This window comes from Etheostoma spectabile, unplaced genomic scaffold (assembly GCF_008692095.1).
Source record: "Etheostoma spectabile isolate EspeVRDwgs_2016 unplaced genomic scaffold, UIUC_Espe_1.0 scaffold00007521, whole genome shotgun sequence".
NCBI lineage: Eukaryota > Metazoa > Chordata > Actinopteri > Perciformes > Percidae > Etheostoma > Etheostoma spectabile.
Window position 1 is genome coordinate 1 of NW_022603498.1, and position 68,010 is coordinate 68,010.

The following is a 68,010-nucleotide window of genomic DNA, read 5'->3' on the forward strand; positions in this document are numbered from 1 at the left end:
ATCATTTAGAAAGAAAACTATTTACATATTATAGTCGGGGTTAGAGCGCCGACAAAGAGACGAGGACAGGGACGGAGGTTAGAGCGCCGACACAGAGACAGAGGACGGGGACGGAGGTTAGAGCGCCGACACAGAGACAGAGACAGGGCGGAGGTTAGCGCCGACACAGAGGACGGGGACGGAGGTTAGAGCGCCGACACAGAGACAGAGGACGGAGGTTAGAGCGCCGACACAGAGACAGAGGACGGGGACGGAGGTTAGAGCGCCAATACAGAGGAAGAGGACGGAGGTTAGAGCACCAACACAGAGACAGAGGACGGGGACGGAGGTTAGAGCGCCAATACAGAGGACGAGGACGGAGGTTAGAACGCCGACACAGAGACAGATGACAGTCAAGTCATTGCGATGTTGGGACGACCCTCTCGACTGGGAGTGGTGGGGGCTGGGTGGTGAGTTCAGGGGTCTACGTGGGTTCCTGGAAGGCGAGTCCCTCTATGACGTGAACAAGAAGCAGGGGGGGTCGGAGGAGAAGATGGAGACTACGGGTGACACCAATCACCCGAAAATCATGTTTAAATGCACTTCTCTCACACACACACACACACAGTTTTTATGGGAAGTGTTGCTCCTTAAAGGAGAATAAAAGGTCAATTTCAACACGTAGCTGTGTTTTATTTTTATCTTTAAAGGTGTATTCTGTCGGTAGTTTTATTTTTAAAGGTGTAGTTCTGTCGGTAGTTTTATTTTTAAAGGTGTAGTTCTGTAGGTAGTTTTATTTTTAAAGGTGTAGTTCTGTCAGTTTTATTTTTAAAGTTGCAGTTCTGTCGGTAGTTTTATTTTTAAAGGTGTAGTTCTGTCAGTAGTTTTATTTTTAAAGGTGTAGTTCTGTCGGTAGTTTTATTTTTAAAGGTGTAGTTCTGTCAGTAGTTTTATTTTAAAAGTGTAGTTGGTCAGTAACTTTATTTATTTTTAAAGGTGTAGTTCTGTCAGTAGTTTATTTTAAAGTGTGTCTGTTCTGCCGGTAGTTTTATTTTTAAAGGTGTAGTTCTGTCAGTAGTTTTATTTTTAAAGGTGTAGTTCTGTCAGTAGTTTTATTTTTAAAGGTGTAGTTCTGTCAGTTGTTTTATTTTTAAAGGTGTAGTTCTGTCAGTAGTTTTATTTTTAAAGGTGTAGTTCTGTCAGTAGTTTTATTTTTAAAGGTGTAGTTCTGTCAGTAGTTTTATTTTTAAAGGTGTAGTTCTGTCAGTAGTTTTATTTTTAAAGGTGTAGTTCTGTTGGTAGTTTTATTTTTAAAGGTGTAGTTCTGTCAGTAGCGAGCCAGATGAAACCACCCGGTGCTGCTCCACCCACTTCTCCTCCTGCTAGCGTTAGCACCAACAGGCTTCAACAGGCCGAGTTCTTAACGGGTTTTTAGCCTTCTCTTTTGAGCTCAAAGAAACCAGACTATGGAGACCTTTAAAAAATGACTCAAACATCTATTTATAGAAGAACTTATGACTTATGTTTTAACCATTCATAATAATATTGTTGCACTATCCACATATATTTAACAATAATCTCTCTCTCTGTGTGTGTGTGTCTCTCTCTCTGTGTGTGTGTGTGTGTGTGTGTGTGTGTGTGCGTGCGTGTCTCTCTATGTGTGTGTGTGTGTCTCTCTCTGTCTCTCTCTGTGTGTTTGTGTGTGTCTCTGTGTGTCTGTGTGTGTGTGTGTCTCTCTTTGTGAAAACGTCTGTGAGCATTCATTAATATTGAGATTAGATTCCTGGTCTCTTCAGTCTGGAGTAACCTCTTTCCTTCACTCACCTCCTCCTTCTTCCTCTTGCTCCCTCGCTCCTCTGAGTCTCCCGAGGCCTCCCTGACACCTTTCCTCTTGCCGCCCTCCTCCTCCTCCTCCTCCTCCTCCTCCTCCTCCTCCTGGTGTCTCTGCAGGTACTCGGTGATCAGGTCCAGGTCCAGGTGGTCTTGCGGCTCCCATGTGTTCTCCTCACTGGAAAGGTGAGTGCAGACAGAAGAACATCTCCTCACACTTTGTTTTTTAGGAAATACATTCTCACTCTAGCTGCTAGTTTGGATTATTCCTTTTATCTTGTTGCCATGGTGATAGGTTATTTGCGGGTCTGTGAGTGTGTGTGTGTGTGTGTGTGTGTGTGTTTGGACCAAAATCAGCAATTATTAATATTCTAGACTCCTCCTTACTCTGAGAACCCCTTCCATTTCAGCAGAAACTCTACTCTTCCCTTCACCACTCTGCGGTCCAAAACCTTCTCCACCACATACTCCTCCTCTTCCTCCTTCACTGCTGCAGGCTCCTCCTCCTCTTCCTCCTTCACTGCTACAGCTCTCCTCCTCCTCTTCCTCCTTCACTGCTACAGGCTCCTCCTCTCTTCCTCCTTCACTGCTGCATGCTGCTCCTCCTCCTCCTCCTTCACTGCTGCAGGCTCCTCCTCCTCTTCCCCTTCACTGCTGCAAGCTGCTCTCCTCCTCTTCCTCCTTCACTGCTGCAGCTCTCCTCCTCCTCTTTTCACCTTTACTGCTACAGGCTCCTCCTCCTCTTCCTCCTTCACTGCTGCAGGCTCCTCCTCCTCCTCTTCCTCCTTCACTGCTGCAGGCTGCTCCTCCTCTTCCTCCTTCACTGCTGCAAGCTCCTCCTCTCCTCCTCCTTCTTTCCTGCTCGGTCGCCAGCTGACGTCTGCCCCAAGGGGGATGGGGGTTTTCCAAATAGAGTACCCGTGGTAACCAATGATTGTTCTTGATTGGTTCACTACTTAACTCTCAGAGGAGAAACCCTGGAAAGCAGAATCACGGAGTCAGTGAGTGAGAGAACGAACCGCCGTCCTCGTCTCCAAATCTCTGTTTATTACAAATTCTCCCAAACACAAAAAGCAGAAAACAGTCGTCAACAACAACGTTCCCCTCGTGGAAACATGTCTCACTTCAATTTAACAACCCCAACATAATTTTCTTTACTCCCCATTTTTCAGTGGGCAAAATCTTCCACACTCAAATTCCCAGAATAGTCTCGTCCTTCCCAAAATAAATATCACCCTTACTGCACCGTTTCAATAATAATATCTATCTCTTCTTTCTACCTCCAAACTCCTCCGTTACACTAATGTCATCATGGAAATCATAAACCCTCTTTGGCTGGAAATAAATATTCAAACAACTTCAGAGTCAAAACATGAGCCATCATACACCTGGGACAATAGTTCAACTTATAATACATTCCTTTACTAATACTCTGGACAACTTTTAGGAGGAACTCCCCTTTAAGAGTTAAACAACATTTTAACATTAACAATCCTGTCAGGATACGTTAAAAACCACAAAATAACTCATTACCAGGGAATGGAAGCACCAGCACCCAGAACCACACACACAACCCTATGCTAACTAGCATGTTAGTTAGCAGTAATTAGCCTGTGCCTGTGTTAATGTTAACTAGCATGTTAGTTAGCAGTAATTAGACTGTGTTTATGTTAATGTTAACTAGCATGTTAATTAGCGGTAATTAGCCTGTGTACATGTTAACGTTAACTAGCATGTTAGTTAGCAGTAATTAGCCTGTGTCTATGTTAATGTTAAATAGCATGTTAGTTAGCAGTAATTAGCCTGTGCCTGTGTTAATGTTAACTAGCATGTTAGTTAGCAGTAATTAGCCTGTGTCTATGTTAATGTTAACTAGCATGTTAGTTAGCAGTAATTAGCCTGTGTCTATGTTAATGTTAACTAGCATGTTAGTTAGCAGTAATAACGGTTCACATCTACGTCATCGAGCTCAGTTGGAGTCTGCGCAGTAACGCTCAGCATCACCGGGAAAGAGCTTCTAACAGACTCCACTGGTCTCCATGGAAACAACGGGACCTGTTGGTCCATGTCTTTACCTGTCTATGGTACCACCCCGATACACACCTGTTAGCTAGTTTTTCCACTGCTGGTAACAGCTCGACTTGTCTCAACTCTACGCATTTCGCGTCCTTTTTCCATTGCAGATTGAGCAACGCTTCAGCGTGGGCTGGTCACCATAGCTACGCGTGATTACGTAATCTTTCAACGTGAATCACAACAACACGTCGGCTAATTTGCCACAGCCAGAACATTTTTTTTGTTTCTAAAGAAGCTGAAGGAAGCAACAAAAATCTGAAAAAGAATTCCGACGGAGTTGACGTTTGTTCGCCGACACAAAAGAGTAAAGTTAAGTTTCCGGTAACGTTAGCTAACATCTGCATGTGTTCAGGTCCCAGTCAGTATTTACTATACGCTAAATAAAGCACAGGAACTTTAGTAACCATGGTTACACACCAAAACATGTCTGCTGTTTGTGTTTCAGATCATTCACGCTTTGTGAAATCGCCGCCGCAGACCGTCTGGTGGGCGATCGATGCACGATCTCTGGTTCTGGTTCTGATCTCTGGTTCTGATCTCTGGTTCTGATCTGCGGTGCTTCGTATAATTTTTATGAGAGTCTGGTTTATGACAACGACTGGGATGCATCTGGGACAGCAGAGCGGGGGGGGGGGGGGGGGGAGACGCCGTTACTGGTGCAGAGGAAGAAGACCGGGATGTACAGGAGGGTTTGATGCGCTACTTGAAAAGCTAAATAAAAACTTTTCTTTGATATGTTGTCTTGTTTTTTTAAAGGAACAGTGTGCAACATTGTAGACAACATGCAAAAGCCCCTAACAGCCCCTAAAAGCCCCTAACAGCCCCTAGTAGCCCCTAACAGCCCCTAGTAGCCCCTAACAGCCCCTAACAGCCCTTAATACTGAACAGTTGAACAGTGAGAATAGTGCAGAGAGGAGATAATCTCTCGGTGTCGGGCTAGATTTTTTTTTTTTTTTTTTAAAGGTTCTTGTTGCTAACAACGCGGTGATCCGACCAATCAGCGGTCTGCAGGTTCCTACGTCACCTTCTGGTGTCGCCTCAGCTCGCTGGGAACCTCGACTGAGGTAGTACTACATAAAGTACCTGGTAGCAGGTCCTTTATCTAGTACTACATAAAGTACCTGGTAGCAGGTCCTTTATCTAGTACTACATAAAGTACCTGGTAGCAGGTCCTTTATCTAGTACTACATAAAGTACCTGGTAGCAGGTCCCGGGGACTTCTTCTCTTAATGGAAAACCAAAAAAGGCGAGTAGAGTAGATACCACGCAGTGGAAAACCGCCATTAGCTAGCCGCGAGCTCTATTGTTTACCAAGCCCGTTTCCCGCGGTTCCAAACGCGGCTCTTTAGCTCGCCTTTCCCCATCATAACCTCCATAACTACCCCCCCACAGCTTCAGTCCCCCACACACACGGCAGAAGGAAACCGGCTGTTGTCATAGTTACCGAGTACCGACCTGGAAAGCAGAATTACGGCATCAGGGAGAGAGGAAACAAACCGCCATCCTCGTCTCCAAAGAGGAGGAAAGTGTCCGTCACCTGGGCCCCGGGGTGTACCGATACCCGCACATTGGTTCCGCTTTCTTTGTTCCCCCGCTACGTTAATATTGCTTACCAATAAAATATGAAATTCGTACTAAACGCTACGCTGGTTATTATGTTATCCCTTAAGGGTGTATCACACATTCAAGCTGAAATAAATGTGGAGATATGCTGCTCTATACACGCTAAAAGTAGTGATTATTTACATGCAGTCTGGTGGAGATATGCTGCTCTATACACACTAAAAGTAGTGATTATTTACATGGAGTCTGGTGGAGATATGCTGCTCTATACACACTAAAAGTAGTGATTATTTACATGGAGTCTGGTGGAGATATGCTGCTCTATACACACTAAAGTAGTGATTAATTACATGGAGTCGGTGGAGATATGCTGCTCTATACACGCTAAAAGTAGTGATTATTTACATGGAGTCTGGTGGAGATATGCTGCTCTATACACGCTAAAACTAGTGATTATTTACATGGAGTCTGGTGGAGATATGCTGCTCTAAACACGCTAAAAGTAGTGATTATTTACATGGAGTCTGGTGGAGATATGCTGCTCTATACATGCTAAAAGTAGTGATTATTTACATGGAGTCTGGTGGAGATATGCTGCTCTATACACGCTGAAAGTAGTGATTATTTACATGGAGTCTGGTGGAGATATGCTGTTCTATACACACTAAAAGTAGTGATTATTTACATGGAGTCTGGTGGGTTTGGTGATGGTGATTTCTGTTTCATGTTAAACTAAAAGGATCTTACTCTTTAACTAAAGGTCTATCTCTGTAGGGATCCATCCCATAATGTTGTCAGACTCTTAGAATAATAATCTGAGTCTGTCAGAGACAACAACAGAACCTTTAGTGGACGGAAACTTTACTTTTTAATTAGGAGTTGAAACACAGACACAACAGGAAGAATACATCATCAAATAATCAGCATGTGGCCTTGTTTTATTGAACTCATTTTGCATTAAGTTGTTCCACATTCCCCGACATTTAAAACAAGTCGATCATTGACGTTATTCTACAAGTCAGATGAATAAATCAGCCGACCCAACTCCCTACGGACTGAGCTACTGCCCCCCCCCACCCAAATGAACAAATGATGAAATGTATAGATTTTATTAAAAGCATTTAGAAACATTAGACTATATGTTGATTGTTTATAGAAACAATTGTTTTCCACATTTTAAATATATTACAATATGATTTAAAATATAAAGGACATAATAGTGACCAATAACAGTTGATTATTTTTGAGATGTGACATATCATGAAGTGTTTCAGTCAAACAGTTCAAATGTTGATAACCAGAGATGAAATCAGATGAATGTTGTTGTGTTTGAGTCTCAGATCTGCTTCACAGTGCAGAGTGTGTGTGATGGTGAACAGACTGAACTTTGATTTCAGCAGCTGGTCTTCAGTCAGTGTTTCTGTCCACAGGAGAGACTCTCAGTCCTGCAGAGGACACAGAGACACCGAGGAACCAGAGCAGACCGTAAACCCAGGATAGAGAGGCTGAGTGAATGTGGTGTTGAAGGTGTGGAGGTGGATCAGTGAGTCAGAGGAGACTGTGTAGAAGGACAGAGAGCCAGCAGGAACGTCCACATACACTGCTACTCTGTTAGAGACAGAGCAGGAAGTGAGGAATGTTTCTCTGTTATTGTGCCAGACAGAGAAACCACGATCATCAGAGCAGACCAGACTCCAGGAATGATCATTACATCCAAACCCACAATCTCTACTATCTCCTTTCCTTCTGATTTCTCTGTAACTCACTGATATATAAATCTCTCCTCTCCTCTGGACCTCCCAGTAACAGCGACCAGTCAGACCATCTCTACACAGCAGCTGACGCCAGATCTCAAATCTGTCTGGATGATCAGGATATGACTGATCCTCCATCACATGTATCACCTTCCTGTTGTTGTCAGACAGTCTGAGGTCTCTGTGTACTGTGTTTGTGTCCAGTTCCAGTTCACAGACATCTGATGGAGAGAACAAGACACAATACAGCTGCAGGTTATCATCTGATCATTTATTAACAATGTGCACATTGCAAAAGGAACAACTCTGCTGTGCCTTTGCACGTAAATGTGTTATGCCAGTAATCATCTCCGTTACATATCAAACATGGACCAATTAAAATCGAGATATTCCCGGCCCTTTGCGTAGCTGACGTCATTACACCAGCTACGTTGTAAGAGCAATCCCCGCGAAATTCAAAGTCAAAATAACAGCAGCGGTGTCCGCCAATATCACAGCGCTGAGGAACTCCTCTAAACTCAAACTCAAAAAAAGAACTAATAGCAAGATGGAGGTCTACGCCAGCCTTAGATGGAGGTCTACGCCAGCCTTAGATGGAGGTCTACGCCAGCCTTAGATGGAGGTCTACGCCAGCCTTAGATGGAGGTCTACGCCAGCCTTAGATGGAGGTCTACGCCAGCCTTAGATGGCAAAAGGGAAAAAAACTTGTCCGATCTGGTTTGGAAGAAAAGATGTGGCTATGTGGCTATGTGCTAACAGTCAGCGGCTGGGCCTCTACGGGTCCTGGATCTGAACAACCCGCCCACAGCTTTAACCAAGCAGGAAAAGCCGTCAGCTCACATAATACCGGCAACTACAGCTTTGCACATTTTCCACCCAGAAACGGATCAAAACAGCCAGTCGGAACCGGACCGGGCCGGCACGTCTTTCAGCCCTCTCCGAGTCAGAGACTATGCAAACTAAAGCGCCGTAAAGACGACTGGCTTTTAATACGGAGCAGGGGTGGGACAGTTTCATTCTTTTGTTTCTTTGAGACCTTTTCTGATTTTACTGTTTCTATGTTCTCTCTTTCTATTGGATGATGTTATACTCATTCTGTTAAGCACCGTAGCCTGCTGGTTGCTGTAAAGTGTTATATAATTACATTAGATTGATTTTGATTGATAGATTGTTTGGAAATGTCTTGCTATCAACCGTGCGTGTGTGCCGCGCTTGTGCGTAATGTTGATTATTAGCCTAAACAATAAATTAGGTAATCTGGCTTTCATAACTCAGTGCCAAGCCTCTTACTGACATCACCGCACGTCACTGGAAACATCAACTGAATAAAGTCTCACTAATAAAACTGTCCCATCTTCTTCTACTGCAGCACAAAGCAGCTCTGAACCATCTGCTTTCTAAAACTGCTATTAGCTGATGTTCACTTATAGAAATACCAGTTTATGGATGAAAAATGAGGATTTATGGTATGTTTGTGTCTGTGTGGTATATCTGATACCAGGTCTCCCATCAGGGAGGAACTGGAAGATAAATCTACCTCAACTCACTTTATTCACCTTTTAAACATCTTTGGGACATTAATAATGCCGTGTTGTGTTCATGGACTGTGAGTTTTTTCAACGCTTATTTATTAAAAACATCCAGCGAAGAAAACTGAAGGTTACTTGAACACAAATTATGTGTGAATAAAAAATAAAGAACCAAAGTTAGCTTTCTGTTGGCTCGAATGTTGATTCATGTATTTATGTATTTATTAGTTCTGTTGGATCAACGTGTTCAGTTTGTTCTGTTTGTGGATTTTAAATTAATTAATTAAAACCTAACATCTTTCCAGAAAAAGGAAGAAAATATATCTTCGTACTTCAGGCAAGAAACTTTAAAAATTCAGTGTAGGATATTTCTGTGAGAATATCGGGCTGATAAGATTAAAGGAAGTACCAGATAAATAAGAAATGAATTAAACCTAATTAAGGACTTTCCTATCAGGAAGAACAGAGAGCAACGAAGCTGTGTTTTAATGAGTAAAGAAGTCAGATACAGGTCTTGGAGTGACCTGGCTCGCCCCGGTCCTGGGTTGGTAGAAGATAAAGACCAGACTATCTTCATGGGCCTGGGAGTGGGAGAGTAAAAGGTGTTTTGCACGACCTTGCTTTAACGATGGAGACGATGGGGTGAGGAACTCACAGGCTGGACAACATACAAAGAAGATAAGACCACGACCAGGGACGGGCTAGGGGACTGGCCAACGTGCATAAATAGTCTGGTCTTGGTTAGCGGGAACCAGTTCCTGGATAGACTCGGTCTGTTGGTAGGGTGAAGGGAGATCCTTGAAAGACAACTGTGTCCATATGTTTGTTTTCTGCAAAATCATTTTACTAAAGCTTTGATGTAACTTATCTCAGCGTATCCTGCGTGTTGATTTTCTGGTCTAACATTCAAACGAACACATAAAGGTGCGAGGTGAAGAGGCCACATCTGGAGTCTGAGAGGATTTGGCCAATTTGGGCCAAACCAGAACCGGTCAACGAGATAATTTAAAATCTACATGACCTACACAAATACTTTTAAATAAATAGAAATAAAGTGTATGTTTAATACAGTTAACTACATGAATAAATGGTGTAAATCCCATAATCCTTTGTTTTGAAGGGAAGTGTAACGTATTTTCAGTGGAGTAATCTAAGTTAATTATTCTCTGTATAGCTCCACTCCTAGCCAATCAGAGGGCTTTGTTGGGGAGTAGAAAAGAAAGGAGGAAGTGAGAGAGGACATGTAGAGCACGTTGGAGGGAGAAACATGCAGTCAGCAGAGGAGAGAAAAACTAAGTTTAATGTCCAGCTGACTGAGGTCTGGAGACTAATGGACTTTAAACTTTTGTAAAGTATTATTGTTGCAGTTACCAGTCGTGTGCAGCTCTCAGTTTGGTAACTAGTTCTCCTGTAGTTTTAAGGTCAGTTCAGCAGGTTAGCTGTGTTTATGTGTTCACTAGCTTTGAAGGTGAGAACTGTTAACTGTTGACTTGTTTAAGCTTAGGGAAAACTTAAAACACACTCACACTTCCTCAGACCAGGTTTCATATTCTGTGGTCCACCATGGTCCACCCTGCAGGAAGAAACAAAGACACAATCAACATCATACTCCAGGGCTGTGGGTAATTGACAAATATAACCATCATAGTCAGGGCCGGCCCTGCACATCAACGGGTCCTTTGTTGTATTTGCCGGTCAAATACCATTTACTGAAAACTAAATGCGGGGACACAGGCAGCGGCAACGTAGGGCAGCAGGTTTTCTTGGGTCACCATTGCAACAATGGTGACCCAAGAAAACCTGCTGCCCTACGTTGCCGCCATTTTAGATCAAGCAAACATCATGATCCTTGTTTGTTGCTCTATCAGTAACACCAAACATTTCATTAGGAGGGCCGACTCTGATCATAGTGTGAAATACAGGTTTCAGAAAGACGGCGTGAGACTACGTTGACTCTACACCTCTCACTACAGCTTGTTCAAGTCACAGTCAGGGCAGGTGTGGTTTCACTTAGTCTGACACAAGCACAACATCATAGAGAGTAGGCTACTGAAAAACGGTACCATTGGGTGCTGGTAACGAATTTCAGCTACCTACATATCGGTACAAAGATTGACTAGGATAAGCAAGTACTTAATGTGAATGTACTTTGCTTAAAGTAAAAAGTGAGTTAATTAGATCTTATTTTGTCAATGTCAATTGAATTGTTCCAGACCTCTGACCATCAATAAAAATCAGATACACCTTTACTCAGATCCTCCATTAAACATGAAGCAGAGTCCCTTAGTACGTGTCTGTCCATACCTGAGAGTGTCCAGTCTGTTTTCTGGATCCTCCAATAAAGTAGAAAGCATCTTCATTCCTGAGTCTCCTGGATGATTGTAGCTCAGGTCCAGCACTCTCAGATGGGAGGGGTTGGAGCTCAGAGCTGAGGCCAGAGAAGTACAGCCTTCCTCTGAGATCATACAGCCTGAGAGACTACACACACACACACCACACACACACACACACACACACACACACACACACAGACAGGCACACACACACACACACACACACACACACACACACACACACACACACACACCGTGATAAACATTCACATTGGTCCAATGTAAATCCAAGTAGGGATTTATAAAAAAAAAAAATACTCAGATCCTAACTGAACAACAACCTAAGAGTCTCCAGTCTGCAGTGTGGACTCTTCAGTCCAGGAGACATCAGCTCCACTCCTGAATCCTGCAGGTCATTGTTACTCAGGTCCAGCTCTCTCAGACTAGAGGACTGGGAGCTGAGAACTGAGGACAGAGCTTCACAGCTTCTCTCTGACAGGTCACAGCCACTCAGTCTGAAATGGATTCAATGAAAAGTCAATCCAATAATTAAAAGGGAGGAAATAACCGCTTAGAGTGTGATACTTTTTATTTAACTGAACACCAACCTTAGAGTCTCCAGTCTGCAGTGTGGACTCTTCAGTCCAGGAGACATCAGCTTCACTCCTGAATCCTGCAGGTTGTTGTTACTCAGGTCCAGCTCTCTCAGAATAGAGGACTGGGAGCTGAGAACTGAGGACAGAGCTTCACAGCTTCTCTCTGACAGGTTACAGACACTCAGCCTGAAAAGGAGTCAGCAATACAGTACATAAAAAATTAGTTTTTCTCTGAATAAAAATGTAATTTAATCTGAATAGTTGTGTGTGCACGTACAGAGCTTTGTTGGAGGCTTTGACCACTGGCAGCAGCCTCAGAAGAGCCTCCTCTGAAGCAAAGTATTTCTTCAGGTCAAACACGTCCAGAGCTTCTTCTGATGTCAGTAAGATGAATATCAGAGCTGACCACTGAGCAGGAGACAGTTTATCTGTGGAGAGACTTCCTGAACTCAGGGACTGTTGGATCTGCTCCACTAGAGAACCATCATTCAGTTCATTCAGACAGTGGAACAGATTGATGCTTCTCTCTGCAGACAGATTCCCACTGATCTTCTTCTTGATGTACTCAACTGTTTCCTGATTGGTCTCTGAGCTACTTCCAGCATAGGTCATCAGACTTTGTAGGTGTCTCTGATTGGTCTGCAGTGAAATACCCAGGAGGAAGCGGAGGAACAAGTCCAGGTGTCCATTTGGACTCTGTAAAGCTTTGTCCACAGCACTCTGATGGAGATGGTTTAATATAGGTTTGACTCTGAAGACTTTAGACAGCCAGGAGGTTGTTTGTTCTTCTGCCAGCAGGTTGACTCCAGAGTTGATGAAGGTCAGATGGACATGAAGAGCAGCCAGGAACTCCTGAACACTCAGATGGACGAAGCAGAACACCTTGTCCTGGTACAGTCCACTCTCCTCTTTAAAGATCTGTGTGAACACTCCTGAGTACACTGATGCTGCTCTGATATCGATGCCACACTCTGTCAGGTCTGATTCATAGAAGATCAGGTTGCCTTTCTGCAGCTGCTCAAAAGCCAGTTTTCCCAGAGACTCGATCATCTTCCTGGTCTCTGGACTCCAGTGTTGATCCATCTCAGATTTCCCATGATATTTAACGTTCAGTTTGGACTGAACTACCAGGAAGTGGATGTACATCTCAGTCAGGGTCTTGGGCAGCTCTCTTCCCTCTCTGGTCTCCAACACCTTCTCCAGAACTGTACCAGTGATCCAGCAGAAGACTGGGATGTGGCACATGATGTGGAGGCTTCGTGATGTCTTGATGTGGGAGATGATTTTGCTGGCCTGCTTCTTGTCTCTGTATCTCTTACTGAAATAATCCTCCTTCTGTGGGTCAGTGAATCCTCTGACCTCTGTCACCATGTCAACATACTCAGCAGGGATCTGATTGGCTGCTGCAGGTCGTGTGGTTATCCAGAGGCGAGCAGAGGGAAGCAGATTCCCCCTGATGAGGTTTGTCAGCAGCACACCCACTGAGGTGGACTCTGTAACATCAGTCAGGATCTCAGTGTTGAGGAAGTCCAGAGGAAGTCGACACTCATCCAGACCGTCAAAGATGAAGACCACCTGGACCTCTTCAAACCTGCTGATTCCTGCTTCTTTGGTTTCACTAAAGAAGTGATCAACAAGTTCTACCAAGCTGAACTTTCTCTCTTTCAGCACATTCAGCTCTCTGAAGGTGAATGGGAATATGAACTGGATGTCCTGGTTGGCTTTGCCTTCAGCCCAGTCCAGAGTGAACTTCTGTGTTAAGACTGTTTTCCCGATGCCAGCCACTCCCGTCGTCATCACGGTTCTGATTGGTTCATCTCTTCCAGGTGTGGCTTTAAAGATGTCTTCACATCTGATTATTGTTTCTGGTCTGTCTGGTTTCCTGGATGCTGTTTCAATCTGTCTGACCTCATGTTCTTCATTGACCCCTGCAGCCCCTCCCTCCATGAGGTAGATCTCTGTGAACATCTGATGCAGAACGGTTGGGTTTCCTGCTTTAGCAATCCCCTCAAACAAACACTGGAACTTTATCTTCTGGTTAGTCTTGAGTTTACGCTGACAAACTCCAGAATGACTTCCTGAATGAACACACAACAAGAAAAATCAATAAGTCAAAGAACATATTTCAACATTCAAATAATAAGTATATATTTCATGCATCTTTTCAGACATTAGTAAATGTCCCATTTTTAAATGTGTTAAAATCCTCTTACTGCTCTGCAGACGGTCAGCCAGCTCCTCCTGCTTCATTCTCCTCAGGAAGTGCAGTGTGATCTTCAGAAATGCTTCTCTGCTCCTCCTCCTCTGCTCTTCATCCTCACCCTCCAACACATCCTCATCCTCCCTTTGACTCTCTAAGCATTCTGGGTAATCTGGACATAGAACCTTCTGAATCTTCTTCAGCTCGTTCTTTATAAAAGTGACGATGTTCTCCTCCAGCAGCTGGACCAGAATGATAAAGTCAACATTTAGTTTAAAGAACTCAACATGTGATTCATCTCTCAGTCTGAAGGCCTGCTGCTTTGAAAAGAGCAGCATGGAGACTATTGGGATCTGAATGCTGGTTTATTATTTAATCTGTAGATAATAATTAAAATGTTCTTTTAATATGTACACACCATAAATAAGGAGTCCAGGTCTGTTTGCTGCTGCAGGTCAGACTGACCACCGAGGCCCTCTGAGCTCTCCTGGTGAACTCTGTAGAGGAAACATCAAGTTTAAGAACATTTAATGATCTGTGAACAGTCCTGATGATTATGTGGTTCAGGACTATGATTGGGTATCGTTCGGGTATCGGCATCAGTGCTGTGGTCTAGCAATTTGAGTCTAAGTGCAAAGAGACAATACGGGAATACTGTGGACTCCAACTACCAGGGATCCAACACCAGGAACATGGGGTCTGGACTAAGGACCATCACAGACTACAAGAGGAAACCTGCAGGTCTCAGGTAACCTGGACCTGATGGCCAAGCTCTTAAGGTGTCAGCAGATCAACTGGAAGATGTCTTCATTGACATTTTCAACCTCTCACTGCTACAGTCTGTTGTCCCCCCATGATTCAAGAAGGCCACCAAGGGCGGACTGGCCATCGGAGGTTTGGGAGATTTCCTGAACAGCCGGTCCATCCCAGGTTGAACCGGCCATCATATTTCAATTTCCGGTTTCAGAAAGAATATGCATTTATAATGTTATTATAACAATGACCTCCTAAACTCATTACTATATGCCGATAATTCTAGTCTTTTACAACTTTAAAAGTCTTTAATTTTGCATGTAAATACAGTATGAAACATATTCAAGTGTATTATTATTATTACTATTGTTATTAGTTATTATTAAGTCCTGTCATGATGGTGATGAGGAGGAAAATGATGAAGAGGAGGAGGACAGGCAGGAGGAGTATGAAGCAGGGCTGTATAACGTAGCGTTGGCTTGTTTTGGTCTCTTTTTGTAGTGTTATTAATACTATTATTAAAATTACTTCTAAAAAGGTTCTACGTGCTCTCTCCTCATGCTCTCATGAAAGGCCGCTCCATCCCAAAGTCCCAGGTTGATTTTTTTATCCCACTACATCCCTGAAGACCACCAGTGTCCCTTTCCTGTCTACAATCTGACCAAAGCCCTCTGCCTGGATCACTACCCAGTAGTCTCCCATTGTCAGACCTTCCTCCATAGGGCTGCACAGGAAGGTCTGACTAGTCCACACCACATTATGGGATGGAAAAATGTGCTCTGGTGTATTGGTAGTTCTTTAAACCAATCACAATTGTCTTCAGTGGCGCTAACCTCTCTGGTGGTTCTGGTCCTGCTGTCACTGGACATCAGATTAAAATTAGATTATGACAAATCTAGAACATGAAGCTCTGAGATAGTCTCATAATAAAGTTCACTTTGAAAGTCTTACCTTTCAACAGCTTGTCCATCTTTAAAGTTAATAAGACGACCCATAGACCGGTCACTCTTCATGGACACACAGCTGGGTCCAGGTCCAGGTTTCTGCTGCTGCATCCTGATACAAACAAAGACCGTGGATGAGTTACTATTGTGTGCTCATCTCAACTCATACTCAAAAACTAATCTGTTTGTGGCCGGTTAGCTCGGTTGGTAGAGCAGGTGCACATATGTAGAGGGTCAGGGTTAGAGTCTGACCTGTGACGGTCTTCCCCCTCTCTCTCCTTTAATGTCTGAGCTGTCCTATCATTAAAGTATTGCCCATCAAAGAATCTTTAAAAAATTAAGGTAATCTAATGAAAGAAGCTGTCTAATCTTAGTCGTTGGCTCTTATTTGACTAATAAAGTAAGAAGTTGTAGGCGGACACTGTGATGTCACTGCTGACATGATATACTGTTGAGTCCTACATGAGACTACAAAGATCTGGATCCAGACCTGATTCTTCTTCTCAGGAGGGTCATTGTAAGAGCTGTTTAAATATGTGATGTGTTATGACGCATAATTAATTCACAATTTATTTTAAATTTATGGTTTTTATTCATGGTCTCATGCACTCAATATATAGGAAATGTGTTAAATGTAAAGTACTGTAGATGTAATAGTTAAAGATTTGGTCTATTGTTTATTGATCTTCTCTGAACTAAAGTTCCCTGTTGTGGTTTCCGCTGCGATGGAATTTGTTACTGGACCCAGGGAGGTCTAGTGTGAGCGCATGTTACGGTGCTGGGGGGGGGGTTAAGTTTCAATTTTTTAAATTTATTTTAATCTGTTTATTGATCTATTTATGGGGAAATTACAATTTACACTCTGTGTCCACACTTTGTTAGTAATCACACACAGTCCTGAACTACACACACGCTCAGGATCTGTACATGCACTAATGGAGAGATGTCAGAGTGAGTGGGCGGGGGGGGGGGGGGAGGGGGTATGGTGCCTTGCTCAAGAGCACCTGGCAGTGCCTAAGGACAGAAGCAAAGCAATAAACCAACCTGTGTCTGTGTTGTTGTGAAAAGTCATTAAATTAACTTTTAAGATCTTACCTTTCATCAAGAGCTTGTCCATCTTTAAAGGTAATAAGACGACCTATAGACCAGTCACTCTTCATGGACACACAGCTGGGTCCAGGTCCTGGTTTCTGCTGCTGCATCCTGATACAAACAAAGACCGTGGATTGGTTAATATTGTGTGCTCATCTCCACTCATACTCAAAAACTAATCTGTTTGATGCCGGTTAGCTCGGTTGGTAGAGCAGGTGCACATATATAGGGGGTCAGGGTTAGAGTCCAACCTGTGAGGGTCTTCCCCTTCTCTCCCCTTTCACGTCCAATCACTAAAGTATTACCCATCAAAAAATCTTAGATCTAATTCTTCTTCTCAGGAGGGTCATGAAATTAACTTTTAAATTCTTACCTCCCACCAGAACCTTGTCCATCTTTAAAGGTAATAAGACGACCCATAGACCAGTCGCTCTTCATGGACACACAGCTGGGTCCAGGTCCAGGTTTCTGCTGCTGCATCCTGATACAAACAAAGACCGTGGATGAGTTACTATTCACCAAAATGTAATGTGATGAAAGATGGCGTCTCATCTCAGTAGATAAGCAGTGGTTGTCTCTTTGTTGCGTATTCCAGTAAGAAGTTCTTATTAACTAGATATTGAGAGGGAATCCTGATGGAGGAGTGATGTGAGTGCTGAGCTCTAACATGGAGAAGAGTCCATCATCATCTCACCTCTGAGCTTTGGTCTGGCTGTCATGGTCCCCCCACAGAGTGGGTTTTTTAGAGGGAGGGGGTCCCTCCTCTCTGTCCTCACACTGACTCATAGCAGAGTCCACACCTGCTGGGAGACATCACCTCTGTTACTGTAGGCCTATAAAAGATAAAACTCCAATGTGCTGTTTACTACCATGTTGTGCTGTTTTATTACATTATAAACCAGATTATCTTTCTATAATATAACTACATGAATACAAACTATGTAAGTAAGCATTATCATGTTAACATGATATGGTGTAGTTATTGGTGTATTATTGTAGATGGTAATATATTCTGGTAATGTGTTTATTTTGGACTCTTTTCTGCATTTCTTTACTTACATTTTAAGTATTTGTGCTACAACAATGGACGACCTTTGTTCTCTGCGGATCAATAAAGTTTTATGTAATCTCATAAAAGAAAGATTTTACTGCACAATGTTGAACTCATTGGACCTCTTCAACTTCTAAAACTCCTTCAGTTAACTTCTTTCATTCTTAAGATTAATTTTAGGAATTTTAGTGCAAAGTTCAACAGAGATGGGAACTAGTAGATTTTTCAGATATTTTTATTTTTTTGGCGACTTTTTGCTTTTACTCCTTACATTTAAACATGAATATCGGTACTTTCTACTCCTTACATTTTACTTGGCTCGTTACTTTAGTTTTGTACTAAAAGTCGCTAGTGGTTTTGTTGTTTGTGTTCTTCACCTGTTACCTAGGTTACACCTGGCTGTTGTCACGGTTGTATTTTAGGTGTAGTATTTACATGGTACAGTTACACTGCATTAATATAATGGAGTTAATAACGGTTCATTGTTATTATTTACTAGCATATATATGATTCCTATGTATTGTGTGTGGTAACCTTTACAACGTTAATGCCGACCGGTAACATCTTCACAGCAGAACGAATACTAACGCAGTACTTTGGTAGCGTGTACTGGTACTTTTACTGAAGTACAGATTAAACATCAGAGACTTCAGATTCTTTCATGAGTTGTGTTTTAAATCTGAATAATAAGAGAGTGTCAGTAATATTAAATGAGTCATTAACTGTCCTCACGCTAACAGATCCCCTTCAGTCCTGTCTCCCTCTGTCTCAGAGCTGCATTTCATTTCTCAAATATTTACTTTGAATCACCTCCATAACTGTTACCATGGTTACCTCCTATGGTTGGAAAGATGGTGATCCTAAACACGGTGGCTAACAGCTAACAGCTAACTGTAAGGGTTAACACTAACCCTGACCCCCCTAACCCAAACTCATTTTAACCCATTTTCCAGTTTGATGAAACTAACAGATCAGAAATCAGCTGAAAAGTTTTACTCACCAACAGTTTAACCTGGAGGAAACATCTGGGTCACAACACAGGACGGAGTGGAGGACCAGAGGAAGACTTTGACCTTTAATGTCCCTTATCAAGACACCTGATCACCAGCTACAGGACACACCTACACACACACACACACACACACACACCTAGACACACACACACACACACCTACATCTATACACACACACACACAGATCCAAAGTGCAACATTATGATTAATGAGAGAAAGGTTGAACATTAACACTCTTCATCACAGGCAGATAAGTTGGACACATGAAGATGGTTGACAGAGACGTAGTATTCATCCTCAGCCCTTTAAGACAGAGACGTAGTATTCATCCTCAGTCCTTTAAGACAGAGACGTAGTATTCATCCTCAGTCCTTTAAGACAGAGACATAGTATTCATCCTCAGTCCTTTAAGACAGAGACGTAGTATTCATCCTCAGCCCTTTAAGACAGAGACGTAGTATTCATCCTCAGTCCTTTAAGACAGAGACGTAGTATTCATCCTCAGCCCTTTAACACAGAGACGTAGTATTCATCCTCAGCCCTTTAAGACAAAGACGTAGTATTCATCCTCGGCCCTTTAAGACAGAGACGTAGTATTCATCCTCAGCCCTTTAAGACAGAGACGTAGTATTCATCCTCAGCCCTTTAAGACAGAGACGTAGTATTCATCCTCAGTCCTTTAAGACAGAGACGTAGTATTCATCCTCAGCCCTTTAAGACAGAGACGTAGTATTCATCCTCTGCCCTTTAAGACAGAGACGTAGTATTCATCCTCAGTCCTTTAAGACATTGACGTAGTATTCATCCTCAGCCCTTTAAGACAGAGACGTAGTATTCATCCTCAGTCCTTTAGTTAGTAAGGAAGTAAACTTTATTTATAACGCACCTTTCACAGACTAGAAGGTCACAAAGAGCTTTACAGTAAAAACAAATAAAACAGCAACACATAAAACACTGAGCCATGTTGCTCGTTAACAGCTCGTCTATAAAGACGTCTTCAGGTGTTTTTTAAAAGTTTCTACAGAATCCAAAGCTCACAAAGCTAAAGGAGAGAGGTCCAGAGCCTTGGATCCACCACAGAAAAGACTCGATCACCTCTGGTTTTAAAACGTGTTCTGGGGACAGGTAGAAGGTCTGAAGACCTCAGAGAGAGACCAGGAGTGTGGGGGGGTAATAGATCCTGGATGTAAGCGGGAGCTCGACCATGCAAGGCTCTATAAGTAGTGATTAAAATGTTTATAATTCACTCTAAAACCTACTGGTAGACAATGAAGAGCCTTAAGCCCCGGAGTGATGTGGATCTCCTGCTGGTCTCAGAGTGATGTGGATCTCCTGCTGGTCTCAGAGTGATGTGGATCTCCTGCTGGTCTCAGAGTGATGTGGATCTCCTGCTGGTCCCAGACTAAAGTCCTGCTGCTGGTTCTGTACAACTTGCAGTCTGTCCATAGATGATTTGTTTAAACAAGTGTACAGAACATTACAATAATCCAAACATGAAGAAATAAAAGCAGAGACCAACCCTGGCAGCAAGAACTCAGGGTCCACCTGCCCTGCAGCTCAGGACCAGATCAGACCCGGACTCACTCCTCTTATTTTAACAGCCCGACCTTAAAGAGTTCTTCAGGTTCTGCAGAACGACAAAATACGTTTCTGGAAAAAAGACACAAAAGAAAAACTACTAAAATATTGTACTCAAGTAAAAGTACCAATAGGCTACTTTGATAAAATATTATTTCAGTACAAGTAAAAATACATTTATGGAAAATTACTCAAGAAATAAGCAGTTCATTTAAAATGTACTTTAAGTAAAAGTTACTTAGTTACATTAAAAAAACTGTAAAACGGGGGGGGGAGATCTCTCCTATGTAGTGAAAATAGGACAAGGGGTCATAAATTTCAACTATTTTGTTTTTAATTAAAGAAAAATCTATACAAATGCATATATACATTTAATAATGTGTATGCATTATTATCATTAACAAGTTTCATTAGCAAGTTTCTTTCAACTGAGGCTTCTTACCAAGCTTAAGGTCTTTTTATCCTTCACAGACTTTGGGAGGGTTATACATGCTCTTATTACAACACGCCTTGACTATTGTAATGCTCTATATGTAGGAGTTAGCCAGGGCTCCCTCTCTCCACTACAGCTGGTTCAAAACGCTGCCGCTCGTCTCCTTACTGGAACTCGTAAGAGAGATCCCATCACCCCTGTCCTTGCCTCTCTCCACTGGCTCCCAGTTACTTTTAGGATTGATTTTAAGATTTTATTGTTTGTTTTTAAAGCCCTTCATGGACTAGCTCCAGTCTACATCACTGATCTGTTGAAGCCACATGCCCCTTCAAGGTCATTAAGGTCTGCAAACCAGTCTCTTCTTGTTGCCCCTAGAACACGGCTGAAGAGCAGAGGGGATCGGGCTTTCTCAGCCGCAGCCCCGAGACTGTGGAATGAGCTGCCTCTACATGTCAGACTGGCCCCGAGACTGTGGAATGAGCTGCCTCTTCATGTCAGACTGGCCCCGAGACTGTGGAATGAGCTGCCTCTTCATGTCAGACTGGCCCCGAGACTGTGGAATGAGCTGCCTCTTCATGTCAGACCGGCCCCGAGACTGTGGAATGAGCTGCCTCTTCATGTCAGACCGGCCCCCAGCCTTCCGGTTTTTAAATCGCGACTTAAAACACATTTTTATTCCCTGGCTTTTAATCCAACATGAGAACTGTATGTTGTATTTGTCTGGTGTTGTATTCTGTCTATTTATTGTTCCATGTCTATGTACAGCACTTTGGTCAACCAGGTTGTTTTTAAATGTGCTCTAGAAATAAAGTTTGATTGATTGATTAACAACAGATGTCACACATGACCTTTAAGACTCTTAGAAAGGTTTAATGTGCAGTTTTAGTTCAGACCGTCCCATAAAACGTCTTCAGACAGTCGTTTGAAAGTGAAAGTACCAAACATGGTTAGTTCTGAGGGCCGTCCTTCTTCTCTTCACAAACATAAACAGTTATAATGCTAATCACCCAGACTAGCAGCTAGCTTCTACAGCTAATGTCAACAGCCCAGACTAGCAGCTAGCTTCTACAGCTAATGTCCACAGCCCAGACTAGCAGCTAGCTTCTACAGCTAATGTCCACAGCCCAGACTAGCAGCTAGCTTCTACAGCTAATTTCCACAGCCCAGACTAGCAGCTAGCTTCTACAGCTAATGTCCACAGCCCAGACTAGCAGCTAGCTTCTACACCTAATGTCCACAGCCCAGACTAGCAGCTAGCTTCTACAGCTAATGTCCACAGCCCAGACTAGCAGCTAGCTTCTACAGCTAATGTCCACAGCCCAGACTAGCAGCTAGCTTCTACAGCTAATGTCCACAGCCCAGACTAGCAGCTAGCTTCTACACACCTAAGTAGCCCGTATGAGCAGATGTATGTGAATTAATTTAGCCAGTCTCCTACATACGTTGTCCTAGGGAAAGGGGGGGGGGGCAATTCATTTTCCCAAGGGGCCACATTAGGAACAGGGGCTGTTGTGGAGGAAGTATCAAGGTAGTAAGAATTAAAAGCTAAATGTACAACGTATACGTCGATGTATATGTGACACGGAGGCCACTTGGAGAGATACCTGCTGCTGTACAAGCTGCTGATCTTTAGCTCATTAGATGGTCAGTTAGCTCCATCTAGTGGACAGATAGTAGAACTCCATCATCTGATGGGGGACTTCTCTCACACTGACTGGGTCCAAGAGTGTATGGCTGCAGCCTGGAGCGTCCCATGTCATGCCGTCCCGCCTGGTGCCATCCCCGAGCTTCTACTTTTCAAAATAAAAGCTTGCATCTGGAATAAAATACTTTAAACAATAGGCCATCTGTCTTACTTTTCAAAGTAAAAGCTCACGTCAACTATCATGCTAATGAATAAAAATACTTGAATTTTTTTTTTTTTTTTTATTTAAAAATATATGTCCGTCTCTAAAATAAATAGGCAAACTAAAAGATTCCTGATGGGGGACTTCTCTCACACTGACTGGCTCTGGGACCAGGTTGGACTGGTTCTGGTCTCTCTGACTCTGAAGTTATGAAGACGTCACGGCGTCATCGGATCAAATGCACATCGACACCAGAAATTCATACGTTGTAGAATTATTCTATTAATGTCAAGAAGTAACACAGATGTAGAAGAAAGACATCCCTTTATACGTATATCTGGTGAGGGGAAATTCACATTGTTCACTCAGTTTGGTTCATTTAATACACACTGGACAGTGAGGTATTGGCAGAGGTGGAAAATAAGGAAATACATTACTTACGTTACTGTATTGAGCAGTTTTGTTGTGTATTTTTCAAGTAGTTTTTAAAATGAACTTGATTTTAAGGTGAAGGATTGTATTTTGCTACATTACAAATCCTTTCGTTACTGAGTAAAAAGAAGTTTACTAATGAAAACTGAAAGGAAGAAAATTAATAAAAATAAATAAATCCCACCATCAATAACCACTACACCAGACCTGGGCTTTCTTTTTTGTGCCAACGTATGCAGCTTCTTCTTCTCTGGTTGCAAGGCGCAATTAAAAAGAAGTAGAAGAAGTGTAAGGTGTGGGAGGGTCGGACCCATGGATGTATTAAGAGAACGGTCTGACCCCTGTGGGGGCGAGCTGAGACCTGAATGGGAGACATTAACATGGACGGGAATCAGCTGTTATCCCTCAAAAACATCAGCTCATGGGAAAGAAAGAGAGGTCGATACAGAGCGCCGAGGTTTTAACCAAACATGGACGCACAACATCAACACAACACTACGCCATCTTCTGAAGGGGAGTTTCTAGTTACTTTTCAGGTTTTTCCCTTCTTGTCCAATGAAAACCACGTATCTCCAGATGTGTGTTGATGTTGAATGTTTGTGATAAACTGAAGTATGATGTCATAAGAGTGTCATAAAAAGGAATAAATCTGTAAAATAAGAAGAAACTAAATGTCAAAGTTCAACTCAGTTCAGTTTATTTAAGAAGAAGACAGATCAAATTAATAAAACTAATGATTATACATGGGTTAAAAATCACAGAATTAGCCAAAACCTCGCAACCCCCCCCCCCCGAATCCAATCAGCTGTTCTCATGGCACAGGGAACATTTCACGAGTGGAAGGAAAAATGGATTCAATAAAATTTCAGCAAATTTTGGACGCTAACTTGATGCTATCTGTGAAAAAGCTGAAGTTAAAGAGAGGATGGCTTCTACAAATGGATAATGATCCTAAACACACCTCAAACTCCACGGTGGATTACATCAAAAGGAGTAAACTGAAGGTTTTGCCATGGCCTTCACAATCTCCTGACCTCAACATAATGTAAATCTATGGATAGACCTTAAAGGAGCAGAAATCTCAAAGAACTGGAAGACTTTAGGAAGGAAGAATGGGCGAAGATACCTCCAACAATGTGTGTTGATGTTGAATGTTTATGATGTCATAAGATCGTAAAAAAAAAAGAACAAATCTGTAAAATAAGAAGAAACTAAATGTCAAAGTTCAACTCAGTTCAGTTTATTTAAGAAGAAGACAGATCAAATTAATAAAACAAATGATTATACATGGGTTAAAAATCCCAGAATTAGCCAAAAGCTCGCAACCCCCCCCCCCCCCCCGAATCCAATCGGCTGTTCTCATACGGGACAGAAGGTCGATCCACAGTTAAAGTCTTAATGTCTCGCTGAATTTCCAACTGATTTTCCAGCGGTGTTCTACAAATGCCAAATATGCCAGATATGTATTTATTACAGGGCTGCACAATTAATCAAAGTTTAATCACGATCACGATTTTGGCTTCCCACAATCAAATTTGCGTAATCGAGGGATATTTTAACTACGTCACTCCATTCATAGAACGCTGCAAGTTTTTTTGCAAAGCCAATCTACCGCTCCGTAAACCGCCGTCCGATCATGAGCTAATCAGAGTTGTTCCTGCACCGTGCAGCTTAGTTTCTACATGGAGACAGTCCCAGAGGACAGAGTAACCTCTAGTAATTTACTAGTAAGCGTCTAGTAAACGCAGCATTTTGTCCCGTCTGTGTTGTTTTTCAGATAACAGCAGTGACCAGTGCTAGTTGGTGTCTGTTAGCTCACAGGGCTCTAGGGTGCTAGTTAGTGTCTGTTAGCTCACAGGGCTCTAGGGTGCTAGTTGGTGTCTGTTAGCTCACAGGGCTCTAGGGTGCTAGTTGGTGTCTGTTAGCTCACAGGGCTCTAGGGTGCTAGTTAGTGTCTGTTAGCTCACAGGGCTCTAGGGTGCGACTAACATTTTCCCCGGTCGCACCGGTGCACCTAATGTCCTCGCATCCGCCGCCTCTCCACAACTTAAGCAAATTGATATGGTTTATGACCCATTTCTTCTGTAAAGCCGTGCCTGTGTTTTGGATCTCCCCCCCCCCCCATTCACTCACACACGGCTCCCAGCAACAGAGTCAGAGCAGCGACAGCGCGGGTCCACACTTCTGACATTTGTCCACAGTTTTAATTATTATTAACACAACTGGATATTGTTTAGCATGAGACACAAACCTCTATTTGTACCAGTGTTTCCATGGTAACTCTGCTATCACGGTCGCCACGGCAACAAACACAGAAGAAGTTATTGAATGCAACTAACTTCAGTTGGTAGAGTAACAGCGTGAGACGGAGTTGCCGGACCCATTCATAATGAGTCCCCCCCCCCAGCTATTTTAATCAGTTATTGATGAAAACAAGTGAAGGAGTTTTCACAGAGTAACATTTAAAAAACATATCTACATATCCTAAGCTATTTATTTCAGATAATTTTCATTTCCATGTGTTGCAGCTGTACGTACAACTTTAACATAAGAGGAATGTAGAACAATATGGATGCAGTTATACAGTGAGGAAAATAAGTATTTGAACACCCTGCTATTTTGCAAGTTCTCCCACTTAGAAATCATGGAAGGTCTGAAATTGTCCTCGTAGGTACATGTCCACTGGGAGAGACATAATCTAAAAAAAAAATCCAGAAATCACAATGTATGATTCTTTAACTATTTATTTGTATGATACAGCTGCAAATAAGTATTTCAACACCTGAGAAAATCAATGTTAATATTTGGTACAGCAGCCTTTGTTTGCAGTTCCAGAGGTCAAATGGTTCCTGTAGTCCTTCACCAGGTTTGCACACCCTGCAGAAGGGATTTTGGCCCCCCCTCCACACAGATCTTCACTAGACCAGTCAGGTTTCTGGGCTGTCGCTGAGAAACCCAGAGTTTGAGCTCCCTCCAAAGATTCTCTATTGGGTTTAGGTCTGGAGACTGGCTAGGCCACACCAGAACCTTGATCTGCTTCTTCCAGAGCCCCCCTGGGTTCTCCTGGCTGTGTGCTTCGGGTCTTTGCCATGTTGGAAGACCTCGACCCATCTTCAAAGCTCTAACTGAGGGAAGGAGGTTGTTCCCCAAAATCTCGTAATACATGGCCCCGGTCCTCCTCTCCTTAATACAGTGCAGTCGCCCTGTCCCATATGCAGAACCCCCCCCCCCCCCAAGCATGATGCTACCCCCCCCCATGCTTCACAGTAGGGATGGTGGTCTTGGGATGGTCCTCATCATTCTTCTTCCTCCAAACACGGTTAGTGGGATTATGACCAAAAAGTTTGAAAAGGTCTGAACTGACCACATGATGTCCTCCCATGACTCCTCTGGATCCTCCAGATGGTCGTTGGCAGACTTAAGACGGGCCTGGACATGGTCTGGTTTAAGCAGGGGAACCTTCCGTGCCATGCATGATTTCAAACCATGACGTCTTAGTGTATTACCAACAGTAACCTTGGAAACGGTGGTCCCAGCTCATTTCAGGTCCTGGACCAGCTCCTCCCGTGTAGTTCTGGTCTGGTTTCTCACCTTTCTTAGGATCACTGAGACCTCACAAGGTGAGATCTTGCATGGAGTCCCAGTCCGAGGGAGATTGACAGTCATGTTTAGCTTTTTCCATTTTCTAATGATTGCTCCAACAGTGGACCTGTCTTCACCAAGCTGCTTGGACATGTCCCCGTAGTCCTGTCCAGCCTTGTGGAGGTGGACAATTTAGTCTCTAGTGTCTTTGGACAGCGCGTTGGTCTTGGCCATGTTAGTAGTAGGATTCTTATTGATTGTATGGGGGGGACAGGTGTCTTTATGCAGCTAACGACCTCAAACAGGTGCATCTAATTTAGGATAATAAATGGAGTGGGGGGGGGGACATGTTGAAGACAGACTAACAGGTCTTTGAGGATCAGAGTTCTAGCTGATAGACAGGTGTTCAAATACTTATTTGCAACTGAATCATACAAATAAATAGTTAAAAAATCATACATTGTGATTTCTGGATGTTTTTTTTTAGATTATGTCTCCCACAGTGGACATGCACCTACGAGGACAATTTCAGACCCTCCATGATTTCTAAGTGGAAGAACTTGCAAAATAGCAGCGTGTTAAATACTTATTTTCCTCAGTGTAAAGAGACCAAAAAAGATGGAAAAATCTCCAAAAGGCAAATGACAGATTAGACATTTGTATAATATGTCACAAAAAGACTCTACTGTGTGTTAAAATCAACAAAAAATCATGATTTTCATCTAGGCCATAATCATGCAGCCCTAATTCATACTTTAATACTAAACTAACATATACACACATATCAATCTAGATAGATATATAGATAGTTATTGTTTGTTTTTTCTTGAAGCTGCACTTCCATATGTCTCTATGTAGTTTTGCTTATTTAAAGCTAATGTACCTGACTAGACTATTTCGCCTTCTCTCGAGTGTGAATGCGCTGGTGACATTTAAGGCTACCGCTCTCAGAAAATGCTCTACCACATATATCACAGCTGTACGGCTTCTCTCCAGTGTGAGTGCGTTGATGTTTTGTAAGGTTACTACTCCCAGAAAACATTTTCCCACAGTGTTCACAGCAGTACGGCTTCTCTCCAGTGTGGATGCGTTGATGTGTTTTAAGGTCACTACTCTTAGAAAACATTTTCCCACAGTGCTCACACCTGTGCGGCTTCTCTCCGGTGTGAACGAGCTGGTGTCTTTTAAAGTCAATACTTCGAAGAAAGGCTTTACCACATAGATCACAGCAGTACGACTTCTCTCCAGTGTGAATGCGCTGGTGAGATTTAAAGCCACTATTATTAGCAAAGGTTTTGCCACATTGTTCACACCGGTACGGTCTGTCTCCGGTATGAACACGTCGGTGGACTACTAGGATATCACTCAAAGAAAAGGTTTTACCACATATATCACAGCTGTACGGCTTCTCTCCAGTGTGAGTGCGTTGATGTTTTATAAGGTTACTACTCCCAGAAAACCTTTTCCCACAGTGTTCACAGCTGTACGGCTTCTCTCCAGTGTGGATGCGTTGATGTGTTTTAAGGTCACCCCTCTTAGAAAACATTTTCCCACAGTGTTCACACCTGTGCGGCTTCTCTCCGGTGTGAACGAGCTGGTGTCTTTTAAAGTCAATACTTCGAAGAAAGGCTTTACCACATAGATCACAGCAGTACGACTTCTCTCCAGTGTGAATGCGCTGGTGAGATTTAAAGCCACTATTATTAGTAAAGGTTTTGCCACATTGTTCACACCGGTACGGTCTGTCTCCGGTATGAACACGTCGGTGGACTACTAGGCTATCACTCCAAGAAAAGGTTTGACCACATAGATCACAGCTGTACGGCTTCTCTCCAGTGTGAGCGCGTTGATGTTTTATAAGGTTACTACTCCCAGAAAACATTTTCCCACAGTGTTCACAGCTGTACGGCTTCTCTCCAGTGTGGATGCGTTGATGTGTTTTAAGGTTACCCCTCTTAGAAAACATTTTCCCACAGTGTTCACACCTGTGCGGCTTCTCTCCAGTGTGAACGAGCTGGTGTCTTTTAAAGTCAGTACTTCGAAGAAAGGCTTTACCACATAGATCGCAGCAGTACGGCTTCTCTCCAGTGTGAATGCGCTGGTGAGATTTAAAGCTTTTATTATTAGTAAAGGTTTTGCCACATTGTTCACACCGGTACGGTCTCTCTCCGGTGTGAACACGTTGGTGGATTACTAGGCTAGCCCTACTAACAAAGGTTTGACCACATAGATCACAGCTGTACGGCTTCTCTCCAGTGTGAGTGCGTTGATGTTTTATAAGGTTACTACTCCCAGAAAATATTTTCCCACAGTGTTCACAGCTGTCTCCAGTGTGGATGCGTTGATGTGTTTTAAGGTCACCCCTCTTAGAAAACATTTTCCCACAGTGTTCACACCGATACGGTTTCTCTCCGGTGTGAACATGTTGGTGGACTACTAGGCTATCCCTCCTAGAAAAGGTTTTACCACATAGATCACAGCTGTACGGCTTCTCTCCAGTGTGGGTGCGCTGGTGAGATTTAAAGCTACTACTATTAGTAAAGGTTTTCCCACATTGTTCACACCGGTACGGTTTCTCTCTGGTGTGAACACGTCGGTGGACTACTAGGTTACCCCTCCTACAAAAGGTTTTACCACATAGGTCACAGCTGTGTAGATTCTCTCCAGTGTGAACTCTCTGATGAATCTTTAAAGATCCAGATGTTGTGAAGGATTTGTCACAGTGTTGACAGTGGTGACATTTTGGTCCCTTTCCTCTTCTCTGTTTCTATAGCAACAGACAAACAAAGCAAAAGACAGAGGAAGAGTTAGTGAACAACCTTCTAAAAAACCCGGACTTGCTCTAACTCATCTTGTCATAATTCATGACAAAATGAAGGAAAATATGCGTGATGGCTAGGTTTAGTAATGATGGGTCCAGTTATAAACTTGTCGGACCAAGGTGAAAACAACGGCTCCACAACATTATCACATCATTTAGAAAGAAAAACTATTTACATATTAAACAAGTTAGACTAAAAGATGACATAAATACAGATAAAATATTGTGACACTATGCAGCATCTGAATATTTCAAGGTAGTTATTAGTGCTGCACGATATCAGGAAAATATGAGATATGCCTTAACGTTGTTGAATATCAAGATAACGATATAACTTGTAATAAATACACATATTAAACTGTAGCTTACTGTTGGAATTTAAAATGTTATGTGCTTAAACATTGTGTGTGATTTGCATTATACATTTAAGCTAAAAGGTAAAAGCGTTATTTCAGCATAAATGAAGACATGTTGGTCATGCATTAAGTTTGTTGTTATAAGTATATAGTTTGTTGTTTGTTGCATTAAGTTGTTTTGCAATACTCTGTTCAATAACATAAGATGTTCTGGTATATTTTGTTATAACCCTTTTCTACAAATGTGTCAGAAGTTGAATTGATGATGTTAGAGAGACACATCCTGTCTCTGGTTTCAGTCACTTTTACCCCCACTGATCCTTTTCTGAACTGAGGGTCATAAACCCTCAGTCACATTCCAATTGAAAGATAACGAATAGGCACACACACACACACACACACACACACACACACACACACACACACACACACACACACACACACACACACACACACACACACACACACACACACACACACACACACACACACCACTGTGGCCAAGAGACCCCCCCCCCTTTGTGAATAAGACCAGGGGGTCCAGAAGCAGAGAGTCAGACCCATATGGGGGAGAGCCGTGTTAGGTTGACTCTGTATTTGTCTCTAGGATATCCTATGTAATAAATGGATTCACACATCCACATCTGAGATTTTGATACTAATGAATGAACCCTGAGATGGAGCAGGATTTAGCTCCAACACTCATCAGTTCTGCTGCTTTCAGTCGTTTGCTAAAAAATGTGTTGCAGTCATTAAGTTCTCATCTGAGCAGATTTCTGTCATTCAAACTGAGATGTGGTTAAAACTTTTAAAGCCAATTTAATGTAAGAGTTAAGAATAGATAAGAGTTTTATTCGGGCTCGGGTCCATGAATACAATTAATGGAAACAGGCACGGAGAACTTTAAGCTCGGTTAGCAACTATTAGCTCCGGTTAGCGGTTAGCTCCGGTTAGCTAGCTAGTTATGAAGACAAAGAGCAGAGGATCCTGCTGCGGAGAGGGTTAACAACCAAACTGATAAATGATGTTCGGGGAGCTTTCACAGCAGCGTCGCCCTGTTGTTTCTACCGTTTTATTAGGACAGTTAATCCCATTAAGACCACCAGCAGCATGCTACTAACGATAGAACAGGGTCCATTTTTTAAAAACATAACATTTCCTTCCATTGTTTGCAGACGAAGTACAAATCTATTTGTCTGTAAAAACCAGTGATGAGGACACGCTTCAGCCTTTGCTGAACTGCCTGAGGGATCTGAGAATATGGTTGGATCAGAATCTTCTCCGTCTCAATGACAATAAGACTGACATTGTTGTGTTTGGTTGTAGGGGTGGGGAAAAAAAATCGATCCAGCACAGTATCGTGATATTTCCCGTGTTAATACTGTATCGATACACAGACGCCAAGTATCGATCTTTTATTATTTAAATTAAATTGCACATGAGAATTTAACTTTTTGGTGGTAGAATAATCAAATTAATGTCTTATTCAGTCCACCAGATGTCGCTGTTTGTTTTCCGGTGAGGTCAGCGGGGGGGGGGGGGGTACGTAGATAAAATAAACATGGCAGCATCAGAGAAAGAAATCAGAAATGCACCGTCTGCATTTAAATCAAGCGTTTGGAACTTTTTTTGGATTTTTTAACAAGGAGGGGACAACTGAGATGGATATGAGACATGGGATTTGCAAATAAAACATTTATACCACCTTAATTAAAATCTAGCTGTTGTAGCACAGCAGTACATAGCTGCTGGTATTACAGTCTAGTCCACCTTAACTAAATGCCAACAGTTCAGTTTGCCAGGTGTATACAACATTTATAACATATTCATGAACGTGTTGGTTGGTTAGTCAGCCTAACCGTCACATTTTACAGCAATAAAGTTCATGTGAGATGAACAAACAGATGTTTTCCTTTAAGCTAATAAATTGAAATATATCGCAAAATGTTTAAAATTGCAATAATATCATATCGTGACCAAGTATGGTGATAATATGGTATCGTGGAGCCTCTGGTGAGTCCCCCCCCCTCTTAGGTTGTGCTGAACATTTTAGTGCCTGTGTATCATATATCAGGTCATATCTGCATTATTACGTCTGGATTAGACGACTAACTCTTTGTGTTGATTAGATCAGTCATCCCTCCGTTGGTTAGTTAGTCCAGAACACAGCAGCTCCACTTTAAACCCGGGACCAAAAAGCGGGACCACATCACACCTGTATTGGCCACGCTCCATTAAAAGCGTATTTCTCTAGATTTTAAATGGGTTGTTGCCTTCTTATTTTTTGGAGCTTCTACACATCACTCCTGTCGAGGACCTGAGGATGTGACCAGATCCAGGTTAGGCAATAATCTCACTCTCTCACACACACACACACGATAAGTTGAGCGAGCTACAGAATAGTTTTAACTTCCGTTCTTCACTTCAAGTCTGAAGACGGGAAAGGAACGATAAAGGAAAAAGTCTGTTGCCATGACAACGTTTTTGTGCTTGATCCGAAAAATGTATCTGATCTTTGACTGAAACCTGATCCAAACCGAGCCGTGAGCTTGGTGATCCATTGCAGCCCGACTACTAGACATGGATGTTTATGCATGTTCATATCTCAATGTCGAGAGTCATTTATATAAAAATCCTAAAAGACATTAGTGAAAGCGTCTGTGAGCATTCATTAATATTGAGATCAGATTCCTGGTCTCTTCAGTCTGGAGTAACCTCTTTCCTTCACTCACCTCCTCCTTCTTCCTCTTGCTCCCTCGCTCCTCTGAGTCTCCCGAGGCCTCCCTGACACCTTTCCTCTTGCCCTCCTCCTCCTCCTCCTCCTCCTCCTCCTGGTGTCTCTGCAGGTACTCGGTGATCAGGTCCAGGTCCAGGTGGTCTTGCGGCTCCCATATGTTCTCCTCACTGGAAAGGTGAGTGCAGACAGAAGAACATCTCCTCACACTTTGTTTTTTAGGAAATACATTCTCACTCTAGCTGCTAGTTTGGATTATTCCTTTTATCTGTTGGCATGGTGATAGGTCATTTGTGGGTCTGTGTGTGTGTGTGTGTGTGTGTGTGTGTGTGTGTGTGTGTGTGTGTGTGTGTGTGTGTATATGGACCAAAATCACCAGTTATTAATATTCTAGACTCCTCCTTACTCTGAGAACCCCTTCCATTTCAGCAGAAACTCTACTCTTCCCTTCACCACTCTGCGGTCCAAAACCTTCTCCACTACATACTCCTCCTCTTCCTCCTTCACTGCTGCAGGCTCCTCCTCCTCTTCCTCCTTCACTGCTGCAGGCTCCTCCTCCTCTTCCTCCTTCACTGCTACAGGCTCCTCCTCCTCTTCCTCCTTCACTGCTACAGGCTCCTCCTCCTCTTCCTCCTTCACTGCTACAGGCTCCTCCTCCTCTTCCTCCTTCACTGCTGCAAGCTCCTCCTCCTCTTCCTCCTTCACTGCTGCAGGCTCCTCCTCCTCTTCCTCCTTCACTGCTGCAGGCTCCTCCTCCTCTTCCTCCTTCACTGCTACAGGCTCCTCCTCCTCCTCTTCCTCCTTCACTGCTGCATGCTCCTCCTCCTCCTCCTCCTCCTCTTCCTCCTTCACTGCTGCAAGCTCCTCCTCCTCTTCCTCCTTCACTGCTGCAGGCTCCTCCTCCTCCTCCTCCTCTTCCTCCTTCACTGCTGCAAGCTGCTCCTCCTCTTCCTCCTTCACTGCTGCAGGCTGCTCCTTCTCCTCCTCCTCCTTCTTCTTTCCTGCTCCGGTCGCCAGCTTGACGTCTGCCCCAAGGGGGATGGGGGGTTTCAAATTGAGTAACCGTGGTAACCAATGATTGTTCTTGATTGGGGTTCACTACTTAACTCTCAGAGGAGAAACCCTGGAAAGCAGAATCACGGAGTCAGTGAGTGAGAGAACGAACCGCCGTCCTCGTCTCCAAATCTCTGTTTATTACAAATTCTCCCAAACACAAAAGCAGAAAACAGTCGTCAACAACAACGTTCCCCTCGTGGAAACATGTTTCACTTCAATTTAACAACCCCAACACCATTTTCTTTACTCCCCATTTTTCAGTGGGCAACATCTTCCACACTCAAATTCCCAGAAATAGTCTCGTCCTTCCCAAAATAAATATCACCCTTACTGCACCGTTTCAATAATAATATCTATCTCTTCTTTCTACCTCCAAACTCCTCCGTTATACTAATGTCATCATGGAAATCATAAACCCTCTTTGGCTGGAAATAAATATTCAAACGACTTCAGAGTCAAAACATGAGCCATCATACACCTGGGGACAATAGTTCAACTTATAATACATTCCTTTACTAATACTCTGGACAACTTTTAGGAGGAACTCCCCTTTAAGAGTTAAACAACATTTTAACATTAACAATCCTGTCAGGATACGTTAAAAACCACAAAATAACTCATTACCAGGGAATGGAAGCACCAGCACCCAGAACCACACACACAACCCTATGCTAACTAGCATGTTAGTTAGCAGGAATTAGCCTGTGTCTATGTTAATGTTAACTAGCATGTTAGTTAGCAGTAATTAGCCTGTGTCTATGTTAATGCTAACTAGCATGTTAGTTAGCAGTAATTAGTCTGTGTCTATGTTAATGTTAACTAGCATGTTAGTTAGCAGTAATTAGTCTGTGTCTATGTTAGTGTTAACTAGCATGTTAGTTAGCAGTAATTAGCCTGTGCAAATGTTAATGTTAAATAGCATGTTAGTTAGCAGTAATTAGCCTGTGTCTATGTTACTGTTAACTAGCATGTTAGTTAGCAGTAATTAGCTTGAGCCTATGTTACTGTTAACTAGCATGTTAGTTAGCAGTAATTAGCCTGTGTCTATGTTAATGTTAACTAGCATGTTAGTTAGCAGTAATTAGCCTGTGTCTATGTTAATGTTAACTAGCATGTTAGTTAGCAGTAATTAGCCTGTGCCTATGTTAATGTTAACTAGCATGTTAGTTAGCAGTAATTAGCCTGTGTCTATGTTACTGTTAACTAGCATGTTAGTTAGCAGTTATTAGCCTGTGTCTATGTTAATGTTAACTAGCATGTTAGTTAGCAGTAATTAGCCTGTGTCTATGTTAATGTTAACTAGCATGTTAGTTAGCAGTAATTAGCCTGTGTCTATGTTAATGTAAACTAGCATGTTAGTTAGCAGTAATTAGCCTGTGCCTATGTTAATGTTAACTAGCATGTTAGTTAGCAGTAATTAGCCTGTGTCTATGTTAATGTTAACTAGCATGTTAGTTAGCAGTAATTAGCCTGTGCCTATGTTAATGTTAACTAGCATGTTAGTTAGCAGTAATTAGCCTGTGCCTATGTTAATGTTAACTAGCATGTTAGTTAGCAGTAATTAGCCTGCGTCTATGTTAATGTTAACTAGCATGTTAGTTAGCAGTAATTAGCCTGCGTCTATGTTAATGTTAACTAGCATGTTAGTTAGCAGTAATTAGCCTGTGTCTATGTTAATGTTAACTAGCATGTTAGTTAGCAGTAATTAGTCTGTGTCTATGTTAATGTTAACTAGCATGTTAGTTAGCAGTAATTAGCCTGTGCCTATGTTAATGTTAACTAGCATGTTAGTTAGCAGTAATTAGCCTGTGTCCATGTTAATGTTAACTAGCATGTTAGTTAGCAGTAATTAGCCTGTGCCTATGTTAATGTTAACTAGCATGTTAGTTAGCAGTAATTAGCCTGTGCCTATGTTAATGTTAACTAGCATGTTAGTTAGCAGTAATAACGGTTCACATCTACGTCATCGAGCTCAGTTGGAGTCTGCGCAGTAACGCTCAGCATCACCGGGAAAGAGCTTCTAACAGACTCCACTGGTCTCCATGGGAACAGCGGGACCTGTTGGTCCATGTCTTTACCTGTCTATGGTACCACCCCGATACACACCTGTTAGCTAGCCGCGAGCTCTATTGTTTACCAAGCCCGTTTCCCGCGGTTCCAAACGCGGCTCTTTAGCTCGCCTTTCCCCATCATAACCTCCATAACTACCCCCCCACAGCTTCAGTCCCCCACACACACGGCAGAAGGAAACCGGCTGTTGTCATAGTTACCGAGTACCGACCTGGAAAGCAGAATTACGGCATCAGGGAGAGAGGAAACAAACCGCCATCCTCGTCTCCAAAGAGGAGGAAAGTGTCCGTCACCTGGGCCCCGGGGTGTACCGAGACCCGCACATTGGTTCCGCTTTCTTTGTTCCCCCTCTACGTTAATATTGCTTACCAATAAAATATGAAATTCGTACTAAACGCTACGCTGGTTATTATGTTATCCCTTAAGGGTGTATCACACATTCAAGCTGAAATAAATGTGGAGATATGCTGCTCTATACACGCTAAATGTAGTGATTATTTACATGGAGTCTGGTGGAGATATGCTGCTCTATACACGCTAAAAGTAGTGATTATTTACATGGAGTCTGGTGGAGATATGCTGCTCTATACACGCTAAATGTAGTGATTATTTACATGGAGTCTGGTGGAGATATGCTGCTCTATACACTAAAAGTAGTGATTATTTACATGGAGTCTGGTGGAGATATGCTGCTCTATACACGCTAAAAGTAGTGATTATTTACATGGAGTCTGGTGGAGATATGCTGCTCTATACACACTAAAAGTAGTGATTATTTACATGGAGTCTGGTGGGTTTGGTGATGGTGATTTCTGTTTCATGTTAAACTAAAAGGATCTTACTCTTTAACTAAAGGTCTATCTCTGTAGGGATCCATCCCATAATGTTGTCAGACTCTTAGAATAATAATCTGAGTCTGTCAGAGACAACAACAGAACCTTTAGTGGACGGAAACTTTACCGTTTAATTAGGAGTTGAAACACAGACACAACAGGAAGAATACATCATCAAATAATCAGCATGTGGCCTTGTTTTATTGAACTCATTTTGCATTAAGTTGTTCCACATTCCCCGACATTTAAAACAAGTCGATTTTCTGACTTTAATTATGACTTGGTGAGGAAAAATAACATGAGGAGACAGATCTGATCAGATCTGCTTCACAGTGCAGAGTGTGTGTGATGGTGAACAGACTGAACTTAGATTTCAGCAGCTGGTCTTCAGTCAGTGTTTCTGTCCACAGGAGAGACTCTCAGTCCTGCAGAGGTCACAGAGCAGAGATGGGAAGTAACGAAGTACAAATACTTCGTTACTGTACTCAAGTAGATTTTTCTGATATTTTTACTTTACTTTACTACTTATTTTTGTGGCGACTTTTTACTTCTACTCCTTACATTTTAAAAATTGGCTCGTTACTTTCGTTTTGTACAAGAGAATATGTCGGGGAATAGCGCGGACACGCGCCAGACACTGCGAGCGGGTGCGCGCGCTACACGGAGAGAAAAGTGAGAGAAATGAAAAAGAGAGCTGAGGATAATCAGATGAGAATGTGTGTGTGTGCATCTTTGAGAACTGTAAGTCGTATAACTCATGTTGTCGGTTCACTTAGGCCTGTTACTGGTCTATAGTTCTTCACATTTAAAGTAAGTTAGCTAGTGGTTCTGATGTGTTCTTCACCTGTTAGCTAGGTTACACGTTGATTTTATTGAAGCATCAGCACTTTCACCAGCTTTATTCACATGAGTTTTTTTTTTGTTTTTTTTTACTGAACTTCAGATACTGTAATTCAATTGACAAGTGGATAGAAACTTAGCTAGAGAGAAGTTGTCTCCGTCTGTGTTTTAACAGACACACCTGGGACCAAGTTGGAAACCAGAATCACCTTTAATCCAGTCCTAATCTAGTCCTCAACTTTCACATCATTTCACTGGAGTTAATCTTATTATTGTTTACGTCATCAATACCATATTCAATCTAAATGGATGGGAACATATCTACTGTACGTTGCATTTGACGCAACGCAACAGATTCTGAATTATTCACAGCAAATCATTGAGGCTTGATGGCGCTTACCTTAGCATATAGTAGTATGGATGGCGCTAACGTTAGCACATAGTAGCATGGATGGTGTTAACGTTAGCACATAGTAGTATGGATGGTGTTAACGTAGTAGTATGAGGGCGACATGATTGAAAATGAAGAAAACAGCAAGACATTCCCATCATCCTCCACCTTATCTGAGAGAGATGTTTGAGACAGGAGGCATCAAGAAGGACTCCTGGCCAATGTGCTGGGGAACTTCTTCATTAATGTCTGTTTAGTCATTCATATTTAAATCCTTTATTTTATTTCCAGAAGCCATATTTGAGCACACACATAAATGTAGATTATTTTAAATGTTTGGGGGAAAGATTAAAAATAGAAAATAGATCTGTGAATTCTCACAGAATCACAACTGAATTCATCTTGCTAATGAGTCGGAATTTAATTAACCTGGAGTCCCAGTTTCTGTCATAATAATAATATGTTATGTTTTAGGCCTGTTGGCAGACATCCATTTAAAATGTAGCCATTGTCATATAAAGACATGTCCTCCATGTCCACTGGAGTTCCTCAGCATCTCTCCAGTAACATTTGTGTGCTCCAGGAAGCTTTGCATAAAAAATGGTTGTCACTCGCGAGGCTACTTTTACTAAATTTCCAAGCCTGTACTTTGTTACTTTTACTTGAGTAAAGAAGTTTAATCAGTACTTCCACTTTTACTAGAGTATTCTTTAACACAAGTATCTGTACTTCTACTTAAGTACGGAAAGTGAGTACTTTTCCCATCTCTGACACAGAGACACTGAGGAACGAGGCCAGACCGCAAACCCAGGATAGAGAGGCTGAGTGAATGTGGTGTTGAAGGTGTGGAGGTGGATCAGTGAGTCAGAGGAGACTGTGTAGAAGGACAGAGAGCCAGCAGGAACGTCCACATACACTGCTACTCTGTTAGAGACAGAGCAGGAAGTGAGGAATGTTTCTCTGTTATTGTGCCTGACAGAGTAACCACCATCATCAGAGCAGGACAGTCTCCAGGAATGATCATTATATCCAAACCAACAGTCTTTACTGCCTCCTTTCCTTCTGATTCCTCTGTAACTCACTGATATATTAACCTCTCCTCTTCTCTCGACCTCCCAGTAACAGCGACCAGTCAGACCATCTCTACACAGCAGCTGAGGCCACCAGTCAAATCTGTCTGGATGATCAGGATATGACTGATCCTCCTTCACTTGTGTCACCTTCCTGTGGTTGTCAGACAGTTTGAGTCTTCTGTGTACTGTGTTTGTGTCCAGTTCCAGTTCACAGACATCTGATGGAGAGAACAAGACACAGTACAGCTGCAGGTTATCATCTGATCATTTATGAACAACTTTACTGACAACAACTGAAAGAAAACCCTTCAAACGTTGATTTGACCAATGAATGACTCCAAGGATCCTTAGAGTCATTCATTGGTCGGAAGTGGACGCTGCCGCGTTTTGCAGACGCTGCTCTCCGGTTAACTATTTTGAAGTTATTTTAACGTTTTAGCGGATCACTGGGCTGTGTATTTGTTGTTATTTTGTTGCTATCCCGATGCTTGGTGTCTGAGTGTGGTAAACTAACCTCGTTCTCCACCAACTTTGGTCTCCTGAATGTCCGCTCTCTCACAAACAAGGGTCAGCTCATCCAGGATCTCCTCACTGACCGTAAGCTGGACTTCCTCTGTCTCACGGAGACCTGGCAACAACCCAGTGACTTCTCTCAGCTCAACGCCTCCACTCCACCTGGGTTTGTTTATCATTCTCATCCTCGTGGCTCTGGCCGCGGGGGAGGTCTTGCGCTGCTCTATCGCGAGAAGTGGAAGATGTTGCCAGTTTCCACTCCAGTTTTCCGCTCTATGGAATGCTTTGTATTTAAATTGCCTGGTCCTACTCCCATAGTTATTGCCACAGTCTACCGCCCCCCAAAACCACACAGCAACTTTTTAAACAAATTCTCCATACTACTTACCCACCTCTCTACTCTCTCTCCTTATGTCATTCTCCTTGGTGATTTTAATATTCACATTGACAATATAAATCTCCCACTCATCAAAGACTTGACCTCCTGTCTAGACAGTTCTGGATTCCATCATTATGTTGATTTCCCCACACACATAAAGGACATTCACTTAATCCCCTGCAACTGTTCTGCTGATGACGTTCATATTTTGGATCATTTTCTTTTGTCCTTCAATATCTCTCTGTCTCTCTCTGTAATCAAGCCAGTCCGCCAGATTTCTTTTCGTAATATCAAAAACATAAATACAGACATCCTATCCTCCCACATTGACAATTTGCCTATTCCTGATTTTTCCTCTCCAGATCACCTTGTCACCCATTATAATTCTGGACTTTGCAATATTCTCAACTTCCTTGCCCCTCTCAAAACCCGATCTGTGTCCTTTTCCCGCTCTGCCCCTTGGTTTTCACCTGAGCTCCGTCTCATGAAAGCCAAGGGTCGCCAACTTGAACGCCTCTATAAAAAAAACTGGTCTCTCCATTCACAAAGAAATGCATAAATCTCATCTTCTTCATTACTCAAACTCAATAGCCGTAACTAAATCAAACTACTACTCTGACCTCATCTGCTCCAACGAAGGAAACTCCAGGTCTCACTTTTCAATAATCCATAAGACCTTTAATCCCCCGATTCCCTGCCTTCTCACATGTACTTAGTTGAGACTTGTAATTCACTGGTTGTCTTTTTTAATGAAAAAATCAACTCCATTCACCAGCAATTACATTTGACCCCCTTGCCTTCCCCTCCCCCTTTGCCCCTCCCCAATAGCCAGTCATTTTGCTGCTTTCTACTGCCCACCCCCTCCAAAATTTCTGATCTCATTCGTAAATCCAAGTCCTCAACCTGTTCTCTTGACCCCCTCCCCACAGCTCTGGTCAAAACCTGTCTCACTTCCCTCCTCTCCTTCATAACTACCATTATTCATTCTTCTCTCTCCTCTTGTATTGTCTCCTCACTTTTCAAAACAGCATCTGTCTCACCCGTTCTGAAAAAACCTGGCTCAGATCCAACCAACTACAATAATCTTCGTCCTATCTCAAATCTTCCCTTTTTTTCTAAAATTCTTGAAAAAATAGTGTCTGTTCAACGTCATGCTTTTCTTACCCTTAACTATCTTTATGAACCTTTCCAGTCTGGTTTTCGCCCCTCCCATAGTACTGAAACTGCCCTTATAAAAATCACCAATGATCTCCTTACAGCTGCTGATTCCGGACTCATCTCTATCCTCATCCTCCTCGATCTCAGTGCGGCCTTTGATACCATTTCTCACTCCATTCTCCTCAATAGACTTTCTTCCCTCGGCATCTCTCACACCCCTCTTGACTGGTTCCGGTCATATCTCTCCGACCGCACTCAGTTTATTCAACTCAAATCTTTCACATCCCACCCTTCCCCTGTTACTACTGGCGTCCCTCAAGGTTCAGTTCTTGGCCCCCTCCTTTTCATCACCTACCTACTTCCCCTTGGCAATATCTTCCGCAAATTCAACATTCATTTTCATTGTTACGCAGACGACACCCAGCTCTACTTATCCAGCAAACCCACCTCCTCGCTCCCCCCCTTGTCCCTTACTAACTGGCTACTTGAAATTAAAGACTGGTTCACCTCAAACTTCCTTAAACTAAACAGTGATAAAACCAAACTCCTTCTTGTAGCCACCAAATCCACCCTATCCAAAATCAATAGTTTCTCTCTACCAATCGACAACTCCTTGGTCTCCCCTTCCCCTCAGGTCAAGAGTCTGGGCGTCATCCTCGATTCCTCCCTCTCCTTTCAGTCACACATAAATAATATCTGCCGGTCTGCATACTTCCACCTACGCAACATAAACCGCCTCCGTCCGTCCCTTACCCCTCACACTGCCTCCATCCTTATCCACAGCCTCGTCACTTCCCGCCTTGACTACTGGAACTCTCTCCTTTTTGGCCTTCCTCAAAAATCCCTCCATAAACTTCAACTTCTTCAGAACTCAGCAGCTGGTGTCATCACCAGAACCCCCTCATTTCATCATATAACCCCGGTTCTTCAGCAGCTGGTGTCATCACCAGAACCCCCTCATTTCATCATATAACCCCGGTTCTTCAGCAGCTGGTGTCATCACCAGAACCCCCTCATTTCATCATATAACCCCGGTTCTTCAGCAGCTGGTGTCATCACCAGAACCCCCTCATTTCATCATATAACCCCGGTTCTTCAGCAGCTGGTGTCATCACCAGAACCCCCTCATTTCATCATATAACCCCAGTTCTTCAGCAGCTGGTGTCATCACCAGAACCCCCTCTTTAATCATATGACCCCGGTTCTTCAGCAGCTCCATTGGCTTCCAGTTCAATTCAGAATACAATTTAAAATCCTTCTCCATACTTTCAAAGCCATCCATAACCTTGCTCCTCCTTATCTGTCTGAACTCCTTCACCTCGCCGTCCCCTCCCGCTCCCTCAGATCTTCCTCCTCCATCCACCTCACTGTCCCCCCAGCTCGACTTGTCACCATGGGGACCAGGCCTTCAGCAGCTCTGCTCCCCAGCTCTGGAACTCACTCCCACCCGACCTCCGCAACATCAACTCCCTCCCCCTGTTCAAAACCAGACTAAAAACCCATCTGTTCCAGCTCGCTTATCTGTAAATACACTGTTCCTGTTTTGTTTTGTTTTTGTTTGTTTTGTTTGTTTTGTTTTTTGTTTTATTTGTTTTGTTATTACTACTTACACTTTTCTGTTCTCTGTATCTGTCTTTTATTGTCTGTAAAGCGTCCTTGAGTGTTAGAAAGGCGCTGTTAAATAAAATGTATTAGTATTATTATTATTATTTGATATTCAGCTGTGAGTGATGTTTAACAATCCAGTTCTACCAACATGAAGAGTTCCTGAACATGAGAGTCAACATGTCAACAATGTCCAGCTTCTTGTCCTCGTGTTGACCCGATGAGGACAGCTGATGATCCAAATATAGAAACATCAACTGAATAAAGTCTCACTAATAAAACTGTCCCATCTTCTTCTACTGCAGCACAAAGCAGCTCTGAACCATCTGCTTTCTAAAACTGCTATTAGCTGATGTTCAGTTATAGAAATACCAGTTTATGGATGAAAAATGAGGATTTATGGTATGTTTGTGTCTGTGTGGTATATCTGATACCAGGTCTCCCATCAGGGAGGAACTGGAAGATAAATCTACCTCAACTCACTTTATTCACTTTTTAAACATCTTTGGGACATTAATTATGCCGTGTTGTGTTCATGGACTGTGCAACACCAACACTCATAACATGGTCGTCCATTTTCATTTTTTAAATATTCATTTATTAGAATAATTTTTTGTCACTATGATGAATAAATGATACGATGAAAGATTTTGATGAATGAATATCTAAAAAAAAAGTTTTTTGTTTACTTTTTTTAAATTGGCCATTATAAATGCCAATACGAATATATCGGGAAATACCTAATTTCGGTCAACTGATATATCGGTCGGGCTCTAATACACCCCCACCTCTACCGCGGTTTACTAAGCGAGCAAAGAGAGATTGGTTTATGTTTTTATATAATGTTAAAACTAGAGCTGCCGATACGACAACACCATTAAACTGGGATTAGACTCTGAACATATTTCAATAGCAGCCAACAAGCCGCGTCCAGACCATCATTACTGCAGCTTTCAGACTGTAGATTGGATTAGCAGCAGGCCAAATACACCACACACAGCTTTACACACACACACATACACACACACACACACACACACACCAATCCTCACACACACACACACACACACCAATCCTCACACACACACACACCAATCCTCACACACACACACACACCAATCCTAACACAGTATCCATACTTACACACATGGTAAAAATAACGTAGCCTAGTCATATCTGTACTGACTGAATATATCCAAATAAACCTGGTTCAGACACCTTTTCTGGGCTAAAAATAAACCCACGTCCTGTGATCTGTATAACTGTGGATTTGGTGAGCCATGTATTCAAATTACTCTGAAACACATGTTCACTATAATGTTCTACTCTGAGACAGAGATGAGAGTAAAGTTCTGTCATGGACCCCTATCAGAGGCCTCCTCTCTTACTGGGGCCTCGCTGTGTGATCCCCTGGTCTAATGTCGTTTACAGCAGTGGAACTGATATTTAGGGAGTAAAAAACATCCATTACTCATGTTACACTACCTTCACTAATCCTAACGGCTACCAAATATCGTGTTCTTCTTCTTCTGTGTAAATGTGTTACTGCAGAAGTAAAGTCAAAGTTTAATGTGTGCTGCCCCATTGGCCGAAGAGAATCAGCTGTGTTGGCTTTATGTTTGTTTTATGAACGTATTTATTTTATGCACATATGAAGGAACCACTAATTTCTTGGGGGTGCTAAGGGAGTTCCAGCGGTAGCTACAGCAGCCCCGGCCTGGCTCCGTCTATGGAATATGTTTACCAGCAAGAAGATAATATGCCATAACCTTGTTGAATATTACAATAAGGATATTATTACAATCAAGAACAGATGTTACAGTATTCTCAGTATTCTCAGTTTTTATATATTGAACCAATAGAACATGAAGTTGAACATAAAAGGCAGTTACATTTTGAAGTATAAAGTTTTCTGCTGATCTTTTCTTCAACTATCTAAATAATATCTGAGAGTCTTTCGTGGCGTGCTTATTGCGTCATTTAATGTCGACATGAGGATAAAAACATGCAGCCCTATGGAGGACAGTGTTAATTAGCCACTGTGTTAAAGCAGTATTGCAGACATTACATGTTTTTCACTTTTGAAATACCGATATAGCTCATAGTGAGTTAAGTAGTTCCACAGTGGAGGTACCGCGTTATTGGTTGTTGATTATTTCTTTATAGTTACCTATGCCTATAATAACAACATTCACTGGTAAAGGGAGATTTAGTCAATTCACCATAATAAGTAACCTCATCTCATATTATACTTCCAGCGCCAGGAAGGGGTTAAACTAGTGTAACACACAGCTGAGTTCTCTTAGAGCAAACTTAAAACCCACTCACACTTCCTCAGACCAGGTCTCAGTCTCTGTGGTCCACCACGGTCCACCCTGCAGGAAGACACAAAGACACAATCCACTTCATACTCCAGGGCTGTGGATAATTGAAGGTTTAACCATCATATTGTGAAATGAGACGGAGTGAGACTACGTGGACTCTGCAGCTTGTTCAAGTCAAAGTCAGGGCAATGCTGCTAAAGCTGTCACGGTGTGGTTACACTTAAGGATGAACTGAACTGAAAAACTAACTTTTGATAACTTGTTGGTTATGATAATTACAAATGAATTACACTAAAAGAAATTATTAAAAAAATCAATTTAGCTTTTTTTCAAGCAACACAAAAATTGCGTTTGATATTGCGTTTTGATGTTAGTATCAGAACGCTGACAATATCGATGACGTCACTGGCATGGTAGGACCTGCGAAGGTATATAGGCATCGGCTGCAGCATAATATATACAGATGAAAATTAGTAATTTTAATGGCTTGGGTTACGCTTTTGAGCCCGTGAGGGACAGGCCTGTAGTGTCTGACTACCACCACAGGGAGGAGGATCAGGTTCAGGCTCCACCTTCAGTACAGGATCGTTTGGGGGGTAGTGACTGGTTTATGTGTAGGCGCTGCCGTAGTATGGAAACAGTGCTGGAGTCCATCTGTTGTAGGGAAGTCAACCTGGGCCATTTATTGATAGACAATGTAAATTGAATAACTATGCATCGGTCATTTGGGATGCTGTGCGGGGAGAGAGATGTGTTGGAGTTGGCCTTGCTTTCTTTAAGGGATGTACGAGCCGATGCGCTGGAGCGCCCCGTAAGTAGCAGGTATGTAACACTGTTTTACAAATTGGCAACTAGGCTAGGCTAGGCTAGGCTAACTTGTTATATCATTTTCTCAGACTGTTTAGGTTGACAGCCTACTGGCAGTTTACACTTTGGGCGAGGGGCCATTTGGGAAGGAGGAATAGGATTCCGATCCCATCCTGTGCTGTGAACCACATCAGAGATATGTTCCCCTCTGCCGAATATCAAGGATTCGAGTATGCGTTGGACTTGTAGCTAAATAAAACATTTGACACAACATGTCAGACGCGTCATGTACTCATTGACTCATTATTAACGCATCTGTCTCGTAATGCCACCGTGCTACGATAAGCTCTATAATACTTGATGTACCTAGATATCACGTCATGATTTGGTCATCAAAAAGCAATAAGTTTGATAAAGGAATAGCCTACTTGAAGCTATTTAGTCAGCTAGCTAATATACAAGAAACAGCTAGCTTAATACACAGGTTAACAACTAGCTAGCTAAATGTAAGAAACAGCAAGCTAGCTAATAATTACGGATTTAATTGACAATGCACACAATGGCTATACTTTTTTTGTCATTTGATTAAAGTTTAACGAGCAATTTGTTGGATTTTAGTAAAACATTGAAAGCAGCAGAAATACAGAACTGAGCATGCTACATTTTAATATCGAGATACTAAACATTTTTAAAGTACCACCATTGTTATTAACTAACTAACTAGATTAGCATGGTGTACAATAGGGCCATACTGTAATGCCTATAAGAATGTTGATTTAAAGTTAACTGTAAGACAAAGACACTTTTTTTTTTTTGATGATAGACACATCTAATTATTGAAAGAGGCAGCATACCATTTCAGCAATGACACAGTAACACGGGGTTTTTGGTGTTAAATTTGGCATTTAGTCACTATTTTATTGGATAACATCAAATGATTGAAAGGTACCTTTACTAAACATATAGAAAAAAATGTGAACTGATTGTGTAAAGGAATATGGTTATGCAGTAGGTGTAGTATGGATAAACAGAAATATTGTATGTAGGAATATGAGTTGGTATAGATAAAAGTATATTTATATATAATAATAATAATAATAAATGTATGTTGTAGGAATTACACAGAATTGATTTAATGTGAATTTGATTGGATTTTGATTTGATGGTTTTATTTTTCCTACTAGGTGAACCGGCTAAGGTGTTTTGCCACAGAATGCTTATTGTCCGGTTTGGTTAGCCCTCTGTGTTGGCCCAAGGTAGGGTGAGCTTCCCGTTTCTGTTCCTGTAAGGTAGCATGTACGGTGCTAGACTCCCTCCGTCTGAAGATGGCTCCATTGACGATATCCTTTCGGAAACTGTAGGCTTTCTGCTCTTTTATTGGTGCCACCACGTACTGACCGGCAGCCTTTGAAAATTGTTGCCTTAATCTGAGTCCACCGGTCTTGGTTTTGGCCCTCTCTCTCTCCATGTTGTTGTCCAGTGCAGCCAGGCTTCAAAGCTTTCGTAGCTGAAGGCCTTTCTCTTTGTTGCATATTTATTATAAAGAGCATGAACAATCTCTAATTCACCTGTGTGGATGCCCTCTGTCACCCTGTTGAGATTTTGGAGGAGCTGCCTGTTCAGGACAACCTTTTGGAGGCTATTAAAGGCTACAGAGTCAGGACGGAGCCACGGACGCCTGCTCTCCTCATCTGGGGTGTAGGGAGGGTGCTCACATTTTGTTATTGCCTCCCCGGTCACCCACTCATGAACATTTGTTATATGGTGTAGCAGAGATATCCACCTTTCCTTGAGTCTTATTCTATCTCCCCCACAGGAGGAAACACAATACCATAAGTAGTTATCATCTGGATCCACTCACTCAGGTCAGGATTTTTGCATCTTAAAATTTTCTTTTTTACATTCTCACAATGTGCCACAGATCATACTCATGTTTGATTTCCTGGTGTTTTTCTCTTAGTACCTTCTGCACAGATGGGTGGCAGTCAGTGGCCAACACAGAGATGGAGACTCCATGGTCTGCAAGCTTGGCCAGGCATCTCTCCATACCCTCTACCTCGAGCCAGTAGCTATTTTTCACATCAGTCACCCGCACTTTTCCTGAGCTACAATCATTTTTGATTCTGTGTCGAGCAATGAGTAGGTGCCGAAGGTTGCATTATAGCCAGGGCTGTCATACCGTGCATCCCCTGAGACAGTGATTGGCTTCTCACTCACAGCACTCATGACCCCCTCATTGTGGATAGCCCAGGCATCGTTGACCTCTGGTATGACGTATGCTTTCTGGATGTTATACCACTGCCTCTCTGACATGGCCTCCAAACCAATGGTTTCACATACCTCCAGGAAAGGACTGCACTCATTCCCTGTCACAAACACAGCAGCTGGAACAGTGATGTTGCACTCCATAACTCCCCTAATTTGATTTTGTGAATGCCAAATGTAATTATGGCCATCCACACAGCCTGTATTTACAGTCACCCCAAAACCACTGTTGGACAAGGCTGGTGGTTCTTCTAGGCATTTGCCACAACCCTCCCAGTGACACATGGAAAACCACATTAACAACTGCTTGTTAGAGACAATGCTTTTTCTGTGACCAATACAGTTTGTGTCTTTGTCCTCTTCCTCCTCTACATCACTGCAACTGGCACTGTCATCACTTGTTAAACAAAAGTCTTCATCGAGGTCCTCAAAGGACACGTCATCCTTTTCTACCTCACTACAGCTTGGCTCAAATGACACTTCCTGAATGTGCTCTGTTGTTGAGGTTTTGGGGACAGATTTGTTGTCAGAGTGGCCAAAGTTTTCCAGGGGGCAATAGAGATGGTCATTTATGAGTGTTGTAATGTTGACCAGGTCATCAGTTAGTGTAGCTATGCTCTTGAACTGCTTTTTCCTGCCCTCATGGATGTTCTCCTCAACTAGGTCTGTCTGGGTACCAACAGATAAACTGAATCTGGCTTCACATTGTATGTCCTGATCCTCATCCCTGTCACTCCCTGTTTCACTGTCCGCTGTAGACATGCATGCCTGCTTGGTCTGAGGGAAAGGGGAAGAGGGGAGAGAATTTGTAAGCTGTAAAATCTATTTGTGCACCACACATTTTACTAAACATTGTGCTGATGAAGTACTAGTGATTGTGATTGTTTTTGTGGTTTGTATGTTTCCTAATGTAATATTTATCAATTAATGTTGTCTCAAGATATTGCATACAATACAAAATTGTTTCCAAAATATGCATTACATTGTATTTACAATGATGTGCATTGAAATGTATAAAGTCAATTATTAATGGACCACCAGTTGTTCATGGTGTTATAAGAGGGAAATATGGTGGGAGGTTGGAGGGGTGTAGCCTGCTGTCATGCACTCTCATTTATTGTGTTCAAGCACATTATGCATTTTAGGAAATAGACTGCTTATATCTCGTGTGCATTTAGAGAAAATAGAAAAACATGGTTCTGTTTGTTTAAGAAAATGGAGGCAGATAAACGGAAAATGTAATTGGACGAATTAATCCAATGGGATTGCTTGTTAGCTGCACACATAGGAGAGTTACCCCAGTTTGACCATAGATGCGCGGAGGATTCACAAGTTTTGCTGTTTACTTTACTTTAGTCTAGTGCATAGTTGGCAGATTTTTACTATGGAACTAACAGCTGTTTCTGCATCAACAATGTGCCCTGAGACGGAGGACATCCGCTAGCTTCAGGGTGAGTAGAGAGGGACGTGGGATGCCACCTACACATGATTCGCAATTTGCTCTCTGCACACCGCTAGGTAGGACGCAGAGCAAAGCACGACGCAGGTAAACCTGTAAACACCCTTAATGACTTAAAGTCATTAAGGGTGGCAAGGAAGCTATTTCCCGTTGCCATATAACCACATGCCATTATCTCATGGGTTAAAATGTCTAATTAAATGGCATATATATACATATGACATATAAATAGGTTAGATTTACGTTTCCAACTTAATTCAGTTATTTAGTCGAAGAAAAGTAAACTGCCCAAAAAGGTCCTGTTTGGTATTGTTACTGAATTTCAGCTACCTGTATCGCTACAAAAGTTGACTAGGAACAATGAGTACTCAGCTGGAATTTGTGTAGCATGAAAGTGGTTGATTAAAGTTGATTAAATCTGATTTTTACGTCTTTTACAGGAAGGAGAGGTGAAAAACACAGAAAAGCGCCCATTTTTGAAAACACGAGTATAATGATTTGTTTTGCTATTTGTCGATGTGCTTTATTATTTGTTTTATAATAATATAATATTAATATATATAAATATATATATATATATATATATAAATATATATATATATATATAAAATATAAGATTGAGAACCCCTGTAATACACCTTCACTTAGATCCTACATTGAATATTAACCAGAGTTTCTCAGTTAATGACAAAAAATAAATAAAATGAAGTCTTGGTCCGTCCATACCTGAGAGTGTCCAGTCTGCAGTTTGGATCCTCCAGTAAAGCAGAAAGCCGCTTCACTCCTGAGTCTCCTGGATGATTGTAGTTCAGGTCCAGCACTCTCAGATGGGAGGGGTTGGAGCTCAGAGCTGAGGCCAGAGAAATACAGCCTACCTCTGAGATCATACAGCCTGAGACACTACACACACACACACACACACACACACACACACACAGACACACACACAGACACACACACAGACACAGACACAGACACAGACACAGACACACACACAGACACACACACACAGTTGGTCATGAAAATTCAGGAAGACTTGGGCCATTCCCTGGGAGCAATACTTAACAACAAGAACTAATGTTGTGTAGCTGCTTGAATCTAGCTGCTGTCATCATCCAGTAGAGAGAGAGTGAGAGAGGGAAATAAACCTTATTTTGTAATAGTTTTGCAGTTATTATATTCTAAAGCACAAATAAATTGATTGATCGCTCCGTTCTGCTGTTGTTAAAGCTGCCTGTAAAAAGACCATATATCACAATTTCCACAATACGATCACAGCTAAAACATGTTTAATAAAGAGAAGAACTCCAGATAACTGCTGTAGGCTTCTATGTCTCTGTCTGTGATGTGGACATGTCTATCCTGATTCGGTCTGGTTTCCCCATATGCAGATGCAGATCCACATACACAACGTAGTGAGACTGTCACAAAGGGGACCGCCACATCGGCTTGAGTCTTCCTCAGCCGAGCTGCGGCCAGACAACTCTGACTGGCTTTTAGTCGTTGCAGAGAGTTTCACAAAATAACAAAGGGCAGGACAGCCAGCTGGCCTTCTTGTTGTGGGACTATTAAGTAATATTAGCTGGCTTGTTATGTCTTGTGTCTTTGGCTCTGTTAGCAGAGTTGTTGACACGCTACATTTTGATCACATGTAATCATAACAAATGTACGTGTAGAAGTATCAATATTTATGACAGCAGTGTAGACGTGTGAAACTGTAGGGACACAAATAAAAAAATATGAAGAATACAGAATGTTTATTTAAATTTAAAGTTACTCAGGTCCTAACTGAACACCAACCTGAGAGTTTCCAGTCTGCAGTGTGGACTCTTCAATCCAGAGGACAGTTGCTTCACTCCTGAATCCTGCAGGTCATTGTTACTCAGGTCCAGCTCTCTCAGACTAGAGGACTGGGAGCTGAGAACTGAGGACAGAGCTTCACAGCTTCTCTCTGACAATGTACAGCAACTCAGCCTGAAAAAAACATCAGCAATGTTTAAAAACTCAGCTACAAACAAACATAAACAAATTATAATCAAAGCAAAACTGAATTTAATCTGTATAGTTGTGTGTGCACGTACAGAACTTTGTTGGAGGCTTTGACCACGGGCAGCAGCCTCAGAAGAGCCTCCTCTGAAGCAGAGTATTTCTTCAGGTCAAACACGTCCAGATCTTCTTCTGATGACAGTAAGATGAAGACCAGAGCTGACCACTGAGCAGGAGACAGTTTATCTGTGGAGAGACTACCTGAACTCAGGGACTGTTGGATCTCCTCCACTAGAGAACCATCATTCAGTTCATTCAGACAGTGGAACAGATTGATGCTTCTCTCTGCAGACAGATTCTCACTGATCTTCTTCTTGATGTACTCAACTGTTTCCTGATTGGTCTGTGAGCTACTTCCAGCATAGGTCATCAGACCTTGTAGGTGTTTCTGATTGGTCTGCACTGACAGACCCAGGAGGAAGCGGAGGAGCAAGTCCAGGCGTCCATTTGGACTCTGTAAGGCCTTGTCCACAGCACTCTGATGGAGATGTTTTAGTTTAAGGGTTTTTCTGAAGACTTTAGGTAGCCAGGAGGTTGTTTGTTCTTCTGCCAGCAGGTTGACTCCAGAGTTGGTGAAGGTCAGATGGACATGAAGAGCAGCCAGGAAGTCCTGAACACTCAGATGGACGAAGCAGAACACCTTGTCCTGGTACAGTCCACTCTCCTCTTTAAAGATCTGTGTGAACACTCCTGAGTACACTGATGCTGCTCTGATATCGATGCCACACTCTGTCAGGTCTGATTCATAGAAGATCAGGTTGCCTTTCTGCAGCTGCTCAAAAGCCAGTTTTCCCAGAGACTTGATCATCTTCTTTGTCTTTTTATTCCAGTCTGAATTGGCCCCAGATCCTTCATCATACTTGATGTCCTTCAGTTTGGACTGAACCACCAGGAAGTGGATGTACATCTCAGTCAGGGTCTTGGGCAGCTCTCCTCCCTCTCTGGTCTCCAACACCTTCTCCAGAACTGTAGCAGTGATCCAGCAGAAGACTGGGATGTGACACATGATGTGGAGGCTTTGTGATGTCTTGATGTGGGAGATGATTCTGCTGGCCTGCTTCTTGTCTCTGTACCTCTTACTGAAATAATCCTCCTTCTGTGGGTCAGTGAATCCTCTGACCTCTGTCACCATGTCAACATACTCAGCAGGGATCTGATTGGCTGCTGCAGGTCGTGTGGTTATCCAGAGGCGAGCAGAGGGAAGCAGATTCCTCCTGATGAGGTTTGTCAGCAGCACACCCACTGAGGTGGACTCTGTAACATCAGTCAGGATCTCAGTGTTGAGGAAGTCCAGAGGAAGTCGACACTCATCCAGACCGTCAAAGATGAAGACCACCTGGACCTCTTCAAACCTGCTGATTCCTGCTTCTTTGGTTTCACTAAAGAAGTGATCAACAAGTTCCACCAAGCTGAACTTTCTCTCTTTCAGCACATTCAGCTCTCTGAAGGTGAATGGGAATATGAACTGGATGTCCTGGTTGGCTTTGCCTTCAGCCCAGTCCAGAGTGAACTTCTGTGTTAAGACTGTTTTCCCGATGCCAGCCACTCCCGTTGTCATCACGGTTCTGATTGGTTCATCTCTTCCAGGTGGGGCTTTAAAGATGTCTTCACATCTGATTATTGTTTCTGGTCTGTCTGGTTTCCTGGATATTGTCTCAATCTGTCTGACCTCATGTTCTTCATTGACCCCTGCAGCCCCTCCCTCCATGATGTAGATCTCTGTGAACATCTGATGCAGAACGGTTGGGTTTCCTGCTTTAGCAATCCCCTCAAACACACACTGGAACTTTATCTTCTGGTTAGTCTTGAGTTTACGCTGACAAACTCCAGAATGACTTCCTGAATGAACACACAACAAGAAAAATCAATAAGTCAAAGAACATATTTCAACATTAAAATAATAAGTATATATTTTAATGCATCTTTTCAGACATTAGTAAATGTCCCATTTTTAAATGTGTTAAAATCCTCTTACTGCTCTGCAGACGGTCAGCCAGCTCCTCCTGCTTCATTCTCCTCAGGAAGTGCAGTGTGATCTTCAGAACTGCTTCTCTGCTCCTCCTCCTCTGCTCTTCATCCTCACCCTCCAAAACCTCCTCATCCTCCCTCTGACTCTCTAAGCATTCTGGGTAATCTGGACATAGAACCTTCTGAATCTTCTTCAGCTCGTTCTTTATAAAAGTGACGATGTTCTCCTCCAGCAGCTGGACCAGAATGATAAAGTCAACATTTAGTTTAAAGAACTCAACATGTGATTCATCTCTCAGTCTGAAGGCCTGCTGGTTTGAAAAGAGCAGCATGGAGACTATTGGGATCTGAATGGTAGTTCATCATTTAGTCTGTAGATAATAATGAAAATATTCTTTTAATACGTACACACCATAAATATGGAGTCCAGGTCTGTTTGCTGCTGCAGGTCAGACTGACCACCGAGGCCCTCTGAGCTCTCCTGGTGAACTCTGAAGAGAAAACATCAAGTTTAAGAACATTTAATGATCTGTGCACAGTCCTGATGATGACACAATAGCAACTCTGGCTCTTGAGGAGTGCTATGTGGTTCAGGACTAGGATTGGGTATTGTTTGGGTACCATTATCAGCGATGAGGTCTGGCAATTCGAGACAAAGGGCAAAGTTCCATTACGGGAATACTATGGACTCTAACTACCAGGGCGCCAACACCAGAACATGTGGTCTGGACTAAGAACCATCACAGACTACAAGAGGAAATCTGCAGTGCTCAGGTAACCTGGACCTGATGGCCAAGCTCTTAAGGTGTCTGCAGATCAACTGAAAAAGTCTTCATAGACATTTTCAACCTCTCACTGCTCCAGTCTGTAGTCCCCCCAAGATCAAGAAGGCCACCAAGGGCGGACTGGCCATCGGAGGTTTGGGACATATCCTGAATGGCCGGTCCATCCCAGGCAGAACCGGCCGTCATATTTCAATTTAGGGTTTTAGAAGGAATATGCATTTATTATGATATTATAAGAATGACGTCCTAAACTCATTACTATATGCTGATGATTCTAGTCTATAACAAGTTTACAAGTCTTTTATTTTGTATGTAAATACATTATGAAACATATTTAAGTGTATTATTAATAATATTGTTATTAGCTAAGTCCTATCATGGTGGTGATGAGGAGGAAAATGATGAAGAGGAGGAGGACAGGCGGGAGGAGTATGGAGCAGGAGGAACCAGCACAGATACAGTGGAAGGTTCAAGTCCAGTGTGCAGGGCTGTATAACGTAGCGTTGGCTTGTTTTGGTCTCTTTTTGTAGAGTTACTATTACTATTATTAAAATTATTTCTAAAAAAGGTTTTACATGCACTCTCCACATGCTCTCATGAAAGGCCGCTCCATCCCAATGTCCCGGGCTGAATTTCGGTCCCAGTACATCCCTGAAGACCACCATTGTCCCTGTCCTGTCTGCAATCAGACCAAAGCCCTCTTCCTGGATGACTACCCAGTAGTCTCACATTGTCAGACCTTCCTCCACAGGGCTGCACAGGAAGGTCTGACTAGTCCACACCACATTCTGGGATGGGATAATGTTCTCTGGTTTATTGGCATTTTCCTTAAACAAATCACAATCGTCTTCAATGGTGCTAAGGTGTCTGGTGGTTCTGGTCCTGGTTTCACTGAGCATCAGATTAAAACCACACTATGTCAAACCTAGACCATGAAGCTCAGAGAGAGTCAGGTAATAATAAAGTTCACTTATAAATTCTTACCTTCCATCAACAGCTTGTCCAACTTTAAAGGTAACAGGATGATCCATAGACCGGTCACTCTTCATGGACACACAGCTGGGTCCAGGTCCAGGTTTCTGCTGCTGCATCCTGATACAAACAAAGACCGTGGATGAGTTCCTATTCACCAAAATGTAATGTGATGAAAGATGGCGTCTCATGTCAGTAGATAAGCAGTGGTTGTCTCTTTGCTGCGTATTCCAGTAAGAAGTTCTTATTAACTAGATATTGAGAGGGAATCCTGATGGAGGAGTGATGTGAGTGCTGAGCTCTAACATGGAGAAGAGTCCATCATCATCTCACCTCTGAGCTTTGGTCTGGCTGTCATGGTCCCCCCACAGAGTGGTTTTAGAGGGAGGGGCTCCCTCCTCTCTGTCCTCACACTGACTCATAGCAGAGTCCACACCTGCTGGGAGACATCACCTCTGTTACTATGACAACCTTTTCATCACAGGACACATTAGTCTCTCATTCCTCTCCAACATGTCCCAGATGCTGTAGAAAACAGTGAGTCAGCTCTTTCCATCAGACACCCTGAGCAGGTCCATGGAGGACTCGGAGTCTCTGGGACAGTTGACACATGGACGGTGTAAACAGCTTTCAGTCAAACCAAGTCTGTCTCAGTGTTGGACATGTCTGTGTTTTAGTTCCATTAAATGTACCAAGCTGTCTGACCAGTTCTGACACTCCTTGCATTTTACACTGATGACAGACACACTGTGAAGAGATTTCTCTCTTCACTTTTAAGATGGCTCAAGAGATGACACGGGACAACCAAGCTACTTTGTACAAAGGGCAACCTGCTAGGCTGAACACCCAAAAGAGAGTTGCGCCGAGGCAGTTCCTTGCTCCTTTATTTATAGGTTGATACAAACAATAATAGTGTGTGTGTGTGTGTGTGTGTGTGTGATGTGGTTGGGCCTCCTTCCTTGGTTAGTGAGATACATGTTTCACAAAAAGAACATTTTGTGAAATGCTTTTATGAGAACAGAGTGTGACAATCACCCATATATCGCTACACAGCCAAGCAGTTGAATATAGTACATCGAATATATCTTATAACACACACCCACACACACACCCACACCCACCCACACACCCACACACACACACACCACACACACACACACGTTAATGCACTCTGTAACTTTTTCTCCTTTCACCAAAATAACAATGTCAAGGCAGACCTTTAACTTGTACTAACAAAGTCATGTGTTGGTACTTTTACTGCAGTCCAGAATGATCATACAGGAACTCTGTACTGCAGTAAAAGTACACACAACTCAGTGTCAAAGTACTACTGGGTTTTAGATCAAATGTCCCACGGCAAGTTGATCAGAGCTGTTTGGACACGCCCTGTTTTTTTGTGGTGTAGCCACCAGCGTAGTTACGTTGTCATCTTCCTCATTCTCACACACACACACACACACACACACACCACACACACACACACACACACACACACACACACAATGGAGTGTGAATAAAGGATTATTACTTATTGATCAGTATTGCTAAAGATAAATAAATGCGTTGATTATTTATTCAATTTGATAAAGTGATCAGATATACATTTTCATAAGTTTACTAATATTGATGAAATACCATTGATAATTTTGTCTCCCTGTAATGTATTTTGGTTGGAGTGTTTGTTTTTTTTTGTTTTTTTCTCTACACTTGTTATTTATGTATTTGATACCAACCCTGTTCAGCACTTTGGTCAACTGCTGTTGTTTTTAAATGTGCTATAGAAATAAAATTGACATTGACATTGATAATAGCTAATAACTGAACCTGTGCTTCCTAAAAACACAAAGAAATAATCAGCAGGTTGATCAATAAAGAAAAGAATCACTGCAGCATCATATAAAACTGCTCCAAACATCAAATGGAGCTTACACCTGAACGCACCACAAAGACAATCTCACCATGTCGGTACTTTTACTGCAGTACACAATGATCTTATGCTCATTCTGTACTGCAGTACAAGTAAAAACAACTCCGTGTCAGAGTACTACTGGGTGTTGGATCAAGTGGATCAGAGCGGTCCGACCAGTTTTTCCACTGATGTGAACTCAGATGACGTTGTGCTGTTGTTGTGACCTGAGAACTAGCAACAGTAAGACATGCTAATCCTTCTCCAACCACTCTCCTTTAACTCAGAGGGACACTCATCTGGATCAGAGTCTATCGAGACAAATCTGAAGAACAACCCAGAAAGAAACTGTTCTTCTGTCCAGTCCAACAGATTGAATCAAAGGGATTCTGTTCATCAAACATTTCCAGACTCCTCTGGTCAGATTCTCACCTGCTGAAGTCTCTTCAGGTCAGTTTCCAGACCCGGTCCTCCTTCATGTGTCCAGGAGACACTGGGAGACAAGAAGCTGCTCGTTGTCCCTCGTCAGTCCTGAAGTCGATGTGCATTTGATGTGAAGACGCCGTCCCAGTTCATAACTTCAGAGTCAGAGAGACGTCAGAACCAGTCCAACCTGTTCCCAGAGCCAGTCCCCCATCAGATGATGGAGTTCTACTATCTGTCCACTAGATGGAGCTAACTGACCATCTAATGAGCTAAAGATCAGCAGCTTGTACAGCAGCAGGGATCTCTCCAAGTGGCCTCCGTGGGACATAAAATAAATATAAATTCATCTAGAATCATATATATTATCAAATAACATGGGATAATAATATATAATGAGCTGAAAATGTTAGATAACAGTTAAGTACTGAAATATATAAATGTATAAGAAATTTATATATGAATAAGTTAACATGATATAAGTAGGAGCTCATCATAAGTGTACAAGTTGTGTTATAGCATCAGGATTCCTTATTGCCAGCTGAAGGCTTAAAAGGGAACGGGGGGGGGGGGGGGGACATGCTGCCGGTCGGAGTTGAACCTGTGTTTCCTGTCTAATGACAGGAAACACAGAACTAGATGAAGAATCTGCTTTTAACAGACTGATGAAGTCATCGGTTACCAAGACAACAACCAGCAGGTCGGTAACATCTTCACAGCAGAACGTGTACTAACGCAGTACTTTGGTAGCGTGTACTGGTACTTTTACTGAAGTACAGATTAAACATCAGAGACTTCAGATTCTTTCATGAGTTGTGTTTTAAATCTGAATAATAAGAGAGTGTCAGTAATATTAAATGAGTCATTAACTGTCCTCACGCTAACAGATCCCCTTCAGTCCTGTCTCCCTCTGTCTCAGAGCTGCATTTCATTTCTCAAATATTTACTTTGAATCACCTCCATAACTGTTACCATGGTTACCTCCTAATGCTGGAAAGCTGGTGATCCTAAACACGGTGGCTAACAGCTAACTGGAAGGGTTCAACTAAACCCACCAAAACCCTAACACCCCTAACCCCCCTAACCCCCCTAACCTTAGCACAGGCAACTCACGTCCTGCATGGGAGGGTGTGAAAGCAATAATGGGGATGCAACCTAAGAAGTGTCTGATCTCCCTCAATGGCATGTCAGACCTGGTCCTCTCAAATGAGCTGAACACTTTCTATAATCGCTTTAATATTCAGGATTTTAGTGAGGAGTTGTCAGTTTTTAATAACGTTGCCCCTGGGCAGGGTAAAGTCCAGGTTGACAGAAACAAGGTCCTGACACTCTTCAGAGGCATAAACCAAAGGAAAAGTCTTTACAAAAAAAAACTGTACATCCTCCACTGTTCCTCGCCTTTGGAAGACTCAATTATTGTTCCAGTGCCTAAAAAAAGTCCTCCAGAGGAAACCCAGGACGGAGTGGAGGACCAGAGGAAGACTTCTACACTACCTCCTAAGTACCCGTATGAGCAGATGAATGTGAATTAATTTAGCCAGTCTCCTACATACGTTGTCCTAGCACAGGGGTCGGCAACCTGCGGCTCTTTGATCCCTCTGATGCGGCTCAGCTTTTAAAAAATACTTAACGAATATTTATTAAAATGTATATTATTTTAGTTCGTAGAGCAAATTAAAGACTGTAATTATCTAAAAACAATGGTTATATTGAACAAATAGCGCTGTTCTGCCGCTCTATGTAACCCGACTGGGCCACAAGAAGAAATGATCCAGTTGATACCACTAAAAGCCCAAACACGGGGGGGACGTCTGTGAGGCCGTCTTGAATTGTTTAAGAGCAAGAGGAATAACCCCCCCCCCCCGGGGCACCGAGTATGACAGGCGCACACATTAACGGCTTTCTGGACAGTAAGTTGTTGACTTCACTGCGTCCTGCACCAAGAGACACTGTGTGCTCAAACATGTCCTCTGGAATGCACAGAAGTAAGATTCTGAGCAAATGAATGGCGAAAGGTTAAATCCCCGTCAGGTCCGTTGGTTACTGGAGGAGCTGGAGACGTGTTCTGATCTCCTGCTCCTCCCTCCTCCCCAGTTGACAGGTCTAACCCTATTTTACTAAACCGTTAACCCAACGTTTTTTGTTTTCTTCATTCGGAGTTCAAAATGATTTGTTGCATGGAGAAATGTTATTTCATTTTCTCTGCAGTCATTCGATGATTTCATAAATGTAACACAGTATAGTTTGTTTATAAATAGCACAAAGGCAAAAAAAACACGTTATATACAGAGTTATTTCATTTAACATTTCAAAAGGGTTTTGTGGCTCCCAGTGTTTTCTTTACTGTGTGAAACGGGTCCAAATGGCTCTTTGAGTGGTAAAGGTTGCCGACCCCTGTCCTAGGGAAAGGGGGGGGGGCAATTACATTTCCCAAGGGGCCACATGAGAAACAGGGGATGTTGTGGAGGAAGTATCAAGGTGGTAAGTATTAAAAGCTAAATGTACAACGTATACGTCGATGTATATGTGACCCGGAGGCCACTTAGAGAGATACCTGCTGCTGTACAAGCTGCTGATCTTTAGCTCATTAGATGGTCAGTTAGCTCCATCTAGTGGACAGATAGTAGAACTCCATCATCTGATGGGGGACTTCTCTCACACTGACTGGGTCCAAGAGTGTATGGCTGCAGCCTGGAGCGTCCCATGTCATGCCGTCCCGCCTGGTGCCATCCCCGAGCTTCTACTTTTCAAAATAAAAGCTTGCATCTGGAATAAAATACTTTAAACAATAGGCCATCTGTCTTACTTTTCAAAGTAAAAGCTCACGTCAACTATCATGCTAATGAATAAAAATACTTGAATTTTCTTTTTTTATATTTAAAAATATATGTCCGTCTCTAAAATAAATAGGCAAACTAAAAGATTCCTGATGGGGGACTTCTCTCACACTGACTGGCTCTGGGACCAGGTTGGACTGGTTCTGACGTCTCTCTGACTCTGAAGTTCTGAAGACGTCACGGCGTCATCGGATCAAATGCACATCGACACCAGAACACCATTCATTCAGAACACCAGACACCATTCATACGTTGTAGAATTATTCTATTAATGTCAAGAAGTAACACAGATGTAGAAGAAAGACATCCCTTTATACGTATATCTGGTGAGGGGAAATTCACATTGTTCACTCAGTTTGGTTCATTTAATACACCTGGACAGTGAGGTATTGGCAGAGGTGGAAAATAAGGAAATACATTACTTACGTTACTGTATTGAGCAGTTTTGTTGTGTATTTTTCAAGTAGTTTTTAAAATGTACTTGATTTTAAGGTGAAGGATTGTATTTTCCTACATTACAAATCCTATTGTTACTGAGTAAAAAGAAGTTTACTAATGAAAACTGAAAGGAAGAAAATTATAAAAAATAAATCCCCCGTCTATAACCACTACACCAGACCTGGGCTTTCTTTTTTGTGCCAACGTATGCAGCTTCTTCTTCTCTGGTTGCAAGGCGCAATTAAAAAGAAGTAGAAGAAGTGTAAGGTGTGGGAGGGTCGGACCCATGGATGTATTAAGAGAACGGTCTGACCCCTGTGGGGGCGAGCTGAGACCTGAATGGGAGACATTAACATGGACGGAATCAGCTGTTATCCCTCAAAAACATCAGCTCATGGGAAAGAAAGAGAGGTCGATACAGAGCGCCGAGGTTTTAACCAAACATGGACGCACAACATCAACACAAACACTACGCCATCTTCTGAAGGGGAGTTTCTAGTTACTTTTCAGGTTTTTCCCTTCTTGTCCAATGAAAACCACGTATCTCCAGATGTGTGTTGATGTTGAATGTTTGTGATAAACTGAAGTATGATGTCATAAGAGTGTCATAAAAAAAATAAATCTGTAAAAAAGAAACTAAATGTCAAAGTTCAACTCAGTTCAGTTTATTTAAGAAGAAGACAGATCAAATTAATAAAACTAATGATTATACATGGGTTAAAAATCACAGAATTAGCCAAAGCTCGCAAACCTCCCCCCCCCCCCCCGAACACAATCAGCTGTTCTCATGGCACAGGGAACATTTCACCAGTAGAAGGAAAAATGGATTCAATACAATTTCAGCAAATTTTGGACGCTACCTTGATGCCATCAGTGAAAAAAACTGAAGTTAAAGAGAGGACGGCTTCTACAAATGTATTGATCCTAAACACACCTCAAAATCTATGGTGGATTACATCAAGAGGCGTAAACTGAAGGTTTTGCCATGGCCTTCACAATCCCCTGATCTCAACATAATGTAAATCTATGGATACACCTTAAAGGAGCAGAAATCTCAAAGAACTGGAAGACTTTAGGGAGAAGAATGGGCGAAGATTCCTCCAACAAGAATTAAGACGAAGCGTTTCCAAGCTGGGGGGGGGGGGGGGGGTACAAGGTATTAACTCTGCAGGGGGCCCAAACTTATGCAGACGTCATTTTCTTGTTTTCTGTTATTTTGAAAGTGTAAAATTATTAAATAAAATCTAACTTTTTGTGACATATTATACTAATGTCTAATCTGTCATTTGATGCCTTTTGGAGATTTTTCCATCTTTTTTTTGGCTTCTTTATGCACATTAATACACATTTTATCTAGGGTACCCAAACTTTCGAACCCAACTGTAGTTATTGTTTTTTCTTGAAGCTGCACTTTCATATGTCTCTTTGTAGTTTTGCTTATTTAAAGCTAATTTACTTGTTCAGATTATTTGGGCTTCTCTCCAGTGTGAATTGGGTTGATGTTTTTTAAGGTTACTACTCTGAGAAAACGTTTTCCCACATTGTTCACACAAGTACGGCTTCTCTCCAGTGTGAACAAGCTGGTGTTTTTTAAAGCCACCACTATCAGTAAAGGCTTTACCACATAGATCACAGCTGTAGGGCTTCTCTCCAGTGTGAACACGCTGGTGAGATTTAAGGTGACTTCTCCGAGAAAACTTTTCCCCACATTGTTTACACGAGTACGGCTTCTCTCCAGTGTGAACACATCGGTGTATTTTAAGACTATCGCTCTTAGAAAATGTTTTACCACATATATCACAGCTGTACGGCTTCTCTCCAGTGTGAACCCATCGGTGTATTTTAAGACTATTGCTCCTAAAAAAGGTTTTACCACATAGATCACAGCTGTAGGGCTTCTCTCCAGTGTGAACAAGCTGGTGAGAATTAAGGCTACTTCTCAGAGAAAACGTTTTCCCACATTGTTTACACGAGTACGGCTTCTCTCCGGTGTGAACACATCGGTGTATTTTAAGACTATTGCTCTTAGAAAATGTTTTACCACATATATCACAGCTGTATGGCTTCTCTACAGTGTGTCTGCGCTGGTGAGATTTAAAGCCACTATTATAAGTAAATGTTTTACCACATATATCACACCAGTACGGTTTCTCTCCGGTGTGAACACGTAGGTGTATTACTAGGCTACCCCTCCAAGAAAAGGTTTTACCACATAGATCACAGCTGTACGGCTTCTCTCCAGTGTGACTGCGTTGATGTATTATTAGGATACTCTTCAGTGTGAAAGCTGCCCCACATTGATCACAGCTGTGTAGATTCTCTCCAGTGTGAACTCTCTGATGACGCTTTAAACGTGCAGATGCTGTGAAGGATTTCACAGTGTTGACAGTGGTGACATTTTGGTCCATCCCCTCTTCTCTGTTGTTCTATAGCAACAGACAGAGAGAAAGAGGAGAGGGAGAGTTAGTGAACAACCTTCTTAAACCCTGGACTTGCTCTCACTCTTATGTTATTATGGAAGCAAATGTAGTGCTCATAAACTTTTATAAGTTAAGAATATTCTACAATTTTTTTAGGGAGTTTCCCAATTTAACTGATTGGCAATTTAAAAACTAAATCATTTGCACACTCTTCAGTTTAACCTTGAGTTAGAAATGTTAATGGTGGGGGTGGTGTGGGGGGGCGGTGGTGATGGCTAGGTTTAGTTATAATGGGTCCAGTTATAAACTAGTCGAACCAAGGTGAAAACAACGGCTCCACAACATTATCACATCATTTAGAAAGAAAAACTATTTACATATTAAACAAGTTAGACTAAAAGATGACATAAATACAGATAAAATATTGTGACACTATGCAGCATCTGAATATTTCAGGGTAGTTTTAGTGCTGCACGATATCAGGAAATATGAGATATGCCTTAACGGTAATTATATAACTTGTAAAATACACATATTAAACTGTCTCCTACTCAGTTCTGCTGCTTTCAGTCGTTTGCTAAAAATGTGTTGCACTCATTAAGTTCTCATCTGAGCAGATTTTCTGTCAATAAAACTCTGAGATGTAGTTAAAACCAGTTTTATTAATTAGTCAGGGCTGGCTCAGAAGAGTCCTGGACCATCCCTTATGTGATGCTGCTATAGGCCTAGACTGCTGGGGACTTCCCATGATGCACCCATGATGGAGGTTGGAGCGCCAACACAGAGACAGAGGACGGGGACGGAGGTTAGACACAAAGACAGAGACAGAGGACGGGGACGGAGGTTAGACACAAAGACAGAGGACGGGACGGATGTTAGAGCGCCATCACAGAGACAGAGGACGGGGACGGAGGTTAGACACAAAGACAGAGGACGGGGACGGAGTTAGGGCGCCAACACAGAGACAGAGGACGGGGACGGGGTTAGACACAAAGACAGAGGACGGGGGACGGAGTTAGAGCGCCAACACAGAGACAGAGGACGGGGACGGAGGTTAGACACAAAGACAGAGGACGGGGACGGAGGTTAGAGCGCCATCACAGAGACAGAGGACGGGGACGGAGGTTAGACACAAAGACAGAGGACGGGGACGGAGTTAGAGCGCCAACAACAGAGACAGAGGACGGGGACGGAGGTTAGACACAAAGACAGAGGACGGGGACGGAGTTGAGAGCGCCATCACAGAGACAGAGACTGGGACGGAGGTTAGACACAAAGACAGAGGACGGGGACGGAGGTTAGAGCGCCATCACAGAGACAGAGGACGGGGACGGAGTTAGACACAAAGACAGAGGACGGGGACACGGTTTGAGCGCCATCACAGAGACAGAGGACGGGGACGGAGGTTAGAGCGCCATCACAGAGACAGAGGACGGGGACGGAGGTTTGAGCGCCGACACAGAGACAGAGGATGGGGACGGAGGTTAGAGCGCCATCACAGAGACAGAACGGGACGGAGGTTAGACACAAAGACAGAGGACGGGGACGGAGGTTAGAGCGCCATCACAGAGAAGAGGAGGACGGGGACGGAGGTTAGACACAAGACAGAGGACGGGGACGGAGGTTAGAGCGCCATCACAGAGACAGAGGACGGGGACGGGGTTAGAGCGCCATCACAGAGACAGAGGACGGGGACGGAGGTTTGAGCGCCGACACAGAGACAGAGGACAGTCAATTCATTGCAATGTTGGGACGACCCTCTCGACTGGGTGGGGACAAGTTTGGGAAACATTGGTCTGGAGTACCTCTTTCCTTCACTCACCTCCTCTCTCTCCTCGCTTCTTCCTCGCTCCCTCCTCCTCTGAGTCTCCCCAGGCCTCCCTGACACTTTCCTCTTGCCCTCCTCCTCCTCCTCCTCCTCCTCCTCCTGGTGTCTCTGCAGGTACTCTGTGATCAGGTCCAGGTCCAGGTGGTCTTGGGCTCCCATGTGTTCTCCTCACTGGAAAGGTGTGCAGACAGAAGAACATCTCCTCACACTTTGTTTTTAGGAAAACATTCACACTCTCTACTCTAGCTGCTAATTTGGATTATTCCTGTTACCTGTTGCCATGGTGATAGGTTATTTGCGGGTCTGTGTGTGTGTGTGTGTGTGTGTGTGTGTGTGGTGTGTGTGGTGTGTATATGGATCAAAATCACACCAATTATTAATATTCTAGACTCCTCCTTACTCTGAGAACCCCTTCCATTTCAGCAGCAAAACTCTACTCTTCCCTTCACCACTCTGCGGTCCAAAACCTTCTCCACCACATACTCCTCCTCTTCCTCCTTCACTGCTGGCAGGCTCCTCCTCCTCTTCCTCCTTTACTGCTGCAGGCTCCTCCTCCTCTCTTCCTCCTTCACTGCTACGGCTCCTCCTCCTCTTCCTCCTTCACTGCTGCAGGCTCCTCCTCCTCTTCCTCCTTCACTGCTGCAGGCTCCTCCTCCTCTTCCTCCTTCACTGCTACAGGCTCCTCCTCCTCTTCTCCTTCCTCCTTCACTGCTGCAGGCTCCTCCTCCTCCTCTCCTCCTTCTCCTTCACTGCTACAGGCTCCTCCTTCCTCTTCCTCCTTCACTGCTGCAGGCTCCTCCTCCTCCTCCTCTTCCTTCACTGCTGCAGGCTCCTCCTCCTCTTCCTCCTTACTCCTCTGCTACAGCTCCTCCTCCTCCTCTCCTCGTCACTCGTGCTGGCAGGCTCTCCTCCTCTTCCTCTTTCACTGCTGCAGGCTCCCCCTCCTCTCCTCCTTTCACTGCTACAGGCTCTCCTCCTCCTCTTCCTCCTTCACTGCTACAGGCTCCTCCTCTTCCTCCTTCACTGCTGCAGGCCCTCCTCCTCACTGCTGCAGGCTCCTCCTCTCTTCCTCCTGCCTTCTTCCTGCTCAGGTCGCCAGCTTGACGTCTGCCCCAAGGGGGGGGGGTTTCAAATGAGTAACCGTGGTAACCAATGATGTTCTTGATTGGGGTTCACTACTTAAACTCTCAGAGGAAGAACCCTGGAAAGCAGAATCACGGAGTCAGTGAGTGGAGAACGAACCGCCGTCCTCGTCTCCAAATCTCTGTTTATTACAAATTCTCCCAAACACAAAAGCAGAAACAGTCGTCAACAACAACGTTCCCCTCGAAACATGTTTCACTTCAATTTAAGAACCCCAACACCATTTTCTTTACTCCCCATTCTTCAGTGGGCAACATCTTCCGCACTCAAATTCCAGAAATAGTCTCGTCCTTGCCAAATAAATATCCCCCTTACTGCACCGTTTCAATAATATCTATCTCTTCTTTCTACCTCCCAACTCCTCCGTTATACTAATGTCATCATGGAAATCATAAACCCTCTTTGGCTGGAAATAAATTCAAACGACTTCAGAGTCAAAACATGACCATCATACACCTGGGGACAATAGTTCAACTTATAATACATTCCTTAACTAATACTCTGGACAACTTTTAGGAGGAACCCCTTTAAGAGTTAAACAACATTTTAACATTAACAATCCTGTCAGGATACTTTAAAAACACAAAATAACTCATTACCAGGGAACGGAAGCACCAGCACCCAGAATCACACACACAACCCTATGCTAACTAGCATAATAGCTAGCAGTAATTAGCCTGGTCTATGTTAATGTTAACTAGCATGTTAGAATATAACTTGTTACCAATTTTTATGTACAGGAGGGTTTGATGCACTACTTGAAAAGCTAAATAAAAACTTTTCTTTGATATGTTGTCTTGTTTTTTTAAAGGAACAGTGTGCAACTTTGTAGACAACATGCAAAAGCCCCTAACAGCCCCTAGTAGCCCCTAGTAGCCCCTAACAGCCCCTAACAGCCCCTAGTAGCCCCTAACAGCCCCTAGTAGCCCCTAACAGCCCTAGTAGCCCTAAACCCCCCTAATAGCCCCTAATACTGAACAGCTGAACAGAGAGAATAGTGCAGAGAGGAGATAATCTCTCGGTGTCTGGATAGATTTTTGTTTTTTTTTAAAGGTTCTTGTTGCTAACACGACGCGGTGATCCGACCATCAGCGGTCTGCAGGTTCTACGTCACCTTCTGGTGTCGCCTCAGCTCGCTGGGACCTCGACTGAGGTAGTACTACATAAAGTACCTGGTAGCAGGTCCTTTATCTAGTACTACATAAAGTACCTGGTAGCAGGTCCTTTATCTAGTACTACATAAAGTACCTGGTAGCAGGTCCTTTATCTAGTACTACATAAAGTACCTGGTAGCAGGTCCTTTATAGTACTACATAAGTACCTGGTAGCAGGTCCTTTATGCTAGTACTACTAAAGTACCTGGTAAGGTCTTTATCTAGTACTACAACAGTACCTGGTAGCAGGTCCTTTATCTAGTACTACATAAGTACCTGGTAGCGTCCTTTATCTAGTACTACTAAAGTACTGCAGTTCCGGGGACTTCTTCTCTTAAGGAAAACCAAAAAGGCGAGTAGAGTAGATACCAGCAGTGGAAACCGCCATTAGCTAGCCGCGAGCTCTATTGTTTACCACCCCGTTTCCCGCGGTTCCAAACGCGGCTCTTTAGCTCGCCTTTCCCCATCATAACCTCCATAACTAACCCCCCACAGCTTCAGTCCCCACCCACACGGCAGAAGGAAACCGGCGGTTGTCATAGTTACCGAGTACCGACCTGGCAAGCTAATTTACGGCATCAGGGAGAGAGGAAACAAACCGCCATCCTCGTCTCCAAAGAGGAGGAAAGTGTCCGTCACCTGGGCCCCGGGTGTACCGATACCCTCACATTGGTTCCGCTTCTTTGTTCCCCCCCGCTACGTTAATATTGCTTACCAATAAAATATGAAATTCGTACTAAACGCTACGCTGGTTATATGTTTATCCCTTAAGGGTGTATCACACATTCAACGCTGAAATAAATGTGGAGATATGCTGCTCT

At 42.8% G+C, this 68,010-nt stretch overlaps 2 protein-coding genes across 2 annotated transcripts; both read right to left on the reverse strand.

Moving 5' to 3' along the window:
• Window positions 1–6,887: 6,887 nt before the first annotated feature.
• On the reverse strand, window positions 6,888–18,724 carry LOC116678476 (NACHT, LRR and PYD domains-containing protein 12-like). The gene is made up of 13 exons (XM_032508390.1): window positions 18,701–18,724; window positions 17,344–17,449; window positions 17,023–17,130; window positions 16,653–16,760; window positions 15,565–15,669; window positions 14,279–14,357; window positions 13,874–14,102; window positions 11,938–13,738; window positions 11,673–11,846; window positions 11,406–11,579; window positions 11,036–11,209; window positions 10,258–10,304; window positions 6,888–7,423 (listed from the first exon to the last, which is right to left on the reverse strand). Exons 2-13 carry the CDS (start codon window positions 17,433–17,435, stop codon window positions 6,888–6,890), a joined length of 3,627 nt encoding a protein of 1,208 aa, XP_032364281.1. The 5' UTR covers window positions 17,436–17,449; window positions 18,701–18,724.
• Window positions 18,725–38,402: 19,678 nt separating this feature from the next.
• Window positions 38,403–57,562, reverse strand: LOC116678475 (NACHT, LRR and PYD domains-containing protein 4). Its single transcript, XM_032508389.1, has 10 exons — window positions 57,379–57,562; window positions 55,374–55,476; window positions 55,053–55,160; window positions 53,696–53,774; window positions 53,291–53,519; window positions 51,351–53,154; window positions 51,070–51,243; window positions 49,996–50,169; window positions 44,743–44,789; window positions 38,403–38,977 (listed from the first exon to the last, which is right to left on the reverse strand). The coding sequence occupies exons 2-10, from the start codon at window positions 55,460–55,462 to the stop codon at window positions 38,418–38,420; spliced, it is 3,264 nt and encodes a 1,087-aa protein (XP_032364280.1). The 5' UTR covers window positions 55,463–55,476; window positions 57,379–57,562; the 3' UTR covers window positions 38,403–38,417.
• Between the last annotated feature and the right edge of the window lie 10,448 nt (window positions 57,563–68,010).

Excerpts from the sequence above, each read along its gene's own strand:
- LOC116678475 (XM_032508389.1), bottom strand. The coding sequence starts at position 55,462 with ATGAGTCAGTGTGAGGACAGAGAGGAGGGAGCCCCTCCCTCTAAAACC. Across the intron at positions 55,161-55,373 it reads AGCCAGACCAAAGCTCAGAG|GATGCAGCAGCAGAAACCTG; the intron begins GTGAGATGATGA and ends TGTTTGTATCAG. Across the intron at positions 53,520-53,695 it reads ACCTGGACTCCATATTTATG|CTGCTGGAGGAGAACATCGT; the intron begins GTGTGTACGTAT and ends ATTCTGGTCCAG.
- LOC116678476 (XM_032508390.1), bottom strand. The coding sequence starts at position 17,435 with ATGAGTCAGTGTGAGGACAGAGAGGAGGGACCCCCTCCCTCTAAAAAA. Across the intron at positions 11,847-11,937 it reads AAAGCCTCCAACAAAGCTCT|GCTGAGTGTCTGTAACCTGT; the intron begins GTACGTGCACAC and ends ACTCCTTTTCAG. Across the intron at positions 11,580-11,672 it reads TGCAGACTGGAGACTCTAAG|ACTGAGTGGCTGTGACCTGT; the intron begins GTTGGTGTTCAG and ends AATCCATTTCAG.